The sequence below is a fragment of the Phodopus roborovskii genome, unplaced genomic scaffold (assembly GCF_943737965.1).
Source record: "Phodopus roborovskii unplaced genomic scaffold, PHOROB, whole genome shotgun sequence".
Classification (NCBI taxonomy): Eukaryota; Metazoa; Chordata; class Mammalia; order Rodentia; family Cricetidae; genus Phodopus; species Phodopus roborovskii.
The window spans coordinates 9,707,371-9,779,459 of NW_026126461.1; the positions used below are offsets into that span (position 1 = coordinate 9,707,371).

Genomic DNA, 72,089 nt, shown 5'->3' on the forward strand with positions numbered 1-72,089 from the left:
AGCAGATAAAGGAATATGAACAGTGGAATTTCATTCATCCACAAAGAAAAATGAAACTGTGACACTTGCAGGAAAATTTGGGAAGGTAGAAATTTTATGAACCAAAGTAACCCAAAATCAGAAATCCAGACAGGCATGTTTTCTCTCATACGTGGAACTTAAATTTAGTTTCGTATGTATGAATATATGTGTGGACAGTGTGAATACAGACAATAAACTAGAAGGGGTCAAGGAGAAGGAGAGAAGATATTCTGGAGAGCCACAGAGGGTAATGTGGACAGTGTGAATACAGACAATAATCTAGAAGGGGTTGAGGAGAAGGAGAGAAGATATTCTGGAGAGCCACAGAGGGTAATGTGAGAATGAGAACAAAAAAAGAGAGTTACTGTGGGCCGGAAGAAGATGAGCAGAAAGTGGTGGAGATTTGGGAGGAGAGAGGGGAAGGAGATAATATAAACAAAATATAAATGAAAACACTCCAATTAAAGAGATTGCATGTTAATTTTTAAATAATGAAAAATATTGTGTTCAGATTGTTTTCACTAATCATTTACAGAATCTTCCTCCCTCCCTCCTTCCCTCTCTCATTCCTTCAGTAGTTAAGAAGAGCTTACTGTGAGTCAACAATAAATGATAAAATGAGAAGTTGAGGTCCCTGACTTACATATTTGCAAGATTAGGAGACTGCTGAGCAATTGCTCAGTGCTTGGAAGGTTTGTGCTAAGTATGCTGGTGGCTAAGAGACTAGAGGCACAAAGGTCACAGAGATATTTGCTTGTCGCCAGATGTGAGGATGAGAAATTTCAGGCTCTACAGGAAGGGAAAGACAAGAGGAAGACTAGAAAAACAGGACTCTAGCTCCAAGGACAGGAAGACTGATCAGCTGCCAAGAAAGGTTCATCTGTCTCTGCCTTGCACATCTCTATGCCCCCTCGACAGACAGGAGTCAAGGATCAACCTGAAACACAATTAGTTGTGATTTCTGTGGCCTTTTGATGACTTCACACTAAGGAACAAAGGTTTCCTCTGAAAAGATTTAAAAGCAGCATCTCTGAGATGTTGTTATTGGACAGTACAGGAACCAAAGGGCGGATTTATGACTTCTAGAGCTGAGTCAGAAGCACACACCTAAATTTCCAATGTAATAAAGTGATAGTGCAAAACTGTGATACCTTATAAGGAAGACATGGTCATCATACTGTTTGGTAATGTTTCTTAACATGACAACTTGTTGGTTAAGCTTGCTAACTTGCGGTGTAGGCATCCCTTCCTTAAAAGGCTTTAGCTGAAAGGTGCTATGAAAATGGGTCAGGCAGGGAGGCTCTTTCTGGAGACGTGAGCCTTTTAAATTGAGCATGTACTCGTTCAAAGGACAAGAAGGGAAAGGTTAAGAAACTGACAGCCTGTCCTTAGGAATACCTTGGAGTTCTGTGTTGCTCAAGAACAGACTAACAAGAGTAGCTGTGAAGTCTGTACCTACTGAGGCTCATGTAACTTCACCTAATGCTAGGGAAGCCTGCTCATAATATTAAAATGCTTTGTCTACCAGCAAAAAAAAAAAAAAAAAAAAAAAATTCCCAGGGAAGTGATCAGGTGGGGTTTTTTATATAACTCTAGGCAATGAATTTTATTAGGGTGAGTGATTTTTCTAGTTGGGTAGTCAATTTGCAGCATGCGATAAGGAAACGGAACAGTTGGTACTCTTTGAATATTAGTTTAGACTTCCTCACATCTGTCAACAACACTTGACAGTGTTTTTCATAAAGAGTGGAGGTTGAGCTAATTTTTATAGTAAGATCATTGTGCAATGTGTTGAGACTGAGGTTAATGAACCTTGGGATCCACGCAGTATGTCTGCCTGAGTCTTCTGTTCATGAGTTTTCGTGAAGGATAAGGTAGAATCTTCATCTGAATACAAACATTTCTTAGAATTAAAGATGTCTAAGCAACGGTAATCACCTTGGAGAGCACATTTAACCATATGTACACAATTTAAAAAGGAAAACTCCCGTGGCTGGATTGTTCTTTTGAGTTGTTGTCTCCTTTGGGTAGGTGGATACAGAGTTGACAATTTCTTGACTTTGGAAGTTTGCTCATTTTGAAAGCAAGTTCCCAGAGGAAGAAGGGACAGTATGATAAATATAGGGACAGCAGTTTCATTAAAGGCAGTGGAATGGCCTAAGTTTTGCTAATCATCACCTCCGTGGCAGCCTCTGTTTTTCCTCTACTGGATTTGCAAAGGAGAAGGTACATTTCACATTTACTCTTCAGGTCTGAGTGTAGCAATGGACTCCTCACACCTTGCACAGCCAATCCTTCCATAGGCTTCTACCCTTCTCAAACTCTCATCTGATCTCCATACTAAGGGTGCTGGGCTGGGTTCCATCGGGCTGTGATGAGAAACTCTATGCTTTCCTCTATTACTATGCAGTTTAATTTCTCAGAGCACAAGCAATCATTGAAGAGTTGGGAGTAATTTGAGAACATTAATTACAAGTTAGGGAGAAGTGAACTCTAAAATTGCATCTTCAATATGTCTGCTTCCTGGTCCAATAGCAGAGGGTAAAAAGAAACAGACAAGTCAAACCATTATATAAGGGCACACTTTCTGTGGCTGCTCCCCTCTCATGCCCCTCATCTCCATTACTCACTTACGTCCTTTTTGGTCAAACTCTATTGTCTACCACCATTGGGACTTGCTTGCTCCAGTTTCCATTTGTTTCTTCTAAATATGCAATCAATAAAACGAAACACAGTAGACGGTGGCGGCACATGCCTTTAATCACTTGGGAGGCAGAGGTAGTCGGATCTCTGAGTTTGAGACCAGTTTGGTCTACAAGAGCTAGTTCCAGGATAGGCTTCAAAGCTACACAGAGAACCCCTGTCTCGAAAAACCAAATAAAAAATAATTAAATAAGACGAAAGACTCTCCGGCCATATGTATTGAACAACATCAAGGTTCTTTAGCAGAGGGTGGCAGAGATGGAGGGGGCTTCAGCATTCCGAATAAATGTTGAGTGTTGAGTATCCGTTTCCAGTAGAGTTATGCCTTTTCATCCTTCCTGGGAGAAACTAATACTAATGGGTAAAGTGTGTGTGTGTGTGTGTGTGTGTGTGTGCGTGCGTGCGTGTGTGCACATCCATGCACATTCACTAGGATGAACATAAATCTCATAGCAAATAAGGCTGAATTCATATAACATGCACTGTGATACAGGAAGCTGAGATACACTTCACATCGACAAGCAAAGCCATGTCAATTCTCTCTAGATTACTTCAGCAGATACTCTGGTTTTCTGTGATAAAGGTTAATAAAAAGGCTTCATACTTAGTTCCCTTGATGAGCCTTGGATTTTGCAACTAAAGAGCACTTTTTAAAAAGTGATTTTAGTTGTGCATGCATTCATTGCACACAGGCTGTTTCATTCATGCAGAAAATCTGGAAAACTAGATGTAATTCTATTTGTGTGGTGGGCATGGGAAGCGTGTTAGGCAGTTTAAACCATTTGGACAAGGTCACATGACAAAATGTGACTGCATGATTTCAAAGATTGTGCTTTTTTTTGTTTTTGAGATTTAGTCATATTGTATGTCATAAGTAATTCAATATCATGAGAACAGGCTAGGACTGTTCCAACTCACCCAAGTGTGTAAATAGTACACCAATAGGAAAGTTTACAGCTTTGCTTTGGTTCTCACCAACTCTTTTTGCTTGTTTGTTTGTTTTTTTCTTTTTTTCAGGCAAAGGATGGGTACTCACATTTGGGTATCCTCATAATTGAACACAACAGGGTTTGGAGATACGTTGGGATAACAAGTTCCTATACTGTAGTAGGAAATGATTACAAAGGAAAAAGAAAAGGCCCGTGCTGACTTTGAGTTTGCAACTTAAATGCTGATATGCGTTATTGTACACATATACTTCCACACTTGGGGGATTTTCCTTTCTAATGCACGTCCACAGTGCTACAGTTGTCCTTCAACACCGACTTGCTTGTGTTTCACATATTCCATTGTGCTTTATCATTCAATAAATACAAACAAACATTCCCTTGGGGCTTCCTCTTTGACCGCCGGGTTATATAGAACTTTCCAAGTAGTTGAATATTGCCCTCCATCTTTCTGCCACTAATGTCTAAATTGATTTCACTATAGCTGTAGAAAATTACCTGCACAGTTCACTTTCTTCTGTATTTGCTGAAGACCTTTTCAGTGAAGCAGGATATAAGATGTGTTGATACCTGTGTCAGGGCCATTAAAAACACTGTGCCTTTTTGTGTTCTTAGGTCGTGCTCCACAGGTTGGAGTTTGAGCCTGTTGGTTGGTGATATTATTGGTTCTCACTGATCTGTCTAGTTGTTCTATTATTTTTTTAACAGGAAAATTTTGAAGCTGTTAGTCACTGCACACTTACCTATCCCTTCTTCACGTCTCCATGTTTTGTATTACACGTCCTAAGTTATGATGTTTTATGCGCATACATCGGCTTTCTGGTCACATTGACAATTTTATCATATAACATCCCTACCATTCCTGGCATTTTATTGTTGCTCTGAAGTCTACTTTATCTGAAGTCAACTTCGCTACCCTTGTTCTTTCCCCAACTGTTTGTGTGATGATACAGCTACCTTTCTCCATCCTTTACTCTTTATTTTTGTGCTTCTTTTCCCCCCTTTTAAATTTAAATTAGAAACAATCTCACTTTATATATCAGTCTCAGTTCTGTCTCCCTCCCACTCTCCCATGACCCCCACTGACCCCCTCCCCACCCCTCCTCTGCTCCATAGAAAGAAAGGGTGAAGCCTTCCATGGGGAATCAGCCAAGCCTGTCACCTGCCCTTTACTCTTAAGCTACTTGAGTCTTATAATTGAAGTTATTTTCTTATAGAGAGGATACGGTTGAATGATTTTTAAAAGAAACCCCATTCTGGCAATTTCTTTTAAACACTAATTACTCTAATTTTTATTTTGTGCAAGTGCATGTTCATTCTGTGGTCCCAGGGGTTGACTCCTGGGTCTTGTACACACTTAGCATACACTTAACCGTTGAGATAAACCCTCAACCTGATGTTATTTATTCTTGATCGATCAGGTTTGAATGTGTTATTTTATTCTCTTTGGTGTTTCCCTCTTCTCTTTGTTTTCTTTTTTATAACGTGAGGATTTTAGCATTCCATTTTGATTTTTCTATGGGTGCTTTTTCAGTTAAGCCCCTTGGCAAAGGATTAAGTGGTTGAGTTCAGTATTACACTGTTGATGCTCCTACCCACTGTGGTGGCATCATCTTAAATTGTACAGCTGAAGTGTAATTTAGGAACTTTACCATTTCCCTCTTCCCCTCCCATTTTAATTGTCTTAAGGCTATTTCATGCATGTATATTAGGATAACATCGGATGTTATAACATGCTCTCTTCCTGTGAAGGATTATTTAGAAAATGCATGGATGGGAAGGAAATCTGTTGTACTCACACCCATGATTTTGGTCACTTATTTATTTATTTTCTATTTTAGTTTGGTGTGCCAGTGTTCCTTCTTTGGTGTTTTATTTCTGTTTAAAATGTCCTTCCAACAGTAACATCTTTCAGTTTATATTACCTGTGAACATCCTGATTTCCCCTTCACTTCTGAAACATATTCTAGCTGTATATAGGATTCTGGGATGATGCCTCTTTTCTTTCAGCGCCTGAGAAATGTACTGTTTCTCCTGCTGGTTTCTCCCAGGACTTCTACTGTCATTTGAGTTATTTGCTGTTGCAAGGATTTCTCGCTCCTTGTTTTCAGAAGTTGGAGTCCCACATATCATGTCCAGTATTTCTTTAGGATTTTTCCTGGGGACTTTTCTCAGCTTCTAGACACTTTAAGGTTGTGTGTTCTACTGATTTGGAGAGTCTTCAGTCATGACAGCTCTGGTCCTCCCTCTGCCTTGCTAAGACTCTGGCTGTAGGGATGCTACTCTCTTGTCAAGGTTCCTCAGGTCTCCCAGATGCCCGTTATGTAGCTTGCACTGTTTCTAATCCAAAGTCTCCAATTATTTCCTCACTTATTTCTGGTATGCTATCAAGTTCAGCCACTTAAATTATTTTTTTTTAACGATTATACTTTTCAGTTCTATCATTATCTTCTCCTTTTTCCTTGTATCTCCTTTTTTTTTTTTTTTTTTTTTTTTTGCTGGATTACTTTCCTCTTTGTCTTCCTCTTCCTCATTCTCCTCCTCCCCTCCTTTGATGGTAGGTGTAGAATTTTCCTGTACTGCCAGGATTAACACAAAACTCCTGGGCTCGAAGGATTCCCCTCTGCAGCACCCCCCCCCCAAACACTCTGCAAGCACATATCAGCTCTACAACAGTTTGTGTTTTTCATGTATTTCAAGTATATTTCTAATTGTTATGAAGATGATTTTGAACTCTGTGAGGTGATCCTGGCATCTATCTTGTGACTGCCAATCACTCAACTTGAGATTTTCTGGTTTTGCTGCAAGTGACTTTAAGCCGGGAGACTTTGCATATTCTACTGTGAGACTGTGCATGGTATTTAAGCTTCTGAGCTCATTGGGTTCTCTGTACCTTGCTCTGACAAGGTAAAGGAAAGTACAAGCAGCAACGGACACACCCAGATTCTTCATTCAGCACCAAGGAGTGGAGGTTCGTAACTGGCACTACTGACGCCACATGGATAGAATAATTGTGTTCCTGAAACCTGACATATTTATGCTGATGCCACCAGGCTTATAATACCAACTCCACCTGGAAGAGGAAGATATACAGATGCCAGATACTATGGGTGTATGGACATGACTTCCCTGGCTGCTGTAAGGGGTGGGACACTTTCTCCTCTGTGGTGATAATATTATTTATGATTTATTAAAGCTTGCTTGAGGGTAAGAAAGCAAAGCCAGCCAAAAGCTAGAGAGGTCGGGCAGTGGTGATACATACCTTTAATCCCAGAAGCCATACTAGTTAGCTATAGAATCTGAGCAGGTGTGGCACACACCTTTAATCCCAGGACTCAGGATTAAGAGGAGGACGGATCTCTGTTAGTTCAAGGTCACACTGACTGCATGAAATTGATCCAGTCCTAGAAGGAATAGCTTACACAAAGATGATCTCAGCATCTGGGATCACATGTCTTTAATTCTACCACTAGGGAGATGGACACAGGAGTGATATGGCTGGGCAGAGAGAGGACTATAAGGCAGGAGACAGGAACTGAGAGATTTTGCTGCCATTTCAGTTTGGTAGAAGTAAGATCTAGTGGCTTGGCTGCTTTGCTTCTCTGATCTTCATCTTTAAGCTTTAATACATGATTAAATAATATATCACCACACTGGCCCTCACTCAACCTTTACTGACAGTCATGAGTCATAGGCTTCATAGCCAGCAAAGGTAAAGTCCAGCGTTCTTGCTTGACCTCTGCCCATATAAGTCAGGGGAAACAAAAAACTAGTTGATCATTTGGAGTTTTATTGGGGTAGACTGGTTATTTTTGGGATGTTACTACTGAGTTGCTAGTATGTTTTCCCTCTTGCCTGTGTCTAAAGAGAATGGGACTTTGTTACTAGTATCTTTTCTTCCTTCACTGGCTGATATTTCTAGACAATTCTCTGACATCATCTCTGTGGTATGTGATACATAAGGAAAATCCCTGTAATCAACAACTACAAGTTTGGGGCAGGCTTCCAGTATCCTTAACTGGTGTTCCTTTACCTACTTAACAGTTTTCTTACATTTGTTTAATATATAATGCCCAGAATTTGGTGTTATATTTTTTGGAGGGAAAAAAAAAAAAAGGCCCATCTACCTCAACCTCATCTTCCCTGACACATCTCTTCATTTCTTCATTTAATTTTAACCACAATGAAAACTAGTTCAATGATAGTTTTTAGATAATGATATGCTATCCAACATTTTATAGTTTATTTTTACTTATTATCATACTCAGAGGTTTTACCATGTCCATCCATATTGAACTTCGTTCTTCTTTACCCACGTCCAACATCTCATTAAGCAAGTTGCCATTATTTCTTTAGCCAGGCTCCTATTAATAAGCTACCTTTCACAATGATGTTGTAATGAATAGCAGTGCATATATTATTTCACTGCAGATATTTCAGTAAAAAAAAATATTAAACTCAACTACTGTATTTCACAACACATAATCACCAGTACAAAGTGTTCCTTTTGGGTCCACTAAATTTTCTTTTTTTAAAACAATAAACTGTAAGTTCCAAGACTTGCAGATAGAGTCTGGCCACTGTTTCCCCATCCCAGTGTTAATGAATGCCCTGATATTGTCCACGGGTCTTTGCCCGAGGGAACAATTCTTCAATTATCTTATAGTTCAGGATCCCTGAGTTGGTGTGGCTTGCAGACAAGTTGGTGCCTGCCAGCCTTAGCATCTGTCCTAATTTTGAGCACATTAATTAATGTCTGTATTTGATTATTAGCATGTATTTGAGGAGTTTAGAGGAGCATGCTTACTTAAAACAACAACAAAAACCTTTTCCTAGAGAAAAAAAAAAAAAGCCAAAAAACAAAACTGTAGTTCAACAAAAATATACAAACATGGCACAAACATGGATTTCTTGATTGATTTGAAATGTCTTCAGAATTAATTTTTTTCTGTTCTTTAATATAAATAACAAAACCAAGCAAGACTTCTAGGCACATCCTCTAACAACATTCTAAGAAGGGACAGCAGTCTGTAGACATCTTAACTAAGAACCACTAAGAATGGTGATGGTTTTTTTTTTTTTTTTTTTTTTTTTTTTTTTTTTTTTCTGATTTTACTTCTGTGATGGGAATATTAGACCGCAAGGCCTCATGGAGGGAAATTTCAGAAACTTCTCCTCAATTGAACATGGGAACTAAATTCTGCAAGTTCATGAGTCAGATGTTTGAAATTCCTTATAAACATCCTTAGAGAATCACAGAGAGGATTATAGACTATTACGAAACCAAATTATAACTGCACAATTACTTATCTGCCTATTTATTGGGTCTTAAATTCCGGGGGCGGGAGCAAGATTGTATCTTTTCTTTCTGTTTCTGTGCCTCAGTATGTAACACAGATCTGGTACATTGTGTCTTCAAAAAGTCAGAATGCGTGTGAGTCTGAAGTGTCTTAGTGCTCTCTGAAGAGTCCTTTCCATGAAGATAGGTGCATCACTCTTTCTACATGAAGGTAGACCCATCACTATGGCCTCTTTCTAGCCTCCCAAAGTAGAGAACTCTCTTGGGTCTGCTCTACTTGGTTGGTTTCCCATCTTTCTGAAGACAGGGGACCTGCAAAAGAACCAGAACTTCCTAAATCCTAAGTCTTTGTTACAGGAAGCCTTTCAGGCCCAGTGTAGTCTATTATCAGCCCGAGATATGAGACTGTTGGATATGTATGCGAAACTATATTTTCCAAATCTGTAGAAACAACTGGCTATACTTTGTCTATGCCTTTATCTTATTTCTCAGTTGTTTAGACCGGGGAAGTGAGAACTATTGCTGACCTTAGAAATAGAGATGAAGGAACTGAGGCCAGAGAATTGAAGCTAATGAGTAAAGTCCAAAGATTAGTTTCTGAGCACATGTGATGTAAGGAACACACACACACAAGGACAGCTCAGAACTTTCTGAAGCTCTTAGTGGTCAGCCTGAAGTCCCTCAGCAAGCTACTTCATTTATTCTTGCTTCCTTTCCTTCTCTGCTTTCTATTCTCCTTTTATGAGGTAATTAAAAATTAGATTTTCCTATGCAAAACATGGAGTTCAATCTTTTTCAAATCACAGGCTTTAATTACCGGGCCTACATTTATGCTCCTGCACACGGGAGCAATTCTGTGGTCCTTACTAGACGTTAACTGACAAACCAACTCTTGGCAACCAAGCATACTAGAGAGTGGTGAGGTGCCCTGAAGTCCTGCTTACAGGGTTTACCAAGCTTCGGAGTGTCAGTGCCCTCTTCACGACTGACTACAAATGACCGATGATTAGAAACTGGCTTCTGAAAAAGAAGCATGAAGTTCCAACTTAGATAAAGGCTCCCTCCAGGACGCCTTACTCCGGTTAACTCTCCCCCTCTCTGTAAAAAAGCACTGCCCAAACACCTACTAGAATGTAAGTCTCAGGGACCACCCAGTGTAGGGACACTTGCAGTCTATCCCAGCACCATGTGGGGGAGTGTTTGGCAGTGAAAGAACACAGAGGGGATTCAGGGCACCATATCTGGTGATGCTGGACTCTGAGAACATCAAGGGATGAGTCTGGCTGCGAGGCAGCAGTAAAGAATGCTCTGTGAACACACTGTAGTGACAAGAGGGCAGATACAAGTGTGAACCATACACTGCCTGATGGGAGCTGACAGGCAGCCCATAACTCCCACCAAGCTTGTACCCCACATTTCCAGTCTCACACCTCACAGCCTTGGCTAGCAATCCAGACAAATCCCACCTGGGCTCTTCCTGCCGCCCTCCTCAACACAGTCAATGCATTCCTCTCCTTTTGCTTCAATGGCTCAATACATGTTTTGAGACATTAGTTTATCCCCTTTGGGCTTATCCGTAGGTGGCAGGGATACAGGCACCACTTTCAGGATATTTCTTCTTACTACTATTTGTTGCCCAAAGCCTGGGCCCCAAAAAGTGAACAGAGTTTGCTGGCAAAGAAACTGGGAAAGACGGAAGGAAGAGAAAGGCTTTTTCTGAGAGAGATGTTCCTACAGCTGGAAAGGAGGGTAAGAGAGCAGCAGCCAATGCTGGGATGCTGCCGTTTTAATAAGAATGGATAAGGATGTGCGATACTCTACAGCACGTCCCCAGATCTGAGGATGTGGGATGCTCTGCACTATGGCCTCCAGATCTGAGGATGTGGGATGCTCTGCACTATGGCCCCCCAGATCTGAGGATGTGGGATACTCTGCACCATGGTTCCCCAGATCTGAGGATGTGGGATGTTCTGCAGCATGGTCTCCAGATCAGAATATTGGTTTGATTTTAAGTAGTGACAAGAGGAAAAGAGCTGGGCATAGTGGCACACACCTGTAATATCAGCACTTGAGAGGCAGAGTCAGGAAAATCTCTATGAGTTTAAGGGCAGCCTGATCTACATAATGAGTTCTATGCCAGCCTGGACTAAATAGAGAGACCCTGTCTCAAAAAACCAAAACAAAAAAGGAGTGGAAAAGACCAAAAAGAAGGGATCATATGTTTAAGTCAGAGCTATGCCATCTATGGACATGCACACTGCAATACCTGGCTTAGGTGGCAGTTCTGGAAGGGACAAGGGAAATGTGTGACAGATGGATTCAATAGCCTAAGAGACACCTGTGGGTATCAGGAGAAAAGAATCTGTGGCACATTTCCTTTCTCTCCATGCCACAGTTGCTTCCTTGACAGTTACCTTTTACTTCTGTGGAGGTAGCTTGTGCCTCCTGAGCCCACATGAGCCTCTGCTTATATTTTTCAGGTAGGGACTGTGGTTACGAGTATCTCAGTCCCTTTTGGGAGAACTCTGCCTTGCCTCTGAGACCATCACTGCACTCAGCTACTGTGCTGGTAGACATTGAATTGGGCTGTATTTTCTGATGATAGCCTGCTGGAAACACAATGGTTATTTAAATGGTAATGTATTCCTGTTATGAGTAGTTTTCCCACTGGTCTGGTCCCACCACCAGGCCAGCCCCAAATACACACTGAGACACTGTATTAGATATAAAGCTGTTGGCCAGGTACTAATTTCTTATTGGCTAGCTCTGTCTTAATGATTAACCCATTTCTATTAATCTAAGTATTTCCACGTGGCCTCATCTTACCAAGAGGGGCCAGCGTTCTGCTCTCTCCAGTCTCTCCATGCTGATTCCTCCTTACTACTTCCTCTCTCCTCCTTGTCTCCTAGTCCCGCCTATCTTGCTTTCCTATTGGCCAATAGTGCTTTATTCATTAACCAATACGAGAAACATATTTACAGAATGACATCTCCTATCATAATGTATTTCAGTTTCAGGCCACTAAGTTTTTATCAAGTTTACTTATCCTGTTCTTTCAAGATGGTTGTTGGCTAAGTGGCAGTCCATCAATGTATAACTCTTCTGAGACAAGTGAAATTTGAGTTTTTTTCTTTTTTTTTTTCTTTTCTTTTTTTTTTTTTTTTTTTTTTTTTTGGAGAGGAAGGACATCTCTAGGCCAAGATATAATTATAAAGGTGGCATTTGGGATGGAGCACCTGAGCCCCAGCTTCTGAAAGGCCTTTTAGAATATAAGTTCAATTCAACAATTGGGACTAGTCCTTTTAAAGCATGCCTTTTATTATTATTATTATTATTATTATTATTATTATTATTATTATTATTATCAGTGGATTGAATTGAGCTGCTCTGCGTGGAACACACAGTAAGCTTTGTAAAGTGTTTCCATGTTGCTTTCAGCTCTCATAGGCCCATAGCCAAAGTCCTCACAGGCCCCACATAATCTAATTTAGATGGTCTCTAACATGAGCCACATATAAAGCTATTGTCAGCCACGCTTGCCTAGTGAATAGGTGTTCCTGTGACACTCGAGAACTAACCTAACTTTTGACTGAGTAAATAATCTCAGAGATTGGAACACAGGGAAATAATGCCCACTGGTGGGGATAGCCTTGAGCCTAATGATCGGAGAGACCAGCCAGGATTTTATTGTTTCTGGCCAAAGAACATTGCTAAATTTTCAGAACAAAGGAGGCCAAGTTACAAGGTGTTCTCTTGAAAAGATTACAGCCAGAAGAAAATGAAATCAAGCTCTTTAAAGTAAAATGTAATGTTTTCAGGTATTTTCACAAGAAAGAACATTGATAACAATACACTATTGTGATAGATTCAAATCTGAAATGACTTCCAGTGCCTTTGCCTAAGGTACCATGAGAAAAAACAAAAACAAAAAAACTACAACCTAAAAAATATTAAAAAATCTGACTGCTTATGCATTCAATACCAGTACAATGCACTAGGCTCTGTTATCTGAGAAGTTACATGTGCACCGCGTTGGGGGAAAGGAACTATTATTTTGAGAACATTCATGAATCTGGCCTCTTCCTTCCGTTTTCTGACACTTGCATCAGAGCACACGAAATGCAATCCAGTAAGTATCCTTCAGTGCAGAGAAACCAGAAGCCATCTCTTGGGTCCAGAGTGTTTATATTCATTAATATTGTTGGGAACATATATGGACTCTGGAACAAAAACGACTTGGTTAAGTTTGTACTAGCCTAAATTTGTAATTCTTTGTGTTCCGATATAGCCCCCTTTCAAAGACCACACAAGACTGGAAGCCGGATTTACATCTATAAGTGCATAAACAGCCCCGCCATATATTAAGTCTGTGGCTTTAAGAAAGTTCCTCGCGTCTTCTTTATCTCTAAAATGGGGACTAGAACAGTTGAAAGATATAGACATGGAAATGTGTGCCAAAAGGGTTAGCACCTACAGCTAAATAATTATCAGCAAATATTTGTGTGCTGCATTTAACCACTTTGTAAGGGAGAGGCACACGAATAGAGAAATGAAAGATAAGGCAGGAAGCATCTCCAGAGCCTGAGGCCAGCCTGAGCTACAGAGAGACCCTGTCAAAAAAAAAAAAAAAAAAAAAAAAAAAGCGGGGTGGGGGAGTAAAAAGGAAGGAAAAGAGAAACAAATGACTCAGAATCTGAATATGACCTTCATCCCGCCTCTCCTCCTTATATAGTTTTCTTTCTTTCCTTCCCTTCTCTCTCTCTCTCTCCTTCCCTCCTTCTTTCTTTTTTTTAAGAATTGCACTATAATTTGTAACTTCCTGGGCTTCTGTTCTCAACTTCTGCTCGGCAGAAACTCACAAACGACAGCCATGCCCACACAGCTGGGCACACCACCGCTCTGTGGGAACCGTCCGCGTTCCCGGGCCTGCGAGCTGCGGCTCGTCGGCGGGAGCGCGGGGTTTTCGTCTGGGAGAGGTGGTGGCATCACGCCGCCTGGCGTTCGCGCCACCGCCTCCCCTTCTGCGCTCGCCTGCCGGTCGCCCAGCGCCTTGTCCCGCCGCCCGCCCTTCGGAGCGTGCGAGCCTGGCGCAGGAGGCGGGCTCTGCGCTTCCCGGCCTCGCCTCCGCAGCCGGAGGGAGGGAGGGAGGAGGCGGGAAGGCGGGCGGAGGCGGGGGAGGAGGCGGGACTACGGCGGGCCGGAGCTGGCGCCGAGCGCGGTGGGAGAGCAGCGGGTACCCGGCTGGCTTGGCTGGCGGCCTCTGCCCGCACCTCTGCGCCGCAGCCCCGCGTCTCTCCCGCCCTTGGCTCCGGCTCTGCGGCCGGCGGCGTAGAGGAGCCGGCGGAACCCTGGACCGCTGGTACGTTGGACGGGGATCGCCACTCCTTCTGCAACCTTTTGTGCTGCAGAGGTGGCGGTGGTGATGGGTGGGGTACGCGCGTGAGTGTGGGTGCCCCAGTCGGCGAGCCACTGTGCCAGCCCCAGGCACGGCGCCGCCCCTTCCTCCTCGCCTCGTGTCCGGGCTGGGCGAGCGGTGTGTGTGTGTGTGTGTGTGTGTGTGTGCGCGTGCAGTGTGTGTGTGTGTGTGTGTGTGTGTGTGTGTGTGGTGTGCAGCAGTAGGAAGCCCCGAGCGCGCCGGCCTGCTGGGTGGCTGGCATGGCAGCCTCGGTGGCAACCGGCTTCGATGGGGGCCGGTCCCTGAGCCCCGGTGCGGATGCATGGCTGGGGTCTGGAGACTGGGGTGGGGCCCGCGCGGGGTGCAGGAGCCCGCAGCTTCCTGGCACAGGGGTGGGGCCGGCGACGCCGGGAGTGTGCAGCGCGTGTGAGTGTGCGGGGGCGTGCGCCCCGTGTGCGCGCTGCGGGCGGGCGTGCGCTCGCCGCCGCCGTGCGGTGCGGGGGACTCTGCGACCCGGAGCGGCGCTGCCGCGGTGCCGAGGTGCGGAAGTCTGGGTGCGCTGGCGCGCTCTAGCTGGGCGGCTCGCGGTGCCCGCAGCTTCGGGCGACAGGCCCAGGGAGGCCCATTGAGAAGTAGCTCTGGCCCGGCCTCTGTCCCCAACGGTGTGCGGGCTTACGACTGCGGGGGCCAGATAGCGCCTGGCGACAGCCCAGACGACCTTATCGCGCCCGCCCTGTGCGCCCTGCACCCCGCGGGCGAGGCCGGGCCGCTGTGGCTGGGGACCGGCGGGCCACCCGGCGGTGGCGTGTGTGCACTGTGGATCGCGGCCCGGTGCTGGCCCGAAACTCCCGCGGCAGATGTCGCGGGCACCGCCGCCCTCGCCCCACCTGTCGCGGGTGGACTTTGGGGCGGGTGCAAAGCCTAGGAAAGGGCGTCGGGTGGCGGGCTGCGGGCAGACCTTGAGAAGCGGCCCATTGTGAAGCTGCCAAAGTCGCTCTAGTGGTGGAATCTGCAAATCTCGGCCAGAAAGGAGCCCGGGTCGCGAAGGGAACGATTGCCTCGTGCTGGCCCCTGGCAAGTGTCTGCCTCGCTAGAGACTCCCGCGGCTCTCCGCCCACGCCGCTTTGCTCCTGGTGGGCTGCTGATCTCTGCAGATCCAGGATCTCTCTCTCTCTCTCTCTCTCTCTCTCTCTCTCTCTCTCTCTCTCTCTCTCTCTCTCTCTCTCTCTGTGTGTGTGTGTGTGTGTGTGTGTGTGTTGTACGCGCGCGCACGCGCGCGTGCGAGCCTGGGAGACACAGGGAACACTGGAGCTGAACTTTTTCATCCTTCCAAGAGGAGTAAGGATGGAAACAGCAACATTGTACATTGTTAGCCGCTCCTAGACGAAAGAGCAGACGCCATAGAAGATCTCCAAGGATTCTGAACTTCTTTTTTACGTTGCTTATCCTCAAACAAAACAAAACAAAACAACAACAAAAAACACTCTATAATTCAAAGTGGCAAGGTACTTTACCGTGGTGCAACAAAGTAGACACTAGGGATTGGAAACAACCCTTCACAAAGTTTATTTTCACAACTCGTTCAATCCAGGAAGCTCCGAGTCTCAGTGTGTGCTGAGGTTATTTTAATGAATGGACATTCAAATGATATTTTTATAGTACTTTGGATTATAAACAAAATAGGATAAAATCTAAGCGTTCATAAATGAGCACCACGGCGACCACTTAACTTTGGTAAGAACTGGTGCATAAATTGTGGTTTTGGTATGTTTATTTAATTGTAAATGGGAAGGTTAGCACCAAATCTTACAGGGTGTAAGGGTTACTCACTGACATTACTAACAGCCAATTACAGCCAATTAGCTTCCATTATGTGTTCCGTGTTTTTTTTTTTTTTGTTGTTGTTGTTGTTTTTTGTTGTTTTGTTTTTTTTGTTTTGTTTTGTTTTGTTTTGTTTTTTTTGGAGAACCTTAAGTCTTAAAAGTGATTGGTTGTGATGAGAACAGTAGTTTATAAACACCATTTAATTTTTGTTTCCGTTATTTTGTCATTGAGTACCAAGTTTTCAGCTTTCCGTTGGACAACGCATCACCTCCACCATAGACATCTGTCCCTTTGCTGTTATGCTCCCAGAAGGAGGAGGTTTCTTCTTGTGAAGACTTTGTGTTGACTTGTGGTTTCAGCTATTGCCAGACATGTTCAGAGTGACGCTGAGTATCTTGTAGTAATGTGGGTTCGATTTTAACTGGCAGAGATGGAAGCAAAATGAATACCGGGCGCTTTGAGGGAGGAGCTATTAAGGGAACTGATACTAGAAAGAGGAAAGACGCATATATGTCTTAACCAAACCAATTTTGGGTTGCTGGGAAGGTTGATGGTTTGTTGGTAAAGGTAAAAGGAGGTTTTAAAAATGCCACACTGTACTTAATAACTGTCCTTCCAAATCCCTAGTGATTTAATTTTACAAACTGAGGAAAGATAAGAAGGTCGGACAAAGTCTCCATAGTGAGAGCCCATGGCTTTGGCTAAGCATTTTTTTTTCCACTCACTGTTGGAGTCTGCCAGCTGAGCCATTTTATTCCTGTTCAGTGTTTTTCTACTTGAGGAATGTTTGGTCCCTTATTTATTTATTTTAGAGTAGTCCCTGAGAGCAGAAAGTATTTTGATTACAAAGGATTTTCACTAGTTGAAATGGAATTTCCCCTGTTCGAGGGTCTTTCCTTAAAGTCCTTACTTTCTCCCCCCCACCCCAGGGTTTAGGAGAATTAAAACTCATCACTTAACAACTCTGTTTCTTTTCTCTTAAGAAGTTCTGTCTTCTCCTAGTACCATCTTTAGTAATTAGTGGAATTTATCAAAGTTCACAGCACCTCCAGATTTATAACCATACATATATATATATGTATATAACCATAGATACATTTATGTGTATAGAGATACACCAATATATGTGGAGTTAAAATTTGCCAATTTTTTTCTTGTTATTTAGTTAGTGGATCTGAGTTGGTGCTTGAAATACAGGGATTTAGGAATTCAAGAGTAAGAGTAAAATAATTTGTTTAGCACTGAACATTTTGTTTTATGGAAAAAAGCAAGCTTTGGAGTTGCTGGTGTTGTTCAGATTTGCTGTTGCTCATATGAAGTTTGTATTTCCTCTGGCATGGTGTTAGACTTTGTGTCCACTGCTCCCATGAACTCAAGAAATACTGAGTGGCCCAGTTCGTCATTGAGTGCATGGCTGGGTGGGTATGCCTTCCCAAGTACACAAGTAGAAAGATTTCCTTTCCTTTATAAAACCTATACCTCTTTACTGCTTTGGGATAGGGTAACAATATATTTGGCATCTGAGGATATTTGAAGGTTCAAGAGGTTCTGCAGACAACTACGCCAGGGTATTAACTATGAAGGGAGATGTTGCTTTTTGAAGGGTTTTATTAATTAATTGTGATGCTATGTATCACTTACCAGTTCAACTTTTCCGCCTGTGGAGCCTCTTTGCAGTCACTGTTGGATGTCCAATCTTCCTTGTGCCTTCCCTGCCAGTGGCAGTTGGCTGTACTTGGAGGTGTTTAAGTTTCCTGTCTGCATTATTTACAGAGTAATGCCATAGAGCTTTCTGTTTGTTTCAGCTCTTGGTGTTGGAAACATTGTATCTTCAAGCTTTAGCTTTATTGACTTTAGTCTGTTTTTCTATGCTTGATTTTTCTGTCTTAAGAAGTGGTCAACTGTCTTTCTCATTCAAGACCTAAGCCTTCAAATGCCAAGGTAAAACCAGAGTCATTTGTTAGTGTTAGGGATTTCATAGATTAAAAGATACCATAGATCTAAAAAGTATACCAAAAATGGATGATTTTATTTGAAAGTTAAATTTTTGGGTGACTTTATCACAACTTCTAATTTCTGTTTTGGGAGATGGTAGTGAAACCTTTAATTTTGTAGTAGTTTGCGCTACATGCAGTTTTGAGGGAGGATGTATGTAGCTACACTATTTCTTGGCTCTGCTGTATTTATGTTTGGTCTCCCTTTCCCACTATATCATCTACCCCTCCCGGTGCCCGTGTCTAGCCGGTGCAATGGCAGGAGTGAAAGTGGCGGGCAGGCAGAAGCTTCTACCCTTGGCTTACCTTGGGTTACTGCGGAGGGTCCTTGGCTTACCTTGGGTTACTGTGGAGGGATCCTTGGCTTACCTTGGGTTACTGCGGAGGGATCCGTTCTATTTTTGACTTGGCAGGAAGAACCAGGGATGATCAGTCGCTACACTTTGATCATTATGAAATTACAGATTGTTTCTTAGATGCCCTCATCAGCTCAGTGACGACTGGTAATTGCTTTAAGGTTCCTCTGCTTTCAGCTTTAGTCAAGGCTTTAAACCAGCTCTTTCTATTGGTGCTACAATATGTTTGAGAGTCTAAATATTTTTCTAGTGCATCTAAACACTTGGAAAGAGTATGCCACCAAAATACCTGGCATAAATTATGTGAAAGTTGAAATGAAATTTAAGACTTTTAAAGATTTTCTTGATTCAGAATTAAGGCCACATGTAAGGCAGTAATAAGGCATTCACATTGTTTCTAATGTTTCTGTTTGCTTTTCAATCTAAGTTTCAAAGAGTCTGTATCAAATTTCTCCCACTCTGTGACTAGTGTAGCCTGGCACTCAACTGTAGAATAGCTAGCAGTCTACAAATATTTTTGGAGATTTTTCCTGCTGTACTATTCATCTTAGTTAGAGTTCCTGTTGTTGTGGTGAAACACCATGGCCAAAGCAAATGGGGGGGGGGGTTTATTTGTCTTAAATTTCCTCATCTTAGTCAGTCCCTGAAGAAAGTCAGGACAGAAACTCAAGTAGTGCTGGAACCTGGAGGCAGGAAGTGATGTAGAGGCCTGGGAAGTGATGCTTCTTTCTTATTGGCTAGCTCCTCATGGTTTGTTCCCCTTGCTTTTTGTTTTTGTTTTTGTTTTTGTTTTTTTTTTTTTTTTTTTTAGACTTAGGGACCCCCAGCCCAGGGTTTCACCACCTACAATAGGCTGGGTCCTCCCCCATCAATCACTAACTAAGAAAATGCCCTACTGAGTTTTCTACAGCCCAATAAAATTATCTAGCATATTATCTATATTTATCGTGTGTGTGTTTGAGTGTGTGTGTGTGTGTAAGAAGGAGAGTGTGTGTAGGACAGACAAGGGAGAGAGAGAGAGAGAGAGAGAGAGAGAGAGAGAGAGAATGAATTAGAAAATGTAAGTGTGTCCTGGGGATTGAAGTCAGGTTAGCTCTGTCTTCATACTATAAAGTCCAGAGTCACCTTGGAACTAGTAATAAAACTATTTTCCCCCCAGTCATTTCACAGATGAGGTTATAGAACTTTTTATGTAAAGTACCTCCTGAAACACCCACAGAAATGAATAGATATGTATGTTTGTGAGCATAATTAAATCCTGTGTAAAGCTCTGCTTATACAGAAGTTTGAGGATGAGCAGGTGGGCCCTGGAGGCAGGCTAGTGGCTGTGCGGATCCCTGTCACTGATCTCAAGTAGTTGTGTTTAACTGAATACTTCAAAGTGGTGTTAATAATATTTTCTTCAGGGAGTAAAGATTATAACACATAAACTATGTCTTTTGAAATATGACTTGAGAAATGGTTTCTTTTGATTCCCATTGCCCATTACAAATCTATTTATTTAATAGGTCAACATAAATTTTCTAACAATATTCTGTAGATTCTGTAGGGGTAATTATAAGAAACAAATATTTTTATCATTAAGAAGCACATTTTGTTTCACCACACTTCAGTTTCTGTTAAGCCCAAATACCTCATTGGTGAGGGGTCCAAGTCTTCCTTATGCAGATAATTATTTTCTGAATGTGAACATAGTTGGGGCTAAAATGAATGAAATGGAACAAGTCTGCTCTCTACATTGAAAGATGTTCTCCTGGCTGGTGGCACCAGGGTTTCTATTTACCATGACGGTTTTGTTACATTAGCCACTTCTGGTTATTAAGCAAAATACCTTGCATTCACTAAACTATCCATTTCCTGTGTCTGAAATTCCTCTGTGCTGGGAGGAAAATAACAAAACAGCAGTGCGTGACCTGTTTCATTTGCTGTTTGTCTTCAGTCTGAGAATGTGTGGTATAGCACATTGCTGCCTTTTCGGTCCCCACACAGATAAAATGAGTCCTCTCACTGTCGTGAGCCCTACCCACCTTGTGCTGGGTACAGCATTGAGAACTCAGCAACCTGTGAAACCTGTACAGGTTGAAAAGGACTTTGGGTTTTTTGTTTGTTTGTCTTAGCAATCTAATTAACTGGGGATGCAAGAGATTAGATTCTTTTAATTACGTGTTAAGAGGGGCATGGCGTTGAAGAGATAGATGCTAGAGACCTTGAATAGGTTGTGGTTTGTCTGTCTTATTAAAAGTGTCTACTGAGTCAGGAGGTCGCCATTGGATAAAATGCCTGTTGTGCAAGAATGACGACCCGAGTTCGTTCCCTAGCGCCTACGTAAAAGCTAGACATGGCAGTGCACCTTTAAAATCCCAGTTCTTCTTGGTAGAGACAGGAGGACCCCAGTTGCTCCTTGTTTAGTAGCTGAACTAAAGTGATGATCAACAGATCATTTAGTTAGAAACTCCATCTCACAAAATAAAGTCGGGATTTAGGGGCATGGCTCAGTGGCAGAGGTCTTGTCTATGGTGTTCAAGATCCTGGGTTCACTCCCCAGGACCAAAATAAATAAGGTGAATAGAAGAAGAAGAATGTAACCCTGATGTTGACCTCTGGCTTCCACATGCGCCTGTATGTTTGGATGTGCATGTGTACACACAGACACACACACACACACACACACACACAGACACACACACACACACAGACACACACACACACACACCCCTACACCTTTCAAGCACCTTCCAGCCCTTGCCTCCAGCAGTCTCACAAAGGACGTTTTTATGGTTGCTATTTTAGAATTCAAATGAGTAGACACCAAAATTAATTGCATAATAATAAGACCACACATCTGTAAAGGAGCTGCACATTCATCTTCCTGAGTTCCCTGGATGCACGGAAGCTGTGTTGTGGGGGACAGTAGTATGATTGGCCTCGTTGTAGAGGTTGCTGTTTATGCAAGGTCAGGAGGAAGAGTTCTTAGCGCGGCTCCAGCTTAGATCCATTCTTTTTGTACCTGCCTCAGCATTGCTTTTATCCCCCCATACAGTGCTCTGAACACATCAATAGGAATGGAATGGTAAAACCATTGCTCAGGCCTCCAACTGTTCATGTGTTTTTAGTTAGCCTAGGTAAATGCTCTTAGTTTCTGGGTAGAGTTTACACAGCACAACACAGGGAAACAAGAGCAATAAGACGCTTTGCAGATTCATTTAGCCAAACTAACTCAAGACAACTTTTTAAGTGAATTAATCAGTTACTGTGTCCCGTATAACCCGTAGCCAGCATTAGTGCCTCCTGTGGCTGTCATTCTGTTTTGCCGTTAGAATTAGTATAATTGCTTTATAAATTGTGTTACTTTTTAAATTACAGACTCACTTTTGTGTCTCATGTTTAGTATCTGGAGAAGAACAGAAGAATTATTATGCCTGTGTTCCCTCGGGATTCTTTGGAAATCGCACAGTGACGTCATCTGGGATTTAGTCTGGTAGGTTACATTTTGCTGTTTCTGTTTGTTAACCATTGTGTGCACATAATGTCATAGTGCGTGTTAAAGATTACACAGGTGAACATGTGAAAATGATGCCCCGTGTTCGGTGACAGTTGTGTGTGCCACACTCATAGCACCCCAATGGTTGGAATTGAGATTATGATGGCGGCATGCTAAAATTACTTGAAATGTGTAGTGCTTTCATGAGTTTTCTTGAATTCCCAGAAGATCAGGAGTTCTTAGGGTATGGCATTTCAGAACATATGGTAGAAATAGTTGCTCAAATTTGAGGGATATTTTAATAAAAAATTATCTCTCAAAACTGCTGAAGTAATTCGCAACACATTCTAGTTATTTAGCAGCATAAATATAGTGGATGGGCCGGGCATTGGTGGCGCGCACCTTTAATCCCAGTACTCGAGAGGCAGAGGCAGGTAGATCTCTGAGTTCGAGGCCAGCCTGGTCTACAGAGCTAGTTCCAGGACAGGCTCCAAAACAGTACAGAGAAACCCTGTCTCAAAAACAAAACAAAACAAAACAAACAAACAAAAATATAGTGGATGAAGGAGAATAGTTTTCACATAGTTGTAATTTGCTGCACAGGAAACCCTACTCTGTTTTGTTGTATTATGAATTCTAACTTAAAAGTATGCAATACTTTGGCAATTTTTAGTTGCCCCCATGCCTGTGTTTATGCTCACATAGTTGTCTTTCCTGGGAAATGATTAAAAATAGCCTTCTGTCTCTTTAGCATTTTCAGAACTATATTGTTGTGAGTGTCTGCCCTTTGAATCCTTGTAGTTTCTTGCTTTGGTATAGAGGCCATTGTCTTTGGAGAAGGCAGTTTCATATCCAGTGATCTATGAATGGTCAGGAACTGGAGAATGAGATGATGGGGGATGTCCTGTATGCTGCAAATATGTGTTGCTTGTGCTGGTTGATGAATAAAGCTGTTTTGGCCAATGGACAGGCAGGATGTAGCCAGGAGGAAGTAAAGGCAGGGCTACCTTTCTTGGAAGAGGCTCAGAGAGTGGGTCTCCAGAGAGATGCCATATAGCCTCCAAGGAAGAAAGAGGCCCGGCCATCACCGGTAAGCCTAGACCACGTGCAGATACACAGATTAATAGAAATGGATTAATAATTAAGAGAGAGCTAGCCAATAAGAAGCCTGAGCCATTGGCTAAACAGTTTATAATTAATATAAGCCTCTGTGTATTTATTTGTGACTAAGCAGCTGCAGAACTGGGCAGGATTGAAACTTCCATTTACAACAATTTAAAAGGATAATGGTAGAATGTGCTGGTGTTATATCTAATTCATTGAATGCACATTAAAAATTTTGTTTTTAATTTTGTGTGTGTGGTTTTATCTGTATGTGGGTTTGTATGTATGAGTGGCTTTCAGAGGCCGGAAGAGTGTATTGAACCCCATAGAGTTGGAATTAAAGGTGATTGAGAGCCATCTAACATAGACACTAGGAGCAAACTTGGGTCCTCTTCAAGAGCCGCACATGCTTTTATCTGATGAGGTATCTGTCCAGCTTCCAAGATGTACTCTGAAAGACTGCAAACACTACTCAGATGTCTAGTGTTTGGGAAGAGAAAGAAGTTCTTCAGAAATTCATAGTGCATTTGGGAAGAATGCACTTAATTAACTCACCCAGCTAAAGTAAACTAGAAGAAATGGTCAGGAGGCCACAGAGATACATTTGAATGGCTCTCTGTATTTTATCCATGTGTGTGTAGGTGTGCATTCATACTGTTTTAATGTACATTGTTTTATTTATTTTTTAATAAAGTGGTATTCTAGACGAGCCGGGAAAGGTGAAGTGATTCACCTTCAGGGATGTGACACACACAGGACAACCATTGAGTTTTCCTTTTGACTCTGTAATGTGCTGGAGAATCATGTAAAACTTGGCCACACATTACCAACACCTCTTACTTTTAACGTCAGGGTTTATTGAAGGATAACTTGTACATAATCAGATTTACTTGAGAGTAGTTTGAAAGTTTTCTTTGAAGTGTGTTCCTTCTCCCCATCCTAACTTTTACCAGTCATGGTGTAATTTCTACCCTAATTATTTTGAATTTTCCAGAATGCCACATAAATGGAATCAAATGGTATATAGCTTTTCTACCGACTTATTTTGCTTGTAGGGATCCTAGGTTGCAGTGTTCACTGCTGAATGGTAATCCATTCAGTGCATTATCTCATGCTTTGCTTCTTGAAGTGATGTTTGGACCTTTGCCAGGTCTTGATAATTATGAACGATGCTGTTACAAATATTGGTATTCATGTCTTAGTGTGTACATTTCCACATTTTCCATGGGTAACTTCCTAAGACTGAAGTAGCTGGGTTATTTAACAAGCATTTGTTCACCTTTATAAGCAATGCTAAACTGTTATTCAACGTACCGTCAAGTAACTAGCATATCCAAGTGCATTCAGATGAACTCAAATCTCACTCATCGTAGATTTATTCCATTTCATATCCAATTTTAGCAAATTTGATAGGCAAATATTTTCAGCCCTCAGGAGATTAGAAGGAGTAAATTTGAAGGGTTTGGGGATAGTGACTGGAAGGAGACAAATTATGTCTACCTGAGTGACTTAAAGAGGCAGAAATTAGAAGACTGTAATTCTTCTGGCATGTGCAGTCTGGAAAGTTCTGACACCTTTATGCATATTAATATTGCCTAGTGGTTTCGTGGTTGTTATTTCTTTTTAAAGTACCTTTGAGGGAGATGTATGTATGGGCACCGTATGCATGCCTAGAGTGCCCTTAGACCCAGAGGATGGCATCCGATCCTGGACCTGGAGTAGAAGACAGCTGTGCACAGCCATGTGTGCTGAGGTCAGAACCCAGGTTGTTCTCAACTTCAGGGCCTCTTCTCTATTCCAACAGCACAGGTAAAACAGGCAAACTCCGAGGGCCAAATGAATCACTAGAGTCTTAGTCAGGCCTAAGAGTCCTCATTTGCCAAAGGACACCTGTGTTGCGCAGTGTTCATTTCAGGTCGCTCTTGAAAAGGATTTTGTAAACATGATCACATTTTTGCTTTGTGAATTTAAGAAGGTCACATCTACTTTCCTTCATGTTGTATTGCTAAATGTCGCTAAACACAATAAAGCATATAAAAGCAGCGTTTAGATTACTCAGGTAAATTTTTTTTTGGTTCACTCCAATTTTAAAAAAAATCCAGAAGATGAAAGAGTTTTTTTTATTTTTGTTTGTTTTGTTTTGTTGTTGTTGTTGTTGTTGTTTAATGAAAAGTAAGTGGCAGACTTGGGGAATGATCGAGTCAGTAAAGTGCTTGATGCACAAATATGAGCCCCAAATGCAATTACACATTTGTAATCTCACTTTAGGGGAGGTTAGAGAGAGATGGATTCTTGGGGCTCTTTGCTCATTCATTCTAGCCTACTCCAGGAGTACCAGGGTTCTTTCTGGGAGACTGTCTGTCAAAACCAACCACTCAACAAAACAAAACAAACAAACAAAAACTCACAAGGAGGATGGCTCTTTGAAATAGTACTGTAGATTTGTCCTTGTGGCATCCACGTGCATGATCCTATTTATATGTGCGTCCCATACATGAACAGATCTCTCTACTTCCTTCTCTCTCTCTCTCTCTCTCTCTCTCTCTCTCTCTCTCTCTCTCTCTCTCACACACACACACACACACACACACATTTTTGTATAACATTTGTGAAAGGTATGAGCTATTTTCAGAGCTAGTCTAAAACTAGGACATTTATTCTATATCTTCAAAACATTACTCTTTTTTGCATAGGAAATATGCAAATTCCATATAGGAAAATTTTGTGTGGGAAATAAAGTTAGAAGTGTGCACACTGCATACAGATTGTGGTCTTTTGACAGCTCATGCAGGTACATGGAGGATTTCCTATGCATATGTTATCATACTTTGGTTTAGTCTCAGCCAGAACTCAAGTTGGAGTGAGACATACTATAGTCAGTACTTTAAAAAAAAAAAGTGTACATTCTGAGCTGGGCATTGGTGGCACATGCCTTTAATCCCAGCACTCAGGAGGCAGAGGCAGGTGGATCTCTGTGAGTTTGGGGCCAGCCTGGTCTACAGAGCTAATCCCAGGACTGGTTCCAAAGCACTATAGAGAAACCCTGTCTCGGGGGAAAAAAAACAACAACAACAACAAAAAAATGTACATTCTGCATATTTTCATAGTATATATAAACATTTTTACCATTTGATGAAGGAAACTGGATGCTTAGTTTATAAGTCTGTTCAAGATATAATTGTTAGAAGTGAAAATATCAGAGTTGAGGTCGAAAATGGAAGTCATGCCTGTTTTATTTATCTTTTCCCTTTGGAAAAGGCAAACACATTATCCTCTTGGCTCACAGTTTTCTCTTCTCCAGCAATTCTTTTTTATTAAGAAATGAGAGTAGAAACATGATACTCTCCTGGTGAATGTATAGATTGTACATTATATAAGTCTTTACATTAGCACTTAGTTATATAAAATAGTACTTTCTCTTTGTGAAAAAAATGGGAACATTTTACATAAAGCTTTGTGGTAGTTGCTATAAAAATTTACAAAGCATATGCTCTTTGACTCAGCATTTTAGCTTTGGAACTTCTTGCAAAATTCATTTCTCTCTCTCTCTCTCTCTCTCTCTCTCTCTCTCTCTCTCTCTCTCTCCTCTGCATGTGTATTTGTGTTCATGCAATGTAAATAAAGTAAACACCTACTCTCATAATTGTGAATGTAGGGAGCATATAGTTAAATATTAATAGGTGCTTCCTCTAGGTATTGCATTGATAGAAGTGAAGAGAGATTTTGACTTTAATACAAATGTCAATATGAATTATTTGAATTGAACATCTTTCAGTCTGCATGGATTATGTTTTAGAGGTTTCAAAAATAGTAAAAAAAAAAAAAAAAAAAAAAGATCAAATCATTGAGTTAGGCTGGTGAGGAATGGAAAGGGGTAGATGTGTCTGGTTGGGGAAAGTTATTATGAAATTTTCTGTGGATTAAGGCTGTTAGAGGATCTCTGCAGCTTCTTGGAAAATAAGGAGGATGGCTCCCCAGGCCTGTAGTGTGGAGATTGGTGCTCCAGGCCTGTAATGTAGAGGGTGATGCTCCAGGCCTGTAGTGTGGAGGATGATGCCCCAGGCCTATAGTGTGGAGGGTGATGCTCCAGGCCTGTAGTGTGGAGATTGGTGCTCCAGGCCTGTAATGTAGAGGGTGATGCTCCATGCCTGTAGTGTAGAGGATGATGCTACCTACAGGCCTGTAGTGTGGAGGATGATGCTCCAGGCCTATACTATGGATCTTGAGTCTTATCTCTTCAGTGTACCCATCACTAGAATTCACTGTGCTCTATGCCCAAACATGTTCTTGTGCTATTAGATTATCCTTTTGGAAATACTTACTGTCCTTTCTTTCTATCCTTGAGTATTACACTATAACCTAACTTCACAGATCCTATGTGTTGTGAAAACTATTTCTGGCATTCCAATACCAGAGCTTATGATGGGGATGAGAAAGGTGTATTAAGAGAGGGCAGCAAAACAGGTCAACATCTTCATTGGTTAAAAGAGTTCAACCCTGGAATTCCATATCTTTTGACATCTCAGCTAAAGCTTTAGAAGATGGAAGATTTTCAAGGGTGTAGTGTGCTAATGATAATGATTACATGCAATACGAAGGGTATTGAATGGAAGGGTATTGAATCAGTGAATTCTTCTGAATTTTTTAGATAGAATACAGCTGTTAGGAAACTGTTTCTCGAAAAGAATCTTAGTATAGCAGTTATGAAGCTCCCAGGTCTTTGTAGAACTAGTCCAGGGTGCCATGGTGGTTAGGCTACTGTGCAAGTGTTGATATTTATGCCTAAAGATCGGAAGGCTCCCATCTTATAATATTGAAGAGCTGGAAGTCACTATCTGTGCTGCACTTTGTCTAGTAACAAGAGACAATGTTGTTATTTGGACCTTTTGCTTTTAGTATCAGCCAAAATCCACAGCTGAACACTAACTAACCCGTATCGAAAATGTGTGATTTGTATTGGCTAACTCACGGTCATCTGGTTGAGTGATTTTTCATGTATGTCACAGATAAATAGTTAACACCTGTGTACATTGCCAGTGCTTGGCTCATTTGTCATTTAAAATTTTGTATTTGCTTATTTAAAAACAGTTTTAAAAGCATTGTGTAACTACAAGTTGACCTTTTTAGTTTTATCTTTTTGTGTGTATATGTGTATGTGCGTGTTAATGTGTGTGTGTGTGTGTGTGTGTGTGTGTGTGTGTGTGTGTGTGTGTGTGTGTGTAGGGGAGGACAGAAGACAACAACTTCAGGTATTGCTCCTCGGTTGCTGTCCACAGAATCTCTCATTTATGTGGATCCCACCAAGTAGATGAGGATGGATACCCAGTGAGCCGTAGGGATTGGCCTGATTCTAGATTACAAGACTTGTTCTGTATGTTTGTTTTTAGTATGGGTTCTAGGGATTCAACTCAGGTTCTCAAGCTTGCAAGGCAGGCATTTTGCTGACCTAGCTACCTCCCCAACCCTATAGTTTTTGTTTTCTATTCTAGACTTTTTTTTTTCATAGAAATTTAATTGCTTCTGTTAGTGTAAGTTAACCATTTTTAAAAATAATTTTTATTTCTATTCCAAAGCCTTAATTATGTAGAAGAGGCATTCCTGGAAACAAGAAGGGTGTCTTTTATAATGCAGAATGTAGAAGCATTGGATGTGTGTGCATGTATGTATGTGTTTGTCCTCACCTGTGGTGCACCTGTGAAGGCCAGAGATAAATATCAAGTGTCTTCCTTTATCACTGTCCACCTTATTTTTGAGACATGGTCTCTCCCTGGACCTGGACCTGGACCTTGCCTTTTTGGCTAGACTGGCTAGCTAGTGAGACCCAGAGTGACTTTTGTCTTGCATAGTCCCCAGCTCTAGGAATACAGATGCTACAGTACCTAATTTTAGTAGGTTCTGGGGATCTGAACTCAGGATTCTTGCACAGCAAGTACTTTGCCTATTGTGCCATCTCCTCACCCGCTATGGCAGAGTTCTTCATTCACTATTTATCGCATCTGCAGAAGTTGTGTTTTTGCATAAATGAGCGATAATGTGCACCAGAATGTATGTGATCCATTGTAGACAGTAAACGTTTTGGAAATGGGGTCATTTTAGAATATGAAACAAAATTCTGAGTCGTGAATAGACTTGCTAAAAGGAGTAAGCCTGTGGCAGCATTTTCATGGAAAGCTGGAAGAATGTGCTGTTATAGTCACCATAGCCGAATTACCTGTTAAATGCCTTTTTTTAAAAATAAGCAACTGGGGTATAGGTCAGTGGAAGAATATGGCTTAGTGTGCACGGGGCTCTGAGTTACTTTAACACCCACAAACAACATGAAATGTGCTTCCCATGGAAGACGTTCTGTCTCAAGATGTGTGTCCAGATGTGGTGGAGTGAACCCCGTAGTCTTCAGCTGTGTCTGCTTGGATACTGCTTGGTCTTTGCTGTTAGGGTTTTAAAAGTAGCATTTGGGAACTAGAGCAGCACCTAGGCCTTTTCTACAAGCTGGAACCATTCTGTTTAACAAGTGGTCTGTGAAAATTGATTCCATTATTTCCTCAGATTTTGTGTCAGTGTTTAAATTCATTCAAGAAATTCTCAGAATTCAGTAACACGGCGGGCGTTTTCCTTTTCGGATGGATGAATTGGAGAACGGGAGCTGCGCGGCCACTCGGTTTGCCTCCCTATCTGGGAGCTTGCCCGTTCGTGTTCTCTTTCTGAAGCCTGAAGTCCATGCTGCTATTGTGGCACGGCACAGTAGGTGTCCTTTAGAAGAGCTATGTACAAGGAAAAAGAGATCTAGGGATTGGCCTGTTAAGGAACACAAGTTAGATAACTGTCACATTCATCCTCTTTTGGAGGGGCATTGGAGGAGGAGGGGAATGTTAAGGAGGTCAAAGGAGGCCAGGGTGGGTGGAGGGAGGTAAGTGCAGACAGTAAGGTGGGGGATAGGTATATGATGAAACTATTGGCGAAGCCACCTTTGGAACAGTTAGCATATGGATAAGACTTCTAAGCAGTTTGTCGGAGCCCTGGCTCTTGTTTGAGTATCAAAGCTTGACGGTGTTCTTTTGCAAATGTCAATAAGTACACCACAGAGATGAAGCAAGCCACCCCAAGGGCTGTTCGGAGACTAGGCTTTCTGTTTGTAACTGGGAATATAAGTGCTAACGTGTGATATGTAAAGTGTGCAAACGTTTTCCAGCTCTTAGAATTTCTCATGAGAAGTTCTTCAGGTAGCTGCTGCATACGTCATATTTAAAACCAGTTGATTGTATCCAGAGCAAGGAGATGCTCGTTCAGATATTGTGTATGAGAGATGACCTGCTTTGCTCTGGCCTTAGTTGCTGCAGTGGATATTTATGGTACAGGATATTACACACGGTTATTTGATTGTTTCTTTAATTTCTGTTTCAGAAATGTTTTCCTTAGTAGTGAGCATGTTGTCTGCCCACGTAGAATGCAATATGTTGCTCACACTAGGCACCTCTGTTTCTTCTAGTGGTGACCTAAGTTAAGTCATTGTCGTCCATGTAGATGTGTGAAGATCTGTGTGCACAGTAATGTCCGGGCTGGATGATATTTCTTACTGGCCTCTGGAAGCCTAATGATAAGTTTTCATCTAACAGTAATGTGTATGGCATGGCATGCCAAAGTTGGTTTCTTTGGTTTTCTAGTTTTCCAAAAGGATGTACCATTTCTGCCTGTTCATCTAAGTCATTGTCTTCTGCTGTCTTTGCCTTCGATCTCAAAAATAGATCCTAAAAGTTCTGAGTTTGCTTTAGTAAAATAGAATTGGGACAGATCTTTGACATTCCCGTTGACCACAGAAGTCTGTGTCTGACACTTTATGCTTGCAGCTTCACACTGTTCAAACCTGCTTAGCAGTTTTCCCCACCGTGGTGCATTGCAGTGTTGATATGGATGATCGATCATCCAGTCCAGAATAGATGGGATTTGAACTATGGACATTAGGGAAACAAGGGGGTTGGTGGAAAACCATGGCTTATCATGGAGTGCCAGGCTGGGGAGAAATCTAAGGCAGAACTCACTCAGTGAGGGCAGGTATCTGCAGTGTCACTGATCTGGTGGTGGTTCTAGGCCGTGTGTGTGTGTGTGTGTGTGTGTGTGTGTGTGTGTGTGTGTGTGTGTGTGTGTGTTCCTGCCTTTCAAACCTACTTGGCCCTGGTTGCTTGGACCTCACCACACTTCCATTCAGATTGTGAACATTGAAGACCTTAGATTTGTCCTCTTGTCCTCTTCAAGCTTACAGAGTTAGTGACCAAGGGCTTCTTTGTCACTTGGCTTAGGACCAAAGTTTGTTTAGCATAAAAGTTGGGCATAGCTTGGTATGGTTCTGTGACACCCCTAAGCTGAGCTGTCTTACACGTCTACATTGACTGGTGGTTACTGTTCAGATCCTGTGAGGAGAGAAACAAGTTTTATCCTAGAATAGTAATGCAACAAAACCAGTTACTTTAAATCTAGACAGCCAGGAGAATAGCCTAAAATTGTGAGTAAAATGACCCCTGCGTGGATCCTGCTAACATGACTATTGTAGCGTCATTATAATCTTCCCCCCCCCCCAGCTTTTCTGTATATGGTGACTGTAGTAGGGACAGGCCCCTTGTGCCTCCCCAGTCTTCCAGTGAAGGAATGTAGGAATAAACTTCATAGGGTTTCTGTTTCATTTACTTTTGGTTTTCTAATTGCCTGAAATTTGAAACTTTAGGAAACGGTTCCTTGTTTTATAGCCGATCTCATGAGCATGATGTGACATTATAGCCTTTCTCGGTGAATTTTTCATATGAAATTTAGTTGCTTGACATTTTGATTAGCGTTCTGAGATACTTCTTAAAAACCAATAGTAATTCAAGTAAGATTTTAGAAGGCATTATCTCTATTATTTTGTGTCCCAAAGTTGTAGTATGTGCTGTTTTCTAGGAATCTCACCATTATTCATGACACTGTGTGTCATTAGGTTTTCAAAACTACACAAAGTGATAATTGCAATGAACAATCCTATTATTCATTGTGAATCATTCTTTTTATTAAACTATTCAAGAGTACTGTTTCAAGCATTGTAAAATAAAATAATGGTGTGCTCATGATATGTTTTATGATTAAATATTCACATAAAATGACATTTGCTGTTTTACATGTATTTTTAAGGATTGCTCCATTTTTATTTTGTGTGTATGGGTGTTTAGCCTGCATGTGTGTCTGCACCACATGTGTGTAGTGCTTTCACCCAGTCCAGAAGAGGGCAGTGGATCATTTGGAAGCATTGCAGAAGGGTGTGAGCTGCCATGTGGGTGCTGGGAGCCAAATGTGGGTCTGCCTGCTGGAAGTCAGCAATGCCATTAACACCTGCGCCTTTTCTCCAGATTCATTTTACATACGTAAATTTAATGTAGCATTAAATTTTACATGCTGTGTTAGGGTTAACTTTTAACTACAGTTTTTTTTTTTTTTTTTTTTTTTTTTTATTCATTGGAGCTTTCAAAGGAAGAATCTTTGCAAAGTTTTCTACCTGTCCTCCAAATACCCTGATCTAGTGTCAGAATAGTTGTCAGGTAAATTGATCAGTGAGTACTTTGCATTCGCTTCTCTTCTGTTCCCCTTGAGCACAGTGTGAAAAATGGCAGCTGTGTAAGAGACACTTATGCATCCAAGACAAATGAGAGGAAACTTAATTCTCAAGTCCGGATTTATTTGAAACTTTGTGGACATCTGTGTGTGCCTGCTTGTCTTTGCATATCGTTGGAAATCGTACTGAATTTTGAAGCATATCAGGGAGTAAACTCCATGTGCGTGAACCGAGTGCCGACTGGAGAGGTACCCCGTTCGGATTTCTTCATCTGAACACCTCTGCAGGGCTTCAGGTTCTCATTTTCCTGCCGGCGAGCCCTTGAACGCAGAACGGCATTTCCCGCCTGCTCAGAGATGTCTAATAGACAGGCAAAAATATGCCGTACATCGTCTGTCTTCCAGACTTGTGTTATGCAACAGGATCGGGCTTGGCCCAGAACTCTGTGTTGCCCTGTTCTAATCCGAGTCTGTTTGCTTTTAGGAGTGTGCAGCCTGGTGCCTACGATGGAAGTAGATATAAATGGGGACTCCAGGAGCGCCTTGACCACGCTGCCGTTACCTGTGGCCGAGGGGAGCTCGCCAGGGAAGGCAGAGGCAGAGAAACCCCGCTGCTCTAGCACGCCATGCTCGCCCATGCGTCGGACTGTGTCTGGTTACCAGATCCTCCACATGGACTCTAACTATTTGGTGGGCTTTGCTACTGGTGAGGAACTCCTGAAGTTAGCCCAGAAGTGCACTGGAGGGGAAGAGAGCAAGGGAGAAGCCATGCCGCCCTTCCGCTCCAAACAGCTGGATGCAGGACTTGCACGCTCCTCTCGTCTGTATAAAACTAGAAGTAGGTACTATCAGCCATATGAGATTCCAGCTGTCAATGGCAGGAGGCGAAGGCGGATGCCCAGCTCGGGAGACAAGTGCACCAAATCCTTACCTTATGAACCTTATAAAGCACTCCATGGGCCCTTGCCTCTGTGTCTTCTTAAAGGCAAGAGGGCTCACTCCAAATCCCTGGACTACCTCAATCTAGATAAAATGAACATCAAGGAGCCAGCTGATACAGAAGTGCTACAGTACCAGCTTCAACACCTGACGCTCCGAGGGGACCGAGTGTTTGCTAGGAATAATACATGAGTGACTCACACAGAGCTTAAACCGCTTTAGGTCAGCCCGTACTCGGCTAGAGAATAATCTGCTGTCGTTCTCTGTACATGACCCTTCACATTAGAGATGGTTATATCAGCTAAGTGTTCCTGGAACATAAAAAATAAATAAATAAAAGTTGTTTGGATCAAGTTTTGGATACAGGAATGAAATCACAGGTACTTGGGGCGGGGCGGGGGGATATCATTCTAGAGCACGCAACTGCAAAGAAAACGGAATGTGGACCGTTAATTTGCATAGCTTCCTAGCTAGAACAAGGTTTTGGTGCAGTAATTTCACCTTTATGATTCAGACACTCAAATTGGGAATGTTACCTGCTTGGTTGTTGCTGACTTGGTATGATTCGTTAGAAATTTATATTGAAGTACTCAGTGCTTCTTGGATTTCTGTATTTTACTATACAATGTATGTAATGATTTGTCTTAAGAAATTTAGCGCTTGGACACTGCTGAATTGGACCACTTTTTATTTTTAAATATTGAGTTTAAATATTTTATAACTGGTTTTGCACTGAAAACAATTAACATTTCAGATTAAGAGAATAATCTTTCTTCACTTGCTTCAATACTAATATTGAGCAATGGATTTTTTTATTTCCGCATGGAAAGTTACCGATCTCTATGACTGTAAAATATTCCTTTATAGCATTATTAAAGTGTGTCTTAATGAAATTAAATTTGGGATACAAAGTATTTATTTTACAATGGGTAGTGGGTGGGATTGCGTGTCCAGAATGTTTGTGACATGATGGTTCCCATCAGTCGGAAACATTTCCTTAGTACTTATTTTCTGATTTAAAATCCACATGGAACTTGAAGATGGACAGGATTCTCTCCACTGGGTTGTTGGCAAGTACTGCTTGCATCTCAGCATCCTGTAAGTGAATGCAGCTTCCGCAGAGGCTCTCCTGATTTTGATGATCAAATGCTTAGACTAACTATGAGGGTGATACCACTCAGCACATCCTTGGGTCTTTCCAGGTTCTCTGCAGCAAGGCACTCTCTGAAATTCCAGTTTCAGGATTAGTGTAGGAGTCTAATGTGCTCCTACAGTTTTAATGGGCTAATCCTGGATTACCTAACAATTTATGTCTATCACACTGGTTTAATTTGTTGCTAAAGAAATAATTCCTTGCCTTTAGTAACAGAAGCAGCTCAACTACTCTTGACCATAAATGTATGTAACTTACCTTTTGTAAACGTTTCTATTTCATTCTGTCTTAAAGGTGCAATTTATTATTGGTTTGGCATTTCTGGCTATATAGAACTACATATGTTGTTCTCTTTTCGGCACTTCGAGTTTCTTAGGGGTTAGCAGTCTTGCTTACAAATTAAGAACACTTTTTAATTGATGAACGGGCCATTCCTGGAACAGTTGTGGCTTTCCTCTGTCCAGAATGATTGGCAAATTTTATTTAGAGCAGAATAAATGTTCGAAGCCCCAGGAACTCTTAATGGATGCTTGTTAAGCATTCGCACAGGCAGCCATGTGACAGCATGTATGAGGGAGCCATGGAAATGCTGGCTCACATCTTACTGAGCTGATCAGAACGTTCCGTGACTGAGAAGTTTCCGAAGTTGTCTATTTTAAAGTAAACTGCACCTTTGTAACATATTGTATTGATGAATGATCGCTAAGATTAACTATCTATACAGCCAATAGTTTGACAAGTAATAGAATCCTGTCAGATGCCAAAGAGTTGGGATTTTTACATTTAATGATTAAACACCGTTATTTATTGCTGATTTACCCTCTGGAACTGTATTATTTCTAACTATGAAATAAAAGGGTGATGTAAACATACATTGTTTTGTGGTGCTTTAAATTAAATACACCATTTCCAAGCTAGCCGAGGGGCCCCACCCATAGGGCTGCTGAGTAGAGGCATTTGCTACCAAGTGTGGCCACCTAGGTTCAGTTCCCAGGACTGCCTTGGTAGAAAGAGAGAACCAGTTGTCTCCGATGTCCGCATAGGTGCCATGGCACATGTACACATACGCATGCAAACATATGCATGCATGCGAACACACATAGGGAAATAATTAAATGTATGAAAGAATTCCACTCAAGTGCTTACTTTAAGGCCCTAGTTTTATGAAACAGTAGTGTGTGTGTGTGTGTGTGTGTGTGAGAGAGAGAGAGAGAGAGAGAGAGAGAGAGAGATGCTCATTGTCGCTGTCAGGTGAAGAAACTCTTCCCTGCAGTGGTTTGGCTCCAGCCTGGTCATTGAGGAAGTGTGTCCTGAGAGATTTTCCTAGGTGCCTATGCTTTATTGAGCACAATAGAAAAACATCACTTTTAAATTTTTCTTTTGTTCCGGGGTAAAAAGTGTCTAAAAAGAGTGCTGTGATCTGTTACATAACAATAGATAACTTAAATACTGGTTTCTAAGATATAAAGCTGGGGAGTTCCAGGCCAGCCATTTCCAGAGAATTGGATTCCTGCTGTAGGGGTAGGTAGTAGGGGTAGGTAGTATGTTATTGGAGGAGGGGAAGAAGTCATGAAGAGGAGAGGGAGACGAGGCAGGAAAATGGATGGGGATTTCCTTAGAATGCTGAGTTTTAGAGACTCATAGGGTGCACAGGTCACAGGAATCTTGGTGGTTTCTGTAGCCTCAGTTTACAGTTGTGGGAGGCTGCAGAGCTGCTCTGTCAACAGCCAGGGAGCTGAGGGTTCAGAACATGGAAACCCCTTGGTCTAAAAAACCCAGATCTTTTGGACTACTGTGTAGCCGGGGTCTTCTGTTCCAGGGCGCATCCAAGCTTTTCTCTGGCTCCTGCCCTTTTACCGCTTGTCTGTGGGCCACATTGTCTTTTTCTTACCTTGGGGCTTCATTAATTTAATGGCTTCAGTATTTTTACTTTAGGAAACTTCTAGAAGCATCTGAATTAACTTCTACAGGCAGACCGAGCTTTCACCAAAGAAGGAATATGTCTGAAGTCTTAAGAAAAAACAACCTAGTTTGCTTACTTTTTTCCCCCCATCTGAATATATTGTCGTTTTGGAAAGGCTTTTATTCAGTTACAGCAGGTGAAGTTTCTGTAGTGAAACTTTTCTGTAAAGGTTCCTGGCCTAAGTGGCTTGTCCTCAATCAAGAGCAAGGAGGAGTGGAGGAGAGGCTGTCACACTTTATAAATGGCATAAATGCTTTCAAAGAGATGGGGGGGGGGAGGTCCTGTGCTATAATGCAGAGTGCAGAAAGCATGACGTGAAATTGTCTTTTTAAACAATGATATTTGATTAGGGAGATGGGACTTGATGAGGAACATTGCTTTGGAAAGATAATAAATGTGACCACAACGCTGAAAGTAGGGATCGTAAGCACCGAATGATGCTTCTCTCTGTGTGATAATCCTTCTCTAGGTAAGACTTCCGAAATGGATTTCTTTGATCTTTTACATCAGAAAAAAAAAAAAATTAAGATTTTTTTTCTACCTAAGAACACTAGAAACAATCAAAAGAAGAATGAATTTGATTTTTTTTTATTTTTTAAATTTTCATATGCAGAGTTCACAGAGCACTACTTCACTCTGGCAAGTGTACGTGTGTGTGCGCATACACACATGTGCGGTATGTGTGAGCATGCAAGCGCACACACGCATGTTAAGTTTGTATTTTGCCGTTGTAAAGTTGCTTTGTTCAAGGCTTTCTTAAATGGTTTTAGGGAGAAGTCTGAAATCAAATTTGGATGTTACCTCTGATCTTGAGGCTGTTTGATGTGTGAGCTGTGGGAGAGCATAGGATGAGGGAAGGCATCTGGGGTGGGGCGGAGAAGGGGTACCTGCACAGTCCACCGAGTCCTTAAATGCTCCTGGACGGGCTACTCTGGAGAGAAGAGCTTTGAACTCCTTGCTTTTATGGAAAAGTCAGCAGCACTTTCAAAGTCCCATCTGATGGCTTTGCGAGGATTCTTGTTGTGATCCCCTGAGGAGGTGGGGGCGTGGCTCCATGTTGACCTTTAGCCTCATTCAGCAGGAGGAATTTGCTGTGCCACACTTCTGAGTGAAAGTATTAATCATGGAAATACAAATTCAGACGTCTTTGAAGCCTCTACATCTTACCCAGGGCTTCAAGAAGGGAAAGTGACTTCGTGAGGCATCACGAGCTTTGTGAATTGAATGAAATTCAGGTTTTGATTGGGTTGGAGATAGAGCAGCAAACACTAAGCTTTTTCACCAGCAGGCTCCTCATCACTAATGAATGCGGCAGACATACCTGATGTACCTGAGTAGTCTTTCCTAGAATTCAGATGTGATCGAATTATTGTTTTTCGGCTGGCCATTGGTCAACTGGTCAACTGTGAGAAATTGGAAAGCATGAGACGGGAAATAAAAGTTGTTTTCTCCGACCTCTCTGTACCTCCCACGATGAGGAACAGGATGCGTGAAGAATGGTATCAACAGTTTAAGTAGGAGTCTGTTTTGAGCCTCACATTTGAAATTAAGAGCAAGAATAATGTTGTCAACACTTATAGGTTACGGTGGGCTCTGAGGCCCACCTGTTTGAGCCCTGCCTGTTCCCGGAACAGGTGGTCAAGGTCTAGGGAGATGAATACAAACTTAGTGTTTTATAGAGTGGCTGGCAGTTTAAGGCAGGAAAACCAGACCCTTCTGGGGCTGAAACCTGAAAAGGAGGGCTTCCTCAATTTTCTCTCGGTGGTGCAGTGAGCTTGTTGAGGGTGCTCTGTTACACTGCTGATCTGTGTGAAAGTTGAGATGTAAAAATTCCTTTTTTTTTTTTCCCCCTCAAAAGTGCCGGAGACCAAAAAAAAAAATGGGAAAGACAAAAATCTTAGTAATTGACATTTCTATGTCAGGATATGCCAGAGCTCTTCCAGCGTCTCCTCTGCCTGTGTCCGCAGCTGTCTGCTCATACGGACTGACCTACTTTCTGGAAAGGTTCAGGTGGAAGGGAGTTAAAAATTGAAGTTTTCAAACTGGGCATTGGAGAGGTAAGAACTTCGTGCCCCAGTCTGACCCACGTTTTCTGCTGTAAAACTTAGCTGTGGAATGTCAAATCCTGATGTGTAAACTGCCAAATCTCTGTCTCCAGTCAACATTCTTCCAACCTGACAGCCTTTTCACTTAGCTAACCAGGTAGGTGGCCTCTTCTCTAAGACTGAAGGTGGTCTGGACTTGGTAACTGCCTCAGAGAGGGATCTGAGCCCCAGGTGTCAAGCTACCCAGAGGAAAGTCATAGATGCGATACTGCAGCACTGGCCTGGCAGAGGCTAGAGAGAAAATGGCTTATCTGTGGTGCGCACCCCACTGTGCAGTCTCCAGAGCACCCATGTCCGGGGAAGCATCTCTGCCACTGTGTCTGCATCTTCAACTGTCTCTTTTAAGGATAGAGGCTATTGAAGGTGGGTGCTGGCTGCTCTCTCAGAGGACACAGATTCAATTCCCACCACACGTGGCAGCCCAAAGCCAGTTGTAATTCCACCTCCAAGGGATCCAGTGTTCTATTCTGACCTCTTTGGGCACCAGGCATTCACATGGTGTACTTAACATACGTGTGGGTAAAACAGCCATGCACATAAAATAAAGCATTTTAAAACAGAAAAATGGAAGTGTGTTTTTGCAAGCATGGGCTGGAAGGTTTCTGCTGACTCCCATTGGAAGGCTCACTGTAAGCCTAGTTTGACTGACCCCCATGAGGATTCCCAGAATTCTCTGCTGTGACCTCTTTCTAGGGTTTAGGATTGAAAAGGATTATTTGCTAAGGGAGTAGGAAGGTGACATGCCTGAAGGATGTTTTGTTTATTTTAGTCGAAGGTAATTTTGAAATCCAGCAGCTTGTTCTTTGCTTCTCATTGCTTTAAGGACTCAGTTACAAAGAAAAACACCAAATGAGCTATGACAGTTACATATCATGAAGGAGCTATGACAAATATGAAGGGATTATGACATATGAAGGAACTGTGACACATATGAAGGGGCTATGAAACATATGAAGGAGCTATGACACACATGAAGGAACTATGACACATATGAAGGAACTGTGACACATGAAGGAGCTATGACACATATGAAGGAGCTATGACACATATGAAGGAGCTGTGACACACATGAAGGAACTATGACACATATGAAGGAGCTATGACACATATGAAGGAGCTGTGACACACATGAAGGAGCTATGATACACATGAAGGAGCTATGACACATGAAGGAGCTATGACACACATGAAGGAGCTATGACACACATGAAGGAGCTATATGACACACATGAAGGAGCTATATGACACACATGAAGGAGCTATGACACATGAAGGAGCTATGACACACATGAAGAAGCTATGGCACACATGAAGGAACTATGACACATATGAAGGAGCTATGACACACATGAAGGAGCTATGACACACATGAAGGAGCTATGACACACATGAAGGAGCTATGACACACATGAAGGAGCTATGACACACATGAAGGAACTATGACACATATGAAGGAGCTATGACACACATGAAGGAGCTATGACACATATGAAGGAGCTATGACACACATGAAGGAGCTATGATACACATGAAGGAGCTATGGCACACATGAAGGAGCTATGACACACATGAAGGAGCTATGACACACATGAAGGAGCTATGACACACATGAAGGAGCTATGATACACATGAAGGAGCTATGACACACATGAAGGAGCTATGACACACATGAAGGAGCTATGACACACATGAAGGAGCTATATGACACACATGAAGGAGCTATGATACACATGAAGGAGCTATGACACACATGAAGGAGTTATGACACACATGAAGGAGCTATGGCACACATGAAGGAGCTATGACACACATGAAGGAGCTATGACACACATGAAGGAGCTATGGCACACATGAAGAAGCTATGGCACACATGAAGGAGCTATGACACACATGAAGGAGCTATGACACACATGAAGGAGCTATGACACACATGAAGGAACTATGACACATATGAAGGAACTATGGCACTAGCATACCATGTTCAGTGGCTGAAAGCACACTGATGTTTTTCTTTTGGTGAGAAAATCACTCCCTCTCTGTATCACACTCTGTGTAAAAAGGCAAATCACTCTGACTTTTAACGATTTTGCGAAAATGGGAAAAAGCTTCTAATTCACTGCACTTGTGAGAATTAGACATAATGTATGGACTATAAAATGCTGGCCAGATAACAGTGGCTGAGAAAGCTGTGCCATTGGGAAGGAGGGAACCAACCGAAGGAACTCGATTCTTAGTTTCTCTGCAGTTGTTTTAACATAAAGTAAAATCACAGGTTTTAAAAGCTTAGGCATGCAGAAACAATGTGAACGTGTGTTGTCTTTTACACCCAGCTAGTGAACTAAAGTTGTGTTTGCTGTAGTGGGCTGTTGGTAACCCACCGTGTGTAGAGGTACTCTCTGGGAGATGGGAGGAAAGTATTAGAGCCCATTACAAGATTATTTTACTTTAAGGTGTTTATTATGTTATGCATTGTATGTTGTAGTTTGCTATTATAGTAGTAAATGTAAAACTATAAATATATATAAACAAAATAGAAGGTTTTCAATTAAGAAACCTTTTAAGACTTTCACCCGACCGTTGGAGTTTGGGAAGCACAGATGTCAATGGCCCTTCATGACATATCTAGGGCATTCATTATCTCCTCAAAATCTCTCCTACTTAGTATGGTTTGAAACCTTCTTAGAGTTGGATCTTTTATAAGCGAACCTCGAATGTTAAGTTGTGCAAGATCAAGAAATGACCATTCCTGGATGTTAATGGGTCTTTCAAAAATTCTTACTGTACATGTGTTTACTGGTCATTTCCTGTCGGGTCCCATAGCCCCTTAGAGGCTACTGCTCCTCCTTAACTTCGGTGCTGATGCAGGTAGCAAGATGAGAAGGCTGGACTAGAGCCCTGTGTCACGGGATCCCTGCAATTCCTGTCTGTGAGCCTTCACCCTGACTCTGTCTCTTCCTTCTGTGAACTTCTGGACTGTAAAGAAACACTTGTTGAAATTCTTGTTATCAGACTTTGTTATTTGTTCCTCAAATGAGATGTGTTTTTGACAGTGTTTTAGTGGCGCCTTTTAAAAGGCGTGACTTCTATTTTGGGTTTTGCAGTTCTTTTAGTCAGCTGTGTCTCATCATTTGAGCACCATTTTCTGGAGCATTAGCACAATTCCTTCTTCCCTCCCTCCCTCCCTCCCTCCCTCCCTCCCTCCCTCCCTCCCTCCCTCCCTCCCTTCCTTTCTTTTTTGACCTGTGACTCAGTCTATAGTCTGTTTCTCTCCAGCTAAGGACTCTTCCAGAGACACATAAAAAGGTCCTAGCAAATACTATACTGTGCTGTCCTCCTAGAGGGCAGGGGCAGCCGAACTGGAGACTTCTGATTAGCACTGCTGTCCAAACATTTGACTCTGAATAATGAAATCAACATGAAGGACTAAAAGAAAGGCCTTTTCTCCTTCTCTCTCCCTCATTTTCTGCCCCACGCTTTCCTGGTGCTGGTTCTCAACCTGTGGGCCGTGGCCCATTTGGCGAACCTCTACCTCCGGGAATCTTTACAATTCGTAACAGTAACAAAATAATTACAGTTGTGAAGTAGCAATGAAATAATTTTATGGTCAGGGGTCACCACAACGTGAGGAACTGTGTTGAAGGGTTGCATCGTTAGGAAGGTTGAGAACCCCTGCGTTGTAGGATATGAAATACAGTTGATGTGCTCTAGGCCCATTCTGCTGCTTTAAGCACAGTGTACTGGGTCACGCGTGGTGGTTCAGGGAGCTTCCTTCTGGGAACCCTACACGTTTTTTTTCCTCTAGGAGAAGCCTGCTCAAATAGTACGAGGTAAATTTCAACATTATTTATTGCAGTTGGCTTTGCCAGTTCACTATAGCTAACTTGTTTTGACAAGGACGCTTTGCTTGGGGTAAGGGATCCAGCCTCATCATTTCCTCTCCTTACGGAGGGGGAAACTCTTCCTTTTAGCTCATGTGCTGTATCTTCTGTGTTCACAACCTGCATCACCTGTATCTCTCAGAAGAGTTTTCCTGTCTTTGCAATAATTAGTCTGTGTTTTGTGGGATTTAGTTTGTTTTCACTTTTAGGATTGTTTTCTGCTTTGCTTTGTATCCATTTAGAATTCGGAAGGTTAAGTTTTCTGTCATGTCTACTGTAGTTTTCCAGATCTGATAATAACGCTTTTGTCATCTAAGCATTGTATAGGTTGGCTTTGATAAGAAAATTCATCTGATATATAGAACTACATTAACTGTAGCTTAGATTTTTTTTTTTTTTTTAGATTTTCATGGCTTCTGACACAAATTTAAATTTCTTTTTTACATACAAATTTAGAAGTCCCATTCCTTGTTAAAGCCCCAAAATGGTATTAACTCTTCCCCTTACGCCCCCATGATGCATCTAGAAGATGGAAAATTGACAAAAATCAACATTTCTTTTTGGTGGTAAATGGAAGAGGCAAATTGCCCGTGAAGTTTAGTGCTGCATTTCCTACTGTCTGTACCTGCCAGCTTCAGTCGTGGAAAGTTACAATGGAGGCGGTCTTTGAGTGCCATTGGACCTTTTTTAAATGATAAAAATTCCCATAAGACATTTGCGCCTACAGGGTTGTCAATGTACCATTCTGCTCATAAGAATGCAGCGGTGCAATCAGCATGTATCACCACGCTTGATGCTGTTGGTCACTCCATCCAAACCCTGTGACTAGCACTCCATTCGGTGCAGTACAGCGGGCCCTGGCCCATTCACAGATTTTATATTTGGCTTCCCTGGGAAAAGCTGGGCTGCAGGTGCCACATGCTCTTCCTTAATCTATGTGTTTTGTTTGGAAATCCTTCTTCTCCATGACTTATACATTTGTTTGTTTGTGTGACTTTAATCCAGTTTTGAAGGGCTCCGTTTAGATTGGGTCTCAAGTTCTGGGACACTGACTCTGAAATGATGCTTGTTTTCAGACACCCCATTTGCTTTTTGGAAGATAGACTGCTCATTGAAAACACAATAGGGTAAGCAACCTCTCCCCTAGAGAAGAACAATCACCAACCCAAATGCCTACTTTTGTTTAGCAATATCCTGCAAACCTACTGTGTGCCAAATTGGGTAATGGGTGGGCGTTAGTGATCAAAAGCCTGTGGATTTCCCCAGAGTTATTATTGTGTACTCTTCATTTTGTGCCAATAACCAACGGCCATTATGCAATTGGATCATCATGACAACTTTATCATCAGTTTGACAACTTGTTAACAGTTGCATGCTATCTCAGTAAAAGAAACATTGAAACTATTATTCCACAGCAGCAGAGTCTTGAAGTGGGGGTAAAGTTCAGCTGGTAGTGTTTGCTTGGCATGCATGAAACCCTGGAGTTAAACCCCGGCAACCTGTCTCCTCAGTGTGCTGCAACATGATCATAGTTTCAGTATCCAGGACAAGGGTGGAGGTTCAGAAGTTCAAGAGCATCCCACTCTTGGCTACATAAACTTGAGGCCAACCTGGGATATATGAGGTCCAGTTAACACACACACACACGCACGCACGCACGCACGCACGCACAGACAGAGAGAGAGAGAGAGAGAGAGAGAGAGAGAGAGAGAGAGTCACAGAGAGTATGTCAGACACATCGTGAGACAGTCACTCAGGGAGAGACGGAGATAGAGAGACAGAGACAGAGTCAGTCTTTCCGAATAAGTATGTTATTTGAAGGAATGTATGGGCAAAGATCCCTCTACAATGAACTTAGCCATGTACAGTGTTTAGGGACAGCTGCTCTGAATATTTCAACATCTTCCATAACTGGCAGCACCGGGCGCGAACGGAGCCGTGCGAACAGGATGGGAGCTGTGAGAGAAAAAATCTGATGGTTCAGTGACACTCAGGGCTGTCCTTTGTCAATTATCACCTGGCTCAGATAAAAAGAATGCGGTTGGAGTTGCAGACTCCCGAGTTTACCTCAGTGTTCTCAGCGCTGCCGGTTCTGTGTGCATTTTGGGTGAACAGCACTTTGACGACCATCCCGGCATTGCTAAAGACTCTTGTAATTTCTGGGAACTACAAAAGCATGCCTGCTGCAATGTGCAAAATCAGAGCAAGGTGGTAGGATGTGGAATACTGCAAAAGCCTGACCTTGGGCTTTAATTTCTCTGTCTCCCTCTTAAGATCATTTTGGAAGCTTAATTGCATTGTGGCTGTTCTTTATTGATTGGGACAGTTGCATCAGAATTTCTTTACAGTGCCTTGGATGCACTTTCTGGCTTGGGCACTCTTGAAGTCCTTGAGAGTGGGACTAGAACGTCCTCCCCAGTGTGATGCTCCAACTCTGAGAGCAGTTTTCCTAAAACGGAGCAGTATGAGTCTGGGAGAATGGGTCTTCCTTCTGTTCGAAGTTCTGCCCTCAGCACCTAGCACCTGCTAAGGCTGCCCATCACATCTGCATGACCGCTAGGAGGGGGTTCACTCTGGACTGGAGCTGAGGGGCCAGAGAATGGGGCCCTTGAAATATTCTAGACCAGGGTTGGAATTGTGACCTTGAACTTCGAGACTGACACTTTAAGCTGCATACCTGGGAGCCGCCGTCTTTGAAACTCAGGCTATTAAATTATTGTTGAGGTTATGAGCTAAGTCTGTGTGCAATTTACTTAGCCCAGGTCTGGTGTCATGGTTACTTACTTTTCCTAGATTATGCAGCCGAAGAAGCAGACAGCCACTCACCCTTTACATAGAGTAAATGATAGCTAAACTATTACTTTTTGATTTTTCATTATATTATTTAAAATTGTCAAGGTATGCCAAAGGCTACAAAAAAAAAAAAAAAAATTTGAAGCCTTTCTTCCGTCTTCCCTCTCTCCTTTCTTTCTTTCTTTCTTTCTTTCTTTCTTTCTTGCCTAAAAAATAATATACGTCCTTAATATGCTTGTGTTAATATTCAGGCATCTGTACTGGCCTGTCCTTGAGGTTCTGACAGGATACACCCTCAGCTGCAGCTACTAAGAGCACCACCTGTGCACATTCACCATGTTCCCTTTTAAAGGGGGCCCGCCCACCTCCCGTGTTCTTTCTCTCTTTCTCTCCCCCTCTCTCTCATTGTCTCTCTCTCTGCCCCCTTTCCTCTCTTCTGCTGCTTTCCACTTTTTATGATCCTTTCCCCCTAATTAAAACAACAACAACAAAACAACCCTCTGCTTGACCCCTGTCTCATGCGTCTGCCTCTTTGGAGCTGCTTTTCTTAAATTACAACAGCTTATGCTGTGTATGTGTGCGGTTTACATATGTGAGTGCTTGTGGATGCCTGAATAAATAAAACCTCAACTGTTGTTCTGCAGGCACCACGCATGTTTGTAAAGAATTCTGGGAAAGAAGCTGTGCTACGAAGACTGATTGACTGATGAGAATTTCAGTGATGTAGAGACATTGGAAAGGGGCAGGTCCAGAGCCTAATTATACTTTATTTGGGGCTGGTGTAACCTCCTGAGTAACTAATTCCTTGCCCATCTCAGTTTCAGAACTAGTGTCCTATGACCACTAGATGAAAACCTTTTGAAGTCTATTAACCTAGCAGATCGCTAGCTTCCACCAACTCAAAAGCTAGGAGTATCATCAGAGAGCATCTGAAGGCTATGAGGGATTTCCCCATTGCTGTAACTGTGTCTGTTGTTTCCACCAATGTATCCTTTAAAACCCTTAATTTGTAACTCTCTCTGCTAAGTTACTATAAAACTACATGAATTTGCTCCCATGTGCTCCATGTTTCCTGGGTCTACATCAAACTATCTTTTTGTTCCCTTTGAAGTGGGAGTTGTAGTTTTTAATTTTTACTTATTTTTTTTTAATGAGAACCTTTAAAAACTTTTGGATTGCTTCATGTCTGTAGCTAATTATTTTATTTCTCATCTCCCACCCCCGTTTCTCTTTCCTTTCCCCTTCCCATTGGAACCCTTCTTTTTACTGACAAGCCCACCCTTATATATTTTCAGTTTGTAAGTTTAATGAGAGTTGTTTACACAAGTTGGCTAGGAGGTTATTTGCTGAGTCATGGGAAGTTTAGCAGCACACGGAAGAAGATAATACTTTCTCCAGCAACCATATAGCGCCACTAGATCCTCAGACTTGACTTTTCAGCGATTTCCAGCTCTCCAAGTAGTCTGGGCTGGGCTGGCTGGCCAGCAAGCCCCAGGGATCTGCTCCCAGTTACCACCTCCTCATCACTAAAATGACAACCGTGCTAGAGTTAGGGTGGGACTGGGCTCTGGGGCTCTCAACTCAGGTCCTGATGCTTGCAAGGACAAACTTTGCTGTAGAGCGAGCTGTCTCCTCAACCCTCAAGGTATAGTTCCCATTTAATATTGTGCAGAAGAAGTCAATGTCAAATCCATATCATCTACAAGCTGAGTGTCAAGTGATTGTCCATTTGCTTCCAGCGGAACCTTAATTCCCATCCCTTATAGTGATGCCTCATTTTAATGGTGAAGGCAATTTGTAAATATAATGTATAGTCAAGTCTGCCTATCACTATGATGTAGTGGATAGCCCACCAAATAAAATGAATTATCAGTGACAACAAAAAGCCCAGTCCCAAGCCCCAACGTCTCTTTCACACCAACTGCAGAGTTAATGACTTCAAAACCAGTTGCCTTTAGACCTAGAAGAGGAAGGCTTCTAAAGTATTTCCAAAAGGTCTGATGTGATGACTCGCCTGGTGAAGCTGCTTGTTGCCAATCCTGAGGACCTGACTTTGATCCCTCAGGCTGTATAATTGTCCTCCAAAACATACACTCTGCCCTCCCTCCCAACATCCCTCCATCTCCATCTCTCTCTCTCTCACACACACACATTCACACTCTCTCCCTTCCAACATCCCTCCATCTCCATCTCTCTCTCTCTGTCTCTCTCTCACACACACACACATTCACACTCTCTCCCTTCCAACATCCCTCCATCTCCATCTCTCTCTCTCTGTCTCTCTCTCACACACACACATTCACACTCTCTCCCTTCCAACATCCCTCCATCTCCATCTCTCTCTCTCTCTGTCTCTCTCTCTCACACACACATTCACACTCTCTCCATCCCTTCCAACATCCCTCCATCTCCATCTCTCTGTCTCTCCCTCTCTGTCTCTCTGTCTCTCTCTCACTCACACACATACACTCACACACAGGTAAAAAAGAATTTTAATGTTTCCTCATATAATTAAGGAGATACTATTTTGTAATTAAATATTACTGGGTAGCTAAATAAATTAGATTGAAAATTACCTGAGGGGGGGCAGGTGTTGGGGTGTAGAATGACCTTGGTTACAGACAGTATTTTCCATAGCAGGTATCAAGAGCCCCCTAAGCTACTCAGTACCTTCGTATTTTGGTGGAGCTATACATTAAGTCCTTCCAGCTTGCCTCCTCTCGATCTCAAGTTGTGAGCCTGCTATGATGTAGCATCCGGCAGGTTGTTTCATGACTACATCCTTTATGATGATAGTTTTGAACATATGAAAACAGCATGGAATCTCTTTCTGGCTGTTTTTCCTAAGTTGCTTTGGCCACTGGGTTAGGGACCTACGTTCTGTGTGATTTGCATCCCTTCGTCTGTTGAAATCTGTTTGCTGTAGGATTCCTCATTCTGCTTAATGATGACCTAGCAGCTTCATGAGTTTGTGCCTTAAAAGTGCTTGTTTTGACAGCTAAAAAGAAATCTCTGTAAATATATTTACATAGGCCTGTTTTGTCACAATGGAAACTGCTTTTCCTTTGACACACAAATGAGAGCAAAGTTAAATTTTAGTAGTTAATCTTGATGCAGTGACCATGTATAAACTCCCATGGACAGCCATTTTCCAATCTGAGTTCTCTAAATGGGACAGTCAGGGTAGGAACCCGAGCTCAGCTGGAATGAATGAGCAAGAACAGCAATGACCTTTGCGTCCTGGAAAAGACATCATTCTGCTTCTAGCTTTTCACAGCTTATGCGTTTGTGTTGGTAATGTATGGCCGAAGCTGAAAGTTCATCTCTGATCTTGTTCCACCGGGAAATGGCAGAAATCCTAACCAGCCCAATGATTCAAATTTAAATTTGCTGTGCAGGAAAGGTCAGTATTGCTCTGTTCCCAGGGACAATCTTAGCACAGCGGGCGGGCAAGCCTGATTAAAATTCCCTTTGAGAGCTGGGGATTTGTCTGATTGGAAAACCAAATAGGTCCTTAATCACCTAGGTACAATGATATCACTAGGGCATCATAAACTATCCAGTACATGAATGTTTTCTTCCAAGTCCCAACTTCATTTTTAAACTTGAACAACAATAGAGAACCACATTTAACAACAGCTATTTATAGATGGGTGAGGCAAACCTCTACTTCTATAATTCCTATTGTTCTCTGAAAACAAAGACCCATTAAACGTACTGACAAGTGATCTTGTGATGTATCCATTGTATGATGTGTGTGGCTAGGGAGGGAGCTGTAACATAGAGTTAACACCATTGGCAGCTGACTTGATGGTGTCTGACCTCTGCTGTGGGGGAGATCTGTTAGCATGCACTGCTTTTGAGAAAGTTCATCTGTAAGAGCACTACACAGCAAGCAGACCCAGTGAATTCGATCTTCCCTTTTCCTATCTTTTGAGCATGAAGTTTTCGTCCTAGTATCATCTCCATGTAACTAGGGCCTTCCCAGGAAGTCTTACACCGAAGTATTCCCTTTCCAGGAGAGGCTGACACGATGCTGAGGGTAGCGTGACATCCTTGTCAGTGGACGCTCAGAGTCTGATATCAGACACTATCTGACACACATAGTTCGCCTCTGCATTTTCTTTTCTATTTGTATACCCACTGTGGAGTCTGTGGTGGCTTCAGATCTGCTCCAACAAAGAAAGGAAAAATAAAAAGTAGCACAAATTATATATACACACACCTAGGTGCATTTACGGTCTGACTTTGAAATGACCTGGGCAAGCCTGTCTCTCCTGGCTTTGCCAGTAAGTGCAGAGTTCTACGTGTCAGGCATATTTGATTGTAGGTTCCCATTTTGTTGCTGAAAGGCCAAAAGGGGGTTGGGGGATGCCTTATAACAGGAAACACTGATATTTGGCCTTGGTGTGAACTCCGATAGATGCTCTGAGAAGGCATCCAGTTTTAGTCAGAGTTGCCACCAGTGTTTAAAACTGCAAGAGATAAGGGCTTCCTTTACAGGAATACAGTCATGAATGTGCATGCTGAGCTTTTAGCTTTTCATGTGAAATGGTAATAAATTATACACAAAGGTGAAACACCACCAAGGAAAATGCAGTCTTGCTAAATTGAATTTAGAGGATGGTTAATTCTGGTGGCGTTGAATTACTGCTCACCCTGAAGGAGGCACGTTGGTGCCAAGAAAGTCCTTGATGTGTGTGGCATGGAACTGTGACATTTACCTATTAAGTTGCAACGGAGCATCTTGAACAGTGCTGGGAGTGAGTGCTGAATGCCTGAGTGGTCTCTCTGTTAATGCATTTGTGCTGACTACAGTTAAGGACTCTATAGAGGTCCTCGGTAGGAACTGGTACTGTAACATACCATGGAGATAGACTTCTTCTTTTCTGCATCATTACTTTTTTATTAATTTATTTTTTAGATTCCAGTCTCAGTTCTCCATCCTTTCTCTCCTCCAGCTGCCCCTACTTAGCCCTCCCCCCACCTCCCATCTGCTTCTTGGAGAGGGTAAGTCCTCCCCTAGGAATTCTAGGAAGTCTTTCCATCATCTCATTGAGGCAGGAACAAGGTTCCTCTCCACCCCTCCCCCCACACCCCTGAGTCTAGGTTGAGCAAGGTATCTCTTCTTATAGAATGGGCTTAAATAGTAAACTTTATATGGATTGGGAAGGCTTCAAGGTCAAAAAATACATTCAGGGTGTATTTTTTTAAATGTCTAAACTACGCATTTCCAGTCACGAGGAAGCAGCCAGAATTGTGGGTGAAAATTTGTTTATGGTGTTTCAGATAAACACCATAAGTGATAAAATGGAATATTGATGCTTAGCAATCTTATAAGAAAAAATGTTTATTTTTAAGTGCTTATATGGTATAGGAAGCTCAGAATAAATGAAGATAATAGCTTATTGACCAAAAGCTTGATGACAATTTGTGAACAAATAAAATGAAAATTAAACATTTGTGAAAAGAGGAGTTAAGTCTTTCTGGGTCTCTTGTGCAGTTTTACACTTCCCAATACTGTCAAGGCATCGAAGCAGAGGGAAACTGGGGTTTTCTTTCATCATGCAAGATTAGCTACACACGTTTTGTGTCTTGAGTGACAATTCGAATTCAAACCCCAATTCCTTGCAATCTCCTTTCAAGGTCTTGACATTGTGAAGTTATTTCACTTTAGTACCAAATGGCTTTTTCATTATCCACTGCTGCAATGAGAGAGAGAGAGAGAGAGGAGGGGGGAGGGAGAGAGAACCAGTCAAGACAAACTGGTGTGTTTGGTGGCCCTTAGCCCTCTGCATTGTGATTTGTATTGCAGGCAGGCATATGGGCAGTTGTGTGATGGAGACTGACAGACCATATCACAGTCTCCACCTCAGATGCTCCTCTGGCTGTGTCAGGGTCACACAAGGACAACCGGAATCTGTGAGCATGATGATTTTCAAGAAGGCTCCAGATGGGATTCTAGTTATGTGCTTAGACTTCATTGGGGGATGTGTCCCACAGTGACCCAACAAGGAAAGCATCAATGATCTAGTCTGTCTTTACCAAATCACCAGATGCATCCTGTCTTTTTCTATCATGATTCATGATTCTTTACAACTTATTTCTGGAAAATGTTTATAAAAAATGACATCTCATACCTAAAACTAAGAAATTTCCAATACTATTAATACGTTTGACTGACTTTCTGGTACACACAGAACTAAAATCTTAAGTGTTTATTAACAATGTGTAAGTTTCTTTTTAAGACCAATATTTTAAAAGTACTGATTTGCTGTGTGAATGACATTTCTCATATCCACTTATATAATGTTGCAAACCACCTCTAGCTTCCCTATTGTATTGTGTGTGTTTTGTTTTCTCCTACTTCTATGGCTGCCATAGTCATTATCTTACTTATGTCTGTTCCCTGTTTCTATCAGAATGCAGACTTCATAATGAAAAAGGATTTGTGTCTGCTTTGTTGTGTCATCACTACCAAAAATATACCAGACACAATAAATATTTGTTGAATAAATAAATAAGTGAATTTTAAGAGATCAGAAATCATTTATCCACTCAATAGACAATTTCCAAGCAAATGTGTTACTTGCACCTTAAGTGAACAATTGTTTTGGAAATTTGGCATGCTTATTTAATTGACACAGTTAGCTATTCATTTCCAAGCCACCCCCCCCCCATCACCTCAGAGTCTGTGCTTTTCAGTACCTATTGGGTTTACTTCCGGACACCTGACTTCATTCAGCAGAACATTGCAGACTTGTGAAGACTAACATGAAGATTGGTGCAGCAGCTCAGCAGAAGGTGCTTGGTGCAAAACCTGATGCAACCAGTTTGATCTTCAGAATCCACATGGTGGAAGGGGAGAATTGCCTCCCTTAGGCTGCCCCATGACCTCGACAAGTGTGCCATGACATGTGTGTTCCCCTTCAATAAGCAAACATTTAAAAAAATTTTGGTATGCATCACATACATTTCTATGGCCGTTGTATCACTTTTAGAGAGAAAAGGGGCTTAGAAAAACAGAAAATGTCCAATTACAAAAATCACTGTGTGTTTTGTCAAATTTGGCCATGCTGTCCATCACTTGCCAATTTCAAGAGGCGTGGGGCATGTGCCTTGTGTGCTGGCCATGTCAACCACTAACTGACACGTTAGCCATGTCCCTTAGCCTAACATGTACCTCGGTAGCTATATATGGAGAGCTGTGTGGTGGGGAGAGTGGGCTGAGACGCCCCAGGTGAAGGTTTTAGCATGGCACTTACTGACTCCGTGGTGGCTGAGTGTCTACCCAGCTCACAACAGTCTCTGTACTTAGTTTTGGAGGTTTTTTTTTTTTTAATCTCTCTACAAATAGTATCTATAATATTTTTCTTACATGGGAGCAAAAGGGAAAACATTCCTGGAGGGAGAAGGGAGGAGAAATTCTAAGAGCCAAAGGTTGGAAAATACTGCCAGGGAACTGTCTTCCAGACATGGCAGAGACACTGCTGTACCCTTGAACTCACAGTGGCCGTGTTGGCTGCAGAAGACCTGCACAAGACCAAACCAGTCAAAATCCCATTGTGAGTGATGTGGAGGGACATTAAGAGTTCCTACCTCCAGCTGAGGAGGTCCTACCTCTGCTGAGCAGGTGGACCATGTTGCAGCTGGTAGTCCGACCCATGCATATGGACAGCTCTATTTGAATCCAGTGGGGGCAGGGTAGGAAATGAAGCTGAGAGGGGACCCTGATGGGGAGGTCTGAGAGGAGAGAGCAATGGATATGCCGAAAATGCATTGCCTAGTTGTATGAAATTATCAAAAGATGCATTCAAATGTGTGTTAAAGAAGAGAACATAAAGCGTGTTCAAGGCATTAGGATTCTTTTCGGAGGCTCTGTAGTTAATTGCTTCTTAAAGAAATCAAGGGCCATGTCTTTCACAGTCTGCACAATGTTTGTGTTGGTAGATGAGGCCCAGTGTTGCCCTCACTCACAAGGGGAGCCAGGGATTGTGTGTATGCTGTGTTCTTGAAAGGAAACACACAGGGTAGAGGCTTGCAAATTCAAAATTTGGGAAGCACTTCTCAAGTACATTGTACCCCGGGGACCTGGGTTGGGACAGAGCTACTGAGGGAGGAAATGCTGGGGAAGAAAGGTACTGAGGCTCTGAGACATCAGGGTTGATAGGGGATGACGATGATGTGAGTCCTCCAACTTCCCAGACAGAGTGAAGAACAGATGTGGTTGGTGTTAGGCTCCTTAGACTCCTACAGAACACCAGCTACCCATGGACTTGGGGTACATTTACTGAGTGTCTCTTACAGTCTTACATTTGCAATCTGTACAGTGGTCATAAAAGAGCATTTCTAACAATGTTCATAGAATGTTATAATGGCCAGCAGTACCAGCAACTATCTAAAAAATTGGGGGAGGGACTAAATATCACATACCTAGCCCCTGCTTAATACAGGGCCTTACCCTTTCTCTCTTTGCTTTCCTGGGAATTTCTGTAAATCTCATACTTTCTTGGGGAGTAATTTCTACCCTCTACCCACCCCCGCCCTAAAGTGTCTTCTCACTTTAACTCAGCGACAGCGCCTCAATCCTGAATCTGCCCACATCTCCTGCTTCGTGCTCCTGAAATGCTAGATCCAGGAGGGGGGCAAGACTCTGTGAAGTGGCAGATCTCATCCTTTTGAGGGTTTCCACTGAAAACAGCCACCTACACCCCTCTCTCCTTCCAAAGATGGTTACAGGATCCAAATGCTAAATGGAGCCTGGTTCAGAGGTAGCAAGAGGAGTGTCTGAGTGCCAGAGGAGCCAGGAGGCATTGCCTTCAGCTTGCAAGAGTTGTTTGGTGCATGTGCTATTTGAAAGCTTTTTAATTAACTGTAGATAACAGGTAATATTGCGCGCGCGCACACACACACACACACAGATATGGGTCAAATGACTTCCAGTGTGAAGCCCAGAGTCATCCTTTAAGAAATATATTTTAGCATCCCAGAGAAGGTTGATGTGAGGACTCAAACCAGAAGGGCGCTTATCAGGGACTGAAGAAGTCTCAGCTCCAGTCTTCTGATGTTAGTCTTAGTTGCATGACTTCGAGTGTCAATCTACACCATCATTGTGTTGTTTCCCTTTCTCAGAGCGCCTGTGGCAATGATGGGTTGAGGACTTGGCTGTCTTTTCTGAGTTCTCCAATGCTTACTCTCTGGGGCACAGACCTGAAAACTATCATTTATAAAATGCTAAGGTGTATTGGTTGTTACCAGGTACAGTTAACAGACCTTTAGCAGTTATGACCTTTAGCAGTGAGTCAGCAATTAAATACATTTATGTATGACATTACAAAGCAACAATTTGCTGAGAGAGAAAGTGCTGTGTTTCCAGACAGATTTCAAAGCTGACAGAGCTACCAGAGAAAGCCAGAATGCCTGCACACTCGGATGCTCTATTTTATTTTTAGACACAGTTCAGGACTCATGGAAAAAATAACCATATAGCTTTTTTTCCCCCTAGACAAATTATGTTTTCACTGAATTTGGGAGAACTTTGAAAGAAATGTCAATACCCCTTTGAACATTGAGCACTTTTTAGACAGAATGACAAAGAAATGTCTACCTCCTTTCACCTCTGATATCTGAAACGCAGGGGACATTAAGTATATTATGGAATCCGAAGACCTTATTGACCCTGATATCATGCAATTGGAGTTTCATTTGCAGTAAGTTTTCAGTGTGTGTATGAAGCATGTCTTAGGATACTAAGAAGAACAATTGCCATTTTCAAGCCCAACTTCAAATTCTTTTATAGCTCATCTTCTTATATCAGAGTTAGACAGGAAGATGAGTAGTTATCACTTAATAGGAAGCATCAGGAGCCTCCTTGTCAAAGGTAACCATAGTTCCCACTATATGCATAGAGATCTTCCTCAGGCCTCCCTCCCTCCCCCCCCCCCTCCACCTTACCCTCCCTCCCTCTTTCTTTCTCTTGTCCTTCTGTCTCTGTTATATAATGACTTACAATAATTTTTCCATCTCTTAGTGATTTGGACTTACTAAAGAAGAGTTAAGTTTTAGCTATGGCCAATTTTTTCCTTGTGGGGTCTAGTGTGTGGGGATAATGTGTGAGGCAAGTCTTAGACTACTAAGGATGTGGTCCAAAACATTTGCATATGACAGTCTCATATTATAGTGTCAAAAGGTTGAACACCACCGTCAAAGGAGACCTTCTCATAACAAACATTTTAAAAAGTTGTTAAAAATCTTTGGATGTAATTCACCATCCCCCACACCTCCCCATGACAGAAGTGGCCTGAGAGTTGTGTAATGAAGCAGTTGCCAGGGAAACTTGTTTTTTTTTTTTTTTTTTTTTTTTTTTTTTTTAAGTGAGTAGCAATTTTCCCAAGCAGATGCATTTCCTTTCCGACTAACCAGTGTGTAAATGGTACCTCTATTGCTTTCTGCCTCCGTATTTTGGAATCAACTTGAACTATTTGCTTAGGACAGCAGACATCTGCTTTGTAGAAACGGAGCAGACAGAGTCCTAGCCTGCCTTATTCATATGCAACTTGTGTTGTGTCCTTCAAAAGCACATTTACCAGTTTGCACTTTTTTTTTTTTTTTTGTCGTTAGAATACATTTTATACCTGTTAACGGCAGAAATGATTGTCTAGATTAAGAGGGGGAGAAAAGCTTCTCTGTGAGGATTTAACTCTGTCTGTCTGTACTGTGTACTTCATTCCCACAGGTTTAACCACAGGCAGGGGAACTTGAGTGATCTGGGCTGGGAACCCGACTGGAAGCTGCATAATAACAATCTGGATATTGTTATGCAAAGCTGGGGGAGCAAGACTATTTCAGAGGCAACGATGTTTTCTTCTAGTTCACCCATCCACTAATCTCTATTCACTTGAAACTGCTCTTGTATTTTTCAGAGGGGGAAAGAAAGGTATTTTCTGCCCTTCGTGCTGCTCTAATCTTTGGCTTTGAACAAAAATCTTCTTGATAACAAGGAGATATATAGCCACTCTCCTGCTCTTTGGGGCAGCTGGCAATGGGTGCAAACATATGCAAATGAGGAACAGAACTATTTCCATAAAAGGTGGAGCCACATGCCCTTTAATTGTGCCTTTGATTCTCAGGGGAGGAGAAAGATAGACTTAAGGAATTAGGAAAGGGCAGGCCAGGGGAGGGATGGGGATGAGAGAGCAGCGTTGGGAGAAGCAGGAAGGGTTATCCAGCAAAATAGAATTTGTTCACATTTTGTCAAAAGTATCTGTCTCTGCCCTCTAAAGTTTCAATATTCCAGAATTTCCGTAGTACCTTTGGAACGAAGGACTATCAATTTGCTGATATATGTGAATTTACAAGACCTCTCTTGGTGTGGTTATGCAATGTTACGATTTTCCATTTTAAAAAGCATTTATTCATATTTTGTTAGGATTGGTTTTTTTTTGTTTTGTTTTTGTTTTTGCTTCTCTACAATGTCTCTCAGAGGGATTGAAGCTAAATCTTTTAAAGATTAAACTGAAGGTTTGGTTTGAGGCTGACCAGTGTTTCCATCAGAGACTGTCTTTGTCTCAGGGTTTTATACAGAGACTCTGTCCCCCATTTCTAGTCTCCCTTTATTTGTTTATTGTTTTGTGTGTGTGTGTGTGTGTGTGTGTGTGTGTGTTTCTTTCTTTCTCAGGATTTTGACAGTTTTGACATGTATTCACCAATTACCCAGAAGAATGTTCCAAATCTGAGTGTGTGTTTGGGGCTTGCAATGTCCACACAGCTCTTGCCATCACTGACAATTATGGTGTCAATTTTCACTTCTTAGTGAGTGCATCTGCCCAGTTTCTAGTGTTGTCTTTTCCTTTTCTCTACCATTCCTTGGGAAAGAGTCGTTTACTTTTACCCAACACTCTAAAGGTTAGGGTGGTAATTACATTTTACTCTCTACCTAGAATTCTTCAATGAGGAAGAATTAAAGTCTCATATCCAACCTATTAGTTTATGCAATAATTTATGTTTGTAATGTGGACCTAGGTACTTATTCTATACTTTGAGTATAATTTAATACAGATTTACCTTGCTCAAAACACACTACCTTTGGCAGTTGATAGATCTTACAGGTTTGATCCTGTGCCCCTTTGACACACTTCCGATTATTTAATTTTTGTTGTAACATTTCCTTATTTTCTGATCCTGCAGATACTCTGCCCCATCTTCCACTGATACGTACTTTTAGGGTAGCCATAGCTTTATTTATTTTAAAGAGTTGAGAAGAACCATTATAGATATGTAATAACTTCAAAATATTCTGAGTCTCACAGACAGTAGCAATTATAACACCATTTACATAAAAAAAAAAAAACCTCACATTTTAGCTAGAAAAACCCTTAAAGGTATAATATGCATATAGGTATATTATATATAACATACTTTAAAGAAACTTCAGCTTCCATATATTCATATAATAAAGTCCTGACTCATGCTGCCGTTGGAGAGTAATGTACGTGGGTAAGATAGTTACAGAGGTGCTTTGATCTGTAATGACAAAATACTGGATGGGCACTATGTCCCATAACCTGTGACCCCACACCTAGACGTGCTGAGGCAGAGGTATACAGACTGAGACCGTGTTTCAGAATGAAATGAAATCCAACAAAAGAAAATCAAGAGCAGAAACCCAAGGGCAGATACTGTGTTTCACAGTTACCAAGGTGGTAGAGTCCAAGGACAAGGCGCTAGCACATTCTAGTCCTGGCGCTGACCCTTCTGGGTTGTAAATGCTTGCCTCTTGCTGAGTCTGCCTCCTCTTGTGGAGTGCTGAGTAGCAATTTCTCCAATTGTACCATTTCATTCTGGATGGAAGTTTAAGGCTCAAAAATTAAAAGAAAATTGCAAGCCCCTGGAAGCAAACAACTCCTTGTCCCTGGAAACTTCTGAAGTAAGCTTCACAGTACCTACCTCCCCAGGACTAGATAGACACTAATAACTGCAGAGGTGAGGAGGCTCTCCACACCTGTTGAGCCATTGGCAGATCACACAGCGAACCCCAGGGATGAGCTTTCCTGACCCTGTCTCACCAGACCTGGGTGGGCTGTTGGTAATGCAGCTGTCTTTGAGTCATCCATGCTACTGTAACATCATCCTTATCCCTTACCCCTGTAAGCAACTGATAAACAAACTCACTGGATGGAATCATTACTCTGTTCTGTCATTGATGTCCTTTTCATTCGCATCTCTACTGGAAAAGTCAAATGAGAGACAGAAAGAGTGTCTCTTGGGAGGACACTACTTGTCTTATGAGTAACCCACCATGGCCTTAGGCCAGCATAATTAGTTCTTAAATGTCTAGCCACAAAATGTTATGCTACAGTCAGGGCTTCAGCATGAATTGTAGGGATGCTGATATTGGGTGCAAGAGCCTTCACTGATTGTGACTGGAGTCTTTACCTTATAACAAGAGGCCATTAGAACTCTGGTAAAGGGCTAATGGGGGCTATAATGGGGAAATAGTATTCTGCCAGTCCAGGAGAGAGGCCTAAGAAGAAACCACATTTATCAACATCTTGATCTTAAATTTCTATGTGCCAGAAGTCAGAGGAAGAAAATTTCTGGCCACAACCCTAGCAACTAATACAAATTATACTACTAACCCTCATATATGAGCTTTTACAAAAACTCATGTCGTCTCATGTAGGAGAAAGGTTGAAGGGTGATAAACTTTCTTCTTGCTTTAAGTATTTATTCTGTAATTTGTCTTTCAAGCAAGTGAAGTAAGTGGATATGTGTGTGTGTGTGTGGTGTATACAGAGTATATATATATGTGTGTATATATATGTATATATGTATATATATATATATATGGGAGTGTATATATATATATATGTGTGTGTGTGTATATATGTGTGTGTAGTTTGAAATAAAGACACATATGTGTTTAAGAAGAGGCATATAGCTGCTAGGGTGAGCTGATTCTTGCAGAAGACAAAGAGTCTGCTGGAGGAAAATACAGAAACACTTCTCTTTGACTTCCTGTTATCACACCTAATATCTGCTTGTGTTTTTATAATGCTGACATTACAATCTTGAACCATAATGAATGGAGAAAGTCTTTCCCTACAGAATAGCTCCTGCTGAAAAGAATTGCTGAGCACAGGCCATTCTCATTCTGGAAGTCATCTTCTTTTCCGGGAGCAGATTTAAAATTAATTAAGCCAAAAAGGGAGCTAAGCCAGCATGCACATGGTACTTCCAGCAAGCACCAAGTTGAATTCATCAGAATGCTGTTCTGGCTTTCTCTACTACACCCGTAGAATGCCTCAGCAGAAAGGGATTTGGAGGCCACTCCATTTCCAATCTTTGATAAATGTGGCATCTGATGCCTGCTTGGAGGCTTGATGTGCTAGGAAGGCTGGAGTGGATGAGCCGTGGAGCCAGGACAATGGTGAGGAATGATTTATTATCATATGGCTTTGGGATTTCTCTATACTCTGTATTATTTGCTGCCACTGCCTCCTCCTTCTCATCATCCCCTTCTTCTTCTTTCGAAGGAAGGGCCACACTATGTAGCTCCATCTGGCCTGGAACTCAACCTGTAGGTTAGGATGTCCTTGAATTTGTAACAGTCTTGCCGGGCCACACAAGTGCTGAGCCGCCGTGTAATCAGACAGGGAAATTTCTGGTGAAAAAAAAAAAAAAAAACCTTAGATTGGGCAATCTAAAATTGCTTAAGCCAAGATGGTATTTACTGAACAACATAACTAAAACTTCATAGATATATTTTAAAATAAAGAGCAAAGTCTGCAGTTCAAACTTATAAGCATGTCTTTGTGCAGCGGAATATAAGCATCGCATCAAACTTCCAAGCCAAGTTCGGCTTGGGTGTTTAGGTGCTGTTAGGATTTCAATGTGAAACGCCCGGTGCAGGTTCATATGTCTGAACACTTGGTACCCAGCCGCTGGTGCTGTCTGGGAGGATGTGAATGAACCCTTTGGAGATGGCACCGTACTAGAGGGAGTGGGTCGCCAAGAGTGGGCTTTGAGGTTTTACAGCCTAGGCTTACTTTCTGTCCTGACTCTGCTTTGTGGTGATAGATATGAGCAAGCAGCTCCTGCTGCCATAGCCTGGCCCAGACAGGATCGCTGCCATGCCTTCTTTGCACCCTCGCGCTGTGGGTAAAATCAAACGCTGCACCCTCAGACTGTGAGGCAAAAATCAAACACTCTCATTAAGCTGTTTCATTGGGTATTTGGTCACAGCTTTGAGAAAAATAGCTAATCAGCTCCCTTCTTTGGGGCCTGATTTCTCTTCTTTCTATTTTCTCTGTGTCAAATTCATTTTCAAATGCAGTCTGCCCTTGCAATCATATTAGCCTCTTGTTCTGAGGGTTGACATTCAATAGGAGAAAGTATGTGCCTCCTTTCATGTGTCCAGAAAGTTTCTTTGTGTCATTAGCTGGATCTGTGTCCATCACTAAGTCAATTATGTTGAGAAGGATGCTACATCGCTTTGGTTAGTCTCACTGTGGCCACTGGACCCCTGGAGCTAGTAGTATAGGCTGCTTTTCTTGATCTATAGGGATTGAGAGTTGAGGGCAATTTTGTATGTTGTTGCCAAGAGAAGGGGCATACATGCATTCTGAAAATAGTTTTCTGTGTCCCCCCCTTGAAATTTCTCCCTTTTCATTGTATGTACTGGGACCTGTTCCACACCAGGTATGCAATTAGGACAGCATAGACAAGATCACTATCTTAGTCTAATTTGTGCTGCTGTAACAGAATATTTGGGAGTAGGTAATTTATAAAGACAGAATTGTATTCTGTATTCCAGAATTGTATTCTGGAAGCTAGAAAATTAAGAATGTAGGTATTGGTGGATGTGGCATCTCTTTCTAGCATAGTGCCTCACTGCTGCAGCCCCTAAAGAGGAGGATGGTGTGTTCTCACGTGGCAGAAGAAAGGAAGTAATCCACTGCCGTAAGCCTAAGTGGACCTAGTCACAAAATACTTCCTGTTAGGGCCCTGCTTCCAAAATCATTGCACTAGAGATCAAACTCCCAGCATAGGAATTTTCAGTGATACATTCAGACCATGGTAGTCTCCAATACATGGAGATATGACCTTAAGAAATATGTTTAGATACAGTTATTAGGACAAATAATTATTTATGCGTTAAATAGATTTTAAAAGTTTAGTACTTATCTACTAGAGAAATATACTAACATATTTGCAGATAAAGTGAGGTGATGTTTGCAATATTTTCTTCAAAGGCATACATACACACACACACACACACACACACACACCATACACACAGAGGAGGAGTTAATTGATCAGTTTTCAATGATTAGGGAAAGTGGTCACTGGTGAGTTTGTTGTAACCTTAACTGTGCGTGACTATTTATTGAGTAATATGCTAATTGAGTAATATTACTATTTATTAGTAATATGCTAATAAGAGTAAGATTGGACAGGGCACATTCAATTTCTTTCTTGCAAACACTCCAATCAAATAAGACACTCCTCATCTCAGAATAGGAGCCGGGAACACAGTAGAACAACAAGCTGTGAATGACACTCTTGGAGTCCTTTGGGGATGTGTGGGTGAAGAGTAGGGTTACCGTTCCCGTATTACTAAGTAGAGTTAAACTAGATTGAGATGGGTAGCTGGATGCTTGGGTAGTTGGCAGAGTCAGTGTGAAGCCCTCTACATGCTGTGCACTGTGTCTAGTGCTGGTGGTGTGTAGGAACCATCCGGGAGAAAGATGTTCTCTTTCAAGTTCTGTGTGATCTGTGTGGGATAGCAACACAAAGGGAACCAACTGGCAGGGCACTGAGCGCAGACCTCAGAGGAAGCTGGATATATTTGTGAGCATGCTCTGGAAAAGACAGAGAAAGCCGGGAAAGAGACAGAAGGAGGAGATCTGGAAAGGCTTCCTGGAGGAATAGTTATTTAACAGATCCCCCAGAAGGGGCAGGGTTCATAAAGGGGGTGAGGCAAGGAAAGGCACTCCAGGCAGAAGGAACTACATTGAGTGTACCTCTGGCCCTGTTTCTGTCCCCTGTGTAACAGTCATGCGCTGTTTCAGCTTCTGGGACAGAGGCAGCTTCACTCCTCACCCTGCTGGTTCTCCTACAGCCCGGCCTCAGAAGGAAGCCTTCTTTAGTGTTCTTCCCTCTGCTCCACTCAGAGCAGTGCTGGCCCCAGGCTGCCTGCTGCTGCTTCTTCGTGGTTGGTGTGGGGCGGGGAGAGCATCAGCAAGCCTATAGTTATGGCTCTTGGCTAATGGCTTGTGGTCAAGCCTGTGAAGAATCAGAATTCGTCCTGCAGAATGAAATCCATGTAGGGGAGTGAAGGGGAGGTTCCGCTGTGTGCTGCAGCTGTTGCAGGGGTGACGTTGCCGTCATTTTCTCGTCCCTGTACTGGGTAAAGCTTTAAAAGACCGCAACCCTGAAAGAACGCCTCTAAAAGTGGGAGGAGAGGTAGAAGCGAACGTTTCTCTCCCAGGAGCTACTGTGACAAGCCTACATCTAATGTCTTTTGTATGGTAGCAGGAATCCCCACTAAGGGAGAGTCTGCTACTCTTAAATTAATAGATTAGAAGTATGTCCACCTTCAAGGACTCACTGAAGAACTAGTTTGTTAAAAGCCGAAAGAAGCTTTCTGTCCTAAAAATAATTTGTATATCATGAAGTGCAGGCAAAGCCAACCCACAGGGAATATGTTTGATTCTTTTTTCTTTTATTAATTTATATTTTTTTATTTTTTTTTACATATCGATCCCAGTTCCTTCTTCCTCCCTCCCTTCCTCTCTTCTTCCCTCCCTCCCTCTCTCCCACCCTCTCATGCTCCCCAACCACCCTTCCCTCCCATTTCTCCCCCCCCTCCACATGTAGGGTGATGCCCTTCAGGAAGGGTCATCTAAATCTGTCAAGCTATTTCCAGTCCTGGTTTACAAGAAAGCAATTTTAAGAGACATAGTCATTAGGGAAGAGGGCGGCTTTGGTTAGGCTGAAAAAGCTCATGGAAGGGCTATCATAGGCCTTGGGAGATAACCCGGAATAGCCTCCAAGTCCTTATTATACCTTTCAGGCCTGTGAACTGATAAAGGGCCCTCTTCTGAGGTATGCAGCCTCAGGGCCAGCAGGCCACACCCTGGTAAGCAGAGCTCTGCTGTGCATCATCTCTGCCTAGGTCGTAGGCCAGGGCCTTCTTTTAGTGAGTGGCCTGCAAGCCCAAGGCTATGTTAGGTGACAGGATGATGGATTATTAACCAATCTAGTGTGGGTTCCTGACTTTCTCAAACTTATATCCTTTTAAACTCAAGGATCAATAACCATGACAAATAGTATGGCTTCCTAGAAATACATCAAGAAATTTCCACCACCGTTTCTCCCACTTGTTTCTTGGGTTTTTTTTTTTTTTTTTTTTTTTTTTTTGTTTGTTTGTTTGTTTTTTAATCTCTGTCAGCTCACAGCTCCACTAATCATCCCCAAATCAGCACCGCTCCGGGCATGCCTCTGGAAACCCCAGTTCATCGTTATCAGTCTTTGAGAAGAGGCTAGAGTGGAACCTTTACTCAGTTGCTTTAGAAACTTCTCAGATCCATAAAACTCTTAGCGTGGGAGACCCTTCACATTTAAGTTAAGAGAGCTGAAGATTATTAAGAGCACACAGATTCCTTAAATATGCATCATCACATGTATGTTTGAATGGGTTCAACCATTTATCAAGCAGGGTGCCACACCATGTGAAAATAGGAGTCGGGAAAGCAGGATGTTACCTGTGTCCTTGACTTCCTGCAGCTAGACAAAAATAAACACTTGATGACACAAGTCACCGTGCGTCTAAGGAGCAAGTTCCGCGTGTTACTGTGGTAGGGTAAGGGAGACTTGCCTCGTGGTTAGAGGCCTAAAAACTTGAGATTGAAGAGTGGAGCAGATGAGAGGATGGGAGGAGAATCACAGGAAATAATGTGGTAGAGAACGGGGCTGTTTCAGGGAGGTGCCTTCTGATTTGACTGAGGATTACAACAATAAAATATGGGGAACCTGCTAAGTGCCAGAGTTTTCCTCAGCTACAAAAATCCCCCAAATGGATACAGTTCTTTTCCTTACAGGGGAAAGGATGTTCTCTTCTGAGAAGTCATGTATCCTGCCCCTAGTTGTTTGGCTGTTGAGTGTTGCCAGTTCACGCTGCCTCTACCAAACTATGTACGTTCCTCAACATGGGAAGGAGGAAGAGCAAACAAAAGAGAGATTTAGAGTCAGATTGAGAAGTCTGAACTTCACGAGGGAGATCGTGTATGGGAAGGGACAGGAGGAAATGGGGCCAGACCAATGTGTTTCATTGCGTGTGAGAGTGTGGATGCACACGTACACTGCTGTGCATGTGGAGGTCAGAGGACAGCATTAGGGAACTGGTTCAATGTGGGTTGGACCCATGGAATCAAGGTCAGGTTGCCACGCTTGTGTGGCAGGTACACTTACCCACAGAGCCACCTTGTGAGCTCAACCAGATGTATTTGCAGGACAGCTTTGTTGCTTCTGTTGAATTTTCTGCACCAAGGTACATACTGAATGCTGAGCACAGTTAGGGAAAAGCACACACGCTAGGGTGGGACAGAGTTATCAGAAAGGTTTTTTCTGTGGAAGAAGGATGTGTTGAGCTAAATTATACTATATAACGATGATTACTGCAGTGAACGGGTGTCGCCAAAGGAATAGGTCAGAAACAGATTTAATTTCTGATGCTCATGAGTCTATGGAGCCCAGCTGTGAGACTTGTGTCCTTGATATAACAGAAACATTAGAAATGTAGAGCTGGTGAGAACTTGGTTCAAATTCTGCCTCCATATGACCCAGTTATATAGAGGTGATCACTGACACCCCTCCAAACCGTCAAAGGTAAAAAGCACACTTATATGCTTTGTGAATGTTCATAGAAATAATCTTAGAATGCATCACACAACAACAATGAATATAACTCATTAATAAAAACAAGACTTTGGGGGCTAGTGGTTAAGGGCACTTACTCCTCTTGTAGAGAATCTGCACTTGATTCCCAGTGCCTACCTGGTGGCACACAAATGTTCTAATTCTAGTCATGGGCCTCATCTGTCGTCCACAATCACTCACACATGGCACACTTACATACTTGGAGGAAAAGCACTTATAAACATAAAATAAAAATAAAGAAGTCTCCTATAAAGGTGAAAATATTTCTGACCTTACCAAATGGAAATTTGATGATGGTATAACAAAAGTATGTCTAGTTATAATATCAAAGTTTAGCCCATCTTAATGAAGGGTATTCTTCCTTTTACAAAAAAATATACACTATAATAAGTAGCTCATCATGTAACTATGAATTCAAATGTATTTTAAGAACCAAAAGAGTTTATATAATGGTATATAATAGCAAAATGTCTAAAATTATTGGTTGTAAAGTCTCATGAAAAATACAAGTCATTTTTACTATGTTGAGATGTGAATTTTACATTTATTTTATTGATGCACATCTATTTCTGTATTAACAATAGGTCTTAATTCTTTTTGAGAAATAAAATCTAGTACTTCAAAAGTAGGTCATAGTGTGCATAGATTTCTTTTCTGAGCATGATATATAGTTATGTAGCAAATTGTGCATTTAGTATTTTCAGAATGGAAAGCAAATGCTATGGCTGTCTACAGAGCATCAGAAATATTGCCAACATATTTATTGGAAGTATTGCTGCAGTTGTTTTGAATGTGATATTCTTGGAAAAACCACTTGTCTACAGTACTTTGTTTTGGTTAGCAGACTCTACTAATTGAGGCCCTTGTGTGGAAACCTCCCTGAGGGAAATCCTGTAATTGATGAAATCAGGGAGGGAGTGGACAACATGCCTTATAATCTCACCATTCTGGAGCTCTGGCCCTTAATGCATTAATTGGTCTCATACTTTCCCAAGATCTAGAACCTCAATGAACTTACTCAAAGTTAGCATTGTATTTAGAATGCATTTTCATCAATATTATAAAATATCCAGTAACTATTCTTGGAGTATGTGGTGGTTTATACTGATCTATCAACTGTGTCATGAGGCTCACAAAGAAAATATATCAAAGCACAATCTAAAATGTCTCCCAATCTTGGGTGGAGTTTTCTTTCTTTCTTCCTTTCCTTTCTTTTCTTTCTTCCTTCTTTCCATCCTTCTTTCCTTCCTTCCTTCCTTCCTTCCTTCCTTTTTTGTCAAAGGAACTCTTTAAGAATATTAGGACAAAATATTAAAAGATAAATCCATCTTGCAAACTTTTTTATCAACGTTGCCCTGATGTTACTTATAAAGGATGTAGTTTGAAGATTTCAATAAATACATGGAATAAACAAATTATTTTGCATCTGTGTTGTAATCTAACTGGTCTTTTTGCTTTAGTATAGACCCATGCAACATTATGATATCTTCAATTGCTCTTATTTTCTTAATAATATGGTATTCTTAAGTATTTACCATTTTTATATAGTCTTATACTCTAGACATGATCTCACTTATTTCAATAATTTACCTCATGATAGCAGTAGTAAATACAAATGTATAAAAGGACCCTGGTATTATCTGCAACATTAAAAATAAAGCAACAATCTTAAGTGCCAGTTAAAATGGAGAATGTTTAAATGCATTAGATTAGACTCAAGTTGGAACAGTATGTAGCAATTAAAAGTTCATTTCTTTATAGGACCCTGATGGTGACAGATATGTAGCAGAGCTCCACATCCAACCAGGAGCAAAAGGGAAAGCTTCCCCTTCTGTAATATGCTTCCAACTGAGGAATGAAGGCTTAAGTCAATAAAAGTCACACAAATATGTGTGACAAATCGTAACTGTAGTAAATGGAAAGAAGGAAGCTGACTGTGCATATATATGTATAATAGGGACCCTGGCATGATATAGACTTAACTTGCCAAGGAACTGACAAATTAACTGAAATTTGATTGTGGCCAGTGGCTGGGAGGGATTTCAGGGATCTTGTTAATGAGTGTAGTAGATGGAGCACAGTATGTTTGCAGATGTAAATGGGAGGTGAGTGGACTGGAGAGAGTGGTGTAAGGTCTGTTTTAAAATTTTCATTTTTCTGTACTATGAAAGAGATTTAAAAGGTGGGACACCAGAACTGGGGACCTAGAGTGGGGTATAACACTAGTAGAGGTAAGAGATGATGAATTATGGGTTGATTAGAGAGAAAGGTGGGCTCAAGTGAGTGGATTCAAAGCATTGTTTGGGGTTAACAATTAAATATACTTAGTGATGGGTTGTGTGCCAGGCAGAAGGGGGCAAAGATAACCGAACATCACTATGAGGCTTTAAGCTTGAGCCACTTCTTGTCAATGGCAGCAGAAGGGGGAAGGGGGTTGGGCTTGAAGGAGAAGCTATATACTTCTTTCAGGACATGCTAGCTAATGCAAGTTCCTTTTGAGGCACCCAAGTGTAGAAAACATCAGGGAGTTAGCTACAAAGGTTTAAAGCTAGAAGAATCTGTATTGTTTTTTCTTACTCTTATTGGTTGACAAACTGTGGGCATCCAGTACACGTTTGTGGAATAAAAGAATGAATTGTGTGGAAAAGTAAATTTGGGCGCCATTGGCAAGTAAGTTTCTACAGGGTAAAAAGAGCATAGAGTGAGAAGAATAGATAACACTAAGGGGGGAAATTCTTCTGTTTAATAATGGTGCAGATGTATCCAGGAGGAGTCACGCATATTACGATGGGCTGGTACCTTATAGACATTGAACCCTGGAAACATCATGTAGGTTTTACACTGAAAACCTCAGCTGACCTTACTAAATGTTATTTTTATAACAAGTGAATGGGAGTTGTGAGAAGAAGGGAGTAGGGATGGCATCTAAAAGCAACATGGGGATAAAAAGTTTATTATGATCACTGTAATTTTTTTTTGAGATGTGGTATTTTTTATGTAACCCAGGCTGGTCTTGAACACACTAGTTAGCACAAGGCTGGCTTCAAACTTCTGGTGATCCTTCTGTATCAGCCTCCTGACTATTGGAATTACAATGTGTACTACCATGTTTGGCTTGTTATTATTGTTAATTGCTTTTGATAACAGGATTATTTTGAACCAAATCTTAGGCACATGCAGAGTCTTTCCATCAACCACTGTCTTCTACTTCTTTCTTTAAGATGCTATTATTTACTTTGTAGAATTAAAAAAAAAAACTCTGATTAAGTTTAGGAGTAGGGTTTCTCTTTGAGATAATTGTTTTCCTGACTTCCTTTTTAATAATTTTGTTGTTGGCATATAGAAAAACTATTTTCTATGTTGGTTTTTATGGGTAATGTTTTTTATGAAAATTCCTATGTAAATATTTATAATAGACAAGTTTCTTGGGTATGCAAGTGCTTCTCAATTTAAGATAGGTTATACCCTGATAAACTTACCACATATTGGAAATGAAGCTAGTATAATTTAACCTATTGGATTCCACAGTTCAGCAACATAGTCACTGTAGAATATCAGATGCCTAACCCATGTTTGCTGATCCCTGGGAGCAGCAACTTGCACCAGTATCCAGGGTCATGACAGCATTGTGATTCACATCTTCAGCCAAGGAGAAGATCGACAACCAGAACCAAAAGTACAGTTTCCACTGAGCATAAATCTCCCTGCAGCATTGTCAACCATTGAATCAACCACTGTCGAATCACAGTAAGTTGGGGACCACCTGTATAACTAACTGTGTGGTTGCTGGTCCACGGGAGACCTTTTCAATGTTTTGATAAACTCCTAAATTGTTTTTCAAAATGACTCTATAATTTTAAATTCTTAGGAGCAATATAAGAAGGTTTCATCCCCCCCCCATATCCCAGGCAACACTCTATTGTCTATCTCGTTTTTTCCTTTTATTTAGTCATTCGGTAAGTGATGTCTCATTGTGCTTTTTATTTGCATTTCCCTAATGGTTCATGCACAGTGTTCAGCATTTCCTCCTATGTTCTTGATCATTTGTCTTTCCTACTCAGAGAAAGTTAAGGTTCCATGCTGAAATTATCTTATAGGACCAGGAAAACTTTCCACCTAGTAGCTAGCTTTTGTGGTGTCAGAGGTGTTGTGCAGACTTCCAGGGGGAGAAAAAGATACCAGTGGTCTTATGTACATGTAGTGCTGGATCCTGGATCCAGCATCCATTACCTGTCAGGCAAGATATGCTCACTGGTACAATAGTGTCAGGGCTGTTTGTTACAAAGTACTTAACCTCATTCTGATTAGATTTAGACCTGCTCCACAGGCAAAGGCAGGAATTGCATGCCTGCTCATGTGATCCTGACCAAAAGCCCTAGGGTAGAACTTGCTATTGTTATTTTGGTAAATGATCGTGCTGTCAAATTACCTTCTAAATTAGTAGGTTTCTACAAATAGAACAGGGATGCTCTCTCAACCTTGACTAAACACACTTCTTGTTACAGATCTGAGAATACTATTGTATGTTTGTTTCTAAATGGGCTCTATATTTCATTCCCCTGCCCCAAGGCCCAGGGAAATATCTCAGAAGGAGAGGCAGAAAGAATGTTAAGAGCTGGATGATAGGAGTGTTGGGAAATACAAACTTCTGGATTAGCATTCATGAATTTACAGAAGCTATGATTACATGTAAAAGATCAGTATAAGATTAAAAAAAAAGGAGGATATGTCGTCAAGAGGGGGCTGGGTTAGGGTTATGTTTGGGAGGAGTAGGAAATACGGGTGATTTATGGTCCTATTTAATTGTATACATATATGAAATTCTCAAAAATATAATAATAATAATAATAATAAAAACACTTAGTAGCAGGCATGGAAAACCTCCCTTTAAGTCATTGGTCAGAGAAGGCTAAGAGACTCTGAAGACAACACAGGCTATTGCTGCTGCTGCTGTGGATGACCTCCCCAAGGTGGAAGATAAGTCCCTGTTACTGAAGACAACAAGCCCTTCAGATACAGGGTTTGGATGATTCGAGTTGGATCTAACCTGAAAATCCCATCTCTGAGGACTAGCTTTCACAGTACCGGATGGTGTTATACAAACTGTCAAGGGAAGGAAGCCATTAAAATCATACCCAGCTGTGATGCCCATGGATCATAACAGTGACCAGCATGGCAAGACATTCCTAACAGTGCGATAATGGCATTCATATTTTGGTGATGACTGATTGGACCCGAGGCCTGCTCAACAGGAGTGTTGTTGGGATGTTTTCTGTAACTGTCTCCTTGAAATGACAGGGAAGCCACGTCTATGTTGTAGTGACAAATTGGCTGTCTAAATAAGACCCTAAGTATGACAGCCTCAGTAGACATTCTAATATGGTAGAAAGAAATGTCATTGTACCCTACCCCACCCATGATCTAAGAACCGCAAGCAACAAAATGGTGCTGAGAGATGGAGAGTTAGCATTTCTGAGGGATGAGCCGCCTATTTGGTTATCTAATACTTAGTGGTCAGACCTGAAATAATGTACATGCAAGCAACACCAAATGGACCCCACCGGTTATATTTATATATTTGTATATATATTTGAGAAGGAATAAGGGTAGGAGGGAAGATATATAGGAGGGACTAGAGGGAAGAAAGGAAGAGGAAAAATGATGTAATTATAGCTTAATTAAAATAAAATTAGTGCCCGAGGCAATGCAGCCACAGGGCTGGAAGCAGTCAGAGGACACAGGTCTGACAGGTGTCACTATCGTGAGCAAGTATGTGGTGGAGGCATGGGAGAGAGACGTGGTGCCCTCTGAGCACTGTGAAGAGAGGCGGGACAGGAGACTCGATGGCAATAAGGACTAGCCTCATATGGGAGGCCTGTACTGTCACCTGAGGCCATGGTGAGGTTTGTGGCCCTATTATAGCAGGGCTCTGTTTGGTACCAGCAGAGGCCATTTGGTTTCCAGGGTCTGGGCTGCAGTCTGAGAACATGCTGATGACTGAGTGCTGAGCTGTCTTCACCCCTCACCTGGGCAGTACAGGAAGCTGGCATGCTGACCAACTCAGCTGCTACCCAGGCCCAAATCCAGGGCTTTGAGTTGGCCCACCCCAAGATCTACCCTACCCTTGAGTTGCTGGAACATGTGAAGAGGCAGGTCCTGCAGAACCACAGCAGCAGGAGCTCTATGACTCAGAGCAACCGCAGGACATCCAAGAGGAGATTAGGTGAGGGTCCAGCATTAATGGTACAGCAGAAGCCAGCGGCCTTGAACCAGACCATCGCCTCATTGCAAAGAACCTTTTCAAGTAAAGTAATTTGGACAAAAAGATATATTGCGTGTCCTAGTTAGGGCTTCTGCTGCTGTGAAGAGACACCATGACCATGGCAACTCCAGTAAGGAAAACATTTAGTTGGGGTGGCTTGTTTACAGTTTCAGAAGTTCAGTCCTTTATCATCATGGTGGGGAGCACGGAAGCATGCAGACAGATGTGGTGCTGGCTACATCTTGATATACAGGTCACAGGAAGTCGAATGAGACACTGGGCGACACCCTGAACATAGGAAACCTCAAAGCCCGCCCCCAGGGCGGCACACTTTCTCCAAAAAGGCCACACCCACTCC

At 42.0% G+C, this 72,089-nt stretch overlaps 1 protein-coding gene across 2 annotated transcripts; it reads left to right on the top strand.

Annotated features, from left to right (window-relative positions):
• The first annotated feature begins 14,142 nt into the window (after nucleotides 1–14,142).
• Macir (macrophage immunometabolism regulator) lies at nucleotides 14,143–35,661 on the top strand. Of its 2 annotated transcripts, XM_051190870.1 has the most exons (3): nucleotides 14,143–14,329; nucleotides 21,928–22,017; nucleotides 33,182–35,661. In XM_051190870.1, the coding sequence occupies exon 3, from the start codon at nucleotides 33,205–33,207 to the stop codon at nucleotides 33,826–33,828; it is 624 nt and encodes a 207-aa protein (XP_051046827.1). In that variant the 5' UTR covers nucleotides 14,143–14,329; nucleotides 21,928–22,017; nucleotides 33,182–33,204; the 3' UTR covers nucleotides 33,829–35,661. The 2 variants fall into 2 exon arrangements, with proteins under 2 accessions (XP_051046827.1, XP_051046828.1); XM_051190871.1 differs by lacking the exon at nucleotides 21,928–22,017.
• The last annotated feature ends 36,428 nt before the right edge of the window (nucleotides 35,662–72,089 follow it).

Coding starts and splice junctions, on each gene's coding strand:
- Macir (XM_051190870.1), top strand. CDS start 33,205: ATGGAAGTAGATATAAATGGGGACTCCAGGAGCGCCTTGACCACGCTG.